The 61,086-nt window shown below is 46.5% G+C and overlaps 1 long non-coding RNA gene across 1 annotated transcript; it reads right to left on the bottom strand.

The window, feature by feature from the left end:
* Nucleotides 1-7,930: 7,930 nt before the first annotated feature.
* LOC117724907 (uncharacterized) lies at nucleotides 7,931-32,595 on the bottom strand. Its single transcript, XR_004608845.2, has 4 exons — nucleotides 32,444-32,595; nucleotides 32,102-32,135; nucleotides 12,122-12,223; nucleotides 7,931-8,567 (listed from the first exon to the last, which is right to left on the bottom strand). It is a non-coding gene; the product is annotated as an uncharacterized LOC117724907 (long non-coding RNA).
* Between the last annotated feature and the right edge of the window lie 28,491 nt (nucleotides 32,596-61,086).

Here is a 61,086-nt window from a genome sequence, read left to right as displayed (position 1 = left end):
GATTATGGAAAACATGTTTGGGTCGTGTATAAATGACATCACCTGCATGGGAGCACCTGACCCCGTGTGTTGCTGTCATACCGAGTGCAAGCCACAAAGCCAGTACTAACATTTCTTGGCAATTTGGATAGACCTGAGCCAGGGAAGAACTGAGTCATCGCTGGGCACACCAAGCAACATCGTGCTTTGTTCAAAAGAACCTAGCATTGGGCGGAGTGTGGAGAGCTTTGGGGCCACTTGGCAGGAATCTGACATTGGCCAAGGGCAAGGAAATGGGCTTTAGGCAGGAATCTGACATTGGGCTATGACAGGGAAGTAAGTTCAGGCAGGAATCTAATTTTAGGCTAAAACAGAGAATTTCAGTCAGAAATCCAAGTCTTAGCTAGAACAAAGAAGTAGGCCTCAGGCATGAATATGACTGTGGACTAGGACAGGGAAATATTTTTGTCATCCCTTTGAGCCCTTAGAAACAGCTATCACGGGACTTTGTATATTGCCTTGTTTGTTCCTTGACTGTTTGTATCTATTGTATTGTTGGTTCCTCAACCTAGAACTGACCTAAATACTTGCATGTAATTAAAAGGGTTTAAAAGAAAAGTGGGAATAAACAAGCCTGCCTTCAGCCTCAGGACTGGCTGGGGTCGTGCTGCAATATTGTCTAATCTTTTCTTTTAATCCTCACTCCTGTGCTGGAAAACCTGTTGTCTGACTGAGCTGGCTTGGTCAGCAGAGTTCATGTTGCAGCTGCAACTCTGGTTCAGAAAAACAGCAGCTATCCAAGTTGCCTTTGGCTTGTGTTAATTGCTGCTCTGTTTGGGGGCTTTGTCACATCTTAATTGCTTAAGGTATTCAGAATTCATAGCTTGCTGATTGTGCTCTCATGATAAGAATGGTTTCCGGTCAGGTTCCTGAAAATGACTCTTCTTCCAAAAGTGTCTGTTTACACACCAGTGCTTTCCTAGAGTCTCCTTCCTGCAGGACTAACATAAACCTGGGCCCTAGGTGACTCTGGGGCAAAACTGCCGGAATCCATGGTGAAGGTCAGACCTGGTAGCAGCATGTCCTCCCGTAACCCCCTCACGTACCCCCACACCACAGACCCGTAAACCCCCTCACGTACCCCCACACCACAGAACTCAAGACCAAGCTCAAGAAAGTTGGACCCTGGGGCAGAGTGGAGAAGGGGGGAATGCCAAGGCAAATTAAAGGATAGACTCAAGAATTAAAATGAGGGCTGGGGACGTATCTCACTTGGTAGAGAGAGGACTTGGCTGGCCTGAAGCCCTGGGTCCGTAGTCCAGGCCTGTCTAGGCCAAGCAGAGCAGTGCTTTTGTGTATGCTAAGCAAGCACACTACCAGCCAGCAATATGTACACACTTTGAAGGACATGACTTTTAAATAGAAGGAAAGGAACAAGATAAGGAGCTCTTTTTAAAGAATGTCATGATTGGTTGGGGGGTGGGAGGGGTGCATAATGGTGAATGCTTTTAATCCCAGCACTTGGGAGGCAGAGCTAGGCAGATCTCTTGAGTTCCAGGCTAGCTTGGTCTACAGTTCTAGTCTTTCCAAAACAGGTAGGGCAGAGTTTGAGGGATAGACCAGCAGTTAAGCACTAGCTGTCCTTCAGAGGTCCTGAGCTCAATTCCCAGCAACCACATGGTGGCTCACAACCATCTGTAGTGGAATCCGATGCCCTCTTCTGGTGTGTCTGAAGTCAAAACAGCCAGGGCTACACCGAGAAGCCTTGTCTGGAAAAACAACAAAAAACACGTGGCTGTAAATGTGAAAGGACACGTATCCCAAAAGGGCTGGAAGGTTCTGACTTTGATGATGTCATTGGGTCACAGTGGATTTGCAGTGGATTTTTCTCCCTGCTTTACATGTGGAAGCTCACTCTCAGACACTAACCAGATACTTAGCTGCAAATATCACATCCCCACAGCTATGTCTGGAAGTACAAGACTTCTCAGAAGTGTTCTGCAATGATGGCCAAGGGCAGCTGGCATGTTTCTTCAGTGAGGACCAGGGGCAGTTGGCATGTCTCTGCAGTGAGGACCAGGAGCAGTCAACATGTCTCTGCAGTGAGGACCAGGGCAGCTGGCATGTCTCTGCAGTGAGGACCAGGGACAGTTGACATGTTCCTGCAGAGAGGACCAGGGGCAGCTGGCATGTCTCTGCAGTGAGGACAGGGGCAGCTGGCATGTCTCTGCAGTGAGGACAGGGGCAGCTGGCATGTCTCTGCAGTGAGGACCAGGGACAGTTGACATGTTCCTGCAGAGAGGACCAGGGGCAGCTGGCATGTCTCTGCAGTGAGGACCAGGGCAGCCAGCATGTCTCTGCAGTGAGGACAGGGGCAGCTGGCATGTCTCTGCAGTGAGGACCAGGGGAGGCTTACTTGTCTTAAAGAACATATTCCTGAAAAGCTTCCTAAGGTTGAAGCAGCTCTCCTCAGAGCACTTGTCTGCCTGGATGTGCCAAGGAGGTCAGATATTATACAGTGGGCTCAGGAACCCATAAAATAACAGATCTTAGACTGTGCGTGGTCAGATAACTATGTGGATAGAAAGAGAGTTAAAAGCAAGGGTGCCCAGAATCCCATATATATTTTTGTTTTGAGCATACATTTTTTCCCCCCTTTGACTTTGGTTTTTCAAGACATAGGGGCTTACTCTGTGTCTCAGGCTGGCCTGGAACTTAAAACAATCCTCTCACCTCAGCCTCCTGGATGCTGGAATTACAGTGATGAGCCACTAGCTACTTAGCTTTTTCATAAGTCTTATGTGGCTGGGTTTGGCTTGAACTTATTATGAATTCAAAAATGTCTGCAACTCTGGGTTTTTTCAGTTTCCTCCTCTTCAAGGGTAGGGAAGGAGCCACCCTACACATAAAGTCAGTATCTCTGGAGGTCATTGTCACTTTCTGTACACCAAGAGTTAATCCCCTGAGGGAAGAGAGGAGCCCTGGCAGCCTAGCAGGAGGGGGCTGGGAAGCTTCTGTAGAGAGGCAGGCTGTCAGGACCAATCTGCTTGAGAGTTACCAGGCTTTGCAGAAACTCACCCAAGCAGAAACAGTATCCAAGCGCAATGAACTTGATCTGCTGCCAAAGTCTTTGACCTTAAAGCTTAAGTGTTTTTTTGTTGTTGCTTTGGCATGTGTGTTGTTTGAGCCCCAAACTGCACGTATGCACAGACTGTGTTTACCTTGTATACCATGTGGCTATCCTGAAGAGGACCCCAGAAAACCTTGGACAGTTGCTTGTTACCATATCTGACACAGCCCCACCTCCATCCTAAGCAGAGAAGTGTGGAAGCCTTAAGGTCCTTTGATGGACAACACAGAGACATTGAGCAAACTTACTGCCCGCCTAGTACAGATTTGGGGGATTTAAGGGCTCAGATGCCTCAGGGTGAATGTCCCTGGAGGCAGAGCTGTATCATGCCCATGCCTGGGCTCCCAAGCACACACGAATTGAAGCAGGTATAATCAAGTGTCTCTGAAGTCCTACCACTTGGGAGGTAGAGGCAGATGAATTAAGAGTTTAAGGGCAGCCTTGGCTACATAGTGAGTGTAAAGCCAGCTCAGGCTACTTTAAAAAAAGAAGGAAGAGGAGAAGAAAAAGGAGGAGAAGAGTTCCCAGGGACAATGGTAGATTCTGTCACAAATCTCAAAGTGGGAAGTCACCACCCTCTCTGGACCCACTAGGGGAAGCTGTTCTGTAAATGATGCAAAGAACAGGAAAAGGCCTTAAATCCAAATACAGCAAGAGCCAAGAGGGCCCATTCGAGCTTGAGGATAGCCTGGTCTCCATAGTGAGCTTCAGGACAGCCAGGGCTACACAGTGAGACCATGCATCAAAGAAATAAAAGCTTTAGTCGACAGCAGGCCTGGACAGTTTGCTAGAGCTACCTTAACCTCTGAGCTGTGGTTGTCAGCTTGCAGATCTGTTGCTACCAGCTGAAAATACTTCATTCTTATGAGCTGGGTTTAGAGCCGCAGGGCCACACCACTGTGGACCAACAGCTGTCTTTTAGCAGGTGTGGTGGTGCATGCCTACAACCAAGATCATCCTGAGCTGCGTGGCAAGTTCAAGTCCAAGCCAGACTACTTGAAGCCCACCTCAAAGCAAAAAGAAAGACAGTGAAGAGCCTGAGGCCTTTGACTCAGGGTGTCCTATGTGGAGCCACAAAGCCTCACCCCGACAGTGTGCAGTGTGTGACAGTGTGCAGTGTGCGTGTCTACCCCTCTCCTCCCCTCCATTCCCATGTAACCGATGACCTGCTTCCTGTCCCCAGACACTAGTTTGCGTTTTCTACAGTTCCCTGTGGATGAACTTAGACAGTAGGTCATCTTTCTGGCTTTGCTCACTTTGGCTGACAACTCTGAGGAAACACCGTTCTAACCAAACATTATTCAGCTCAGGAACCAGGCTGGGGAATGCCCATCTCTTGGTGTACAAGGACTTTGTTAGGTTTTTGTTTTTCTTTTTGTTTTCTACAAGAAGCCTATAGTACTTTGTGGTTACCGGATCTTTCCTAATGAGTAACAGGAATAAGTTATACTCTTATTTTTGCCAAAATCTATAACCTTAAATACTCTTAGTTGGGGTTTTACTGCTGTGAGCAGGCACCATGACCAAGGTAACTCTTATAAAGGACAACATTTAATTAGGGCTGGCTTACAGGCTCAGAGGTTCAGTCCATTATCATCAAGGCAGGAGCATGGCAGCATCCAGGCAGGCATGGTGCAGGAGGAACTGAGAGTTCTACATCTTCATCTGAAGGATGCTAGCAGAAGACTGACTTCCAGGCAGCCAGAAGGAGGGTCTAGAAGCCCACACCCACAGTGACACACCTGCTCCAGCATAAGCCACACTTTCTAATAGTGCCACTCCCTGAGCCAAGCATATACAAACCATCACAAATACCAACCCTCCTACTTTTCCACACTAATTTTTGCAACAAAAAAAAAAAAAAAAAAAAAAAACCAACTCAGCTGTGGGGCTAGAGAAATGGCTCAGTGGTTAAGAGCACTGACTGCTCTTCCAGAGGTCTTGAGTTCAATTCCCAGCAACCACATGGTGGCTCACAACCATCTGTAATGGAATCTGATGCCCTCTTCTGGTGTGTCTGAAGACAGATACAGTGAACTCACATAAATAAATCTTTAAAGAAGAAAAAAAACCTCAGCTGGGGCAAGAACAGGGTGTGGAAGGATCATTAGAGACTAAGTAGTCCCTTCAGCACTGTGGAGTGTGTATAGCAGACACTGGCAGCAGCGGCTATTTGACTGCCTTACTGTGATATCACTATATATTGATTAGTGTTTAGTGATTGACTAAATGATTAATTGACAGGCTCTTACCCTTTAGCCCAAACCTACCTGGAATTTGCTACATAGCCTAGATTGACCTCTAACATGTGGTAATCCTCCTGCCTCAGCTTCTCAAGTACTGAGAATTACAAGTATGAATTATCAACCCTAGTTAGAATCTATCAGTTGGTTTTTATTTATAATATTTTGATTTATTTTTAAAGTTATACTTATTTATTTGTGTGGGGGTGCACCTGTATGCATAGCTTACTTGTGGAGGTCAAGGGGCAAGTTTCTGGAGTCTGGTCTCTCCTGGTGTTGGGTCCCATGGATTGATTCCAGGTTGCCAGACTTGGCAACAAGCACTTTTACCCACTGGGCCATCTCATCAGCTTGTCTGTATTGTTTTAAACCTTTAACAAATGTCTTACAGCGAACTGTGCTCCATGCTTTCAGCCTTCAAGGACTCAGTAAGGACCAAAGGTTATGCCAAAGACCACAGGGATGACATTCTATGGTGTCTAGAATTTGTCTGAAAAGACCTAACAAGCCAAGTGGAGAGACTAACGCCTGTAGTCTCAGGACTTGGGAAGGTGAAGCAGGAGGATTTCTGTTAGAGACTAGCTGATCTCAAAACAAAACGAAAACTTCAGCAGGAAAAAGAAGTAGGGGCAGATAGAGAGAATCTGACCAAGTTCAGGCAGTGATCAAAGTCTTGGGGTGGCGACAGAGAGGCTCATTTGGCATTCCCCAGGGCTTTGTATGTTTGAAAATTACCACCATCGGTTTTCTAATCAGACTAGTAAGCTCCCTGTCTTCTTTTGTGTGGGATCTTGTGTTAAATGTTGCTAATGCATCCTTTCCAAACCACTGTGCTTCAGACCATAAACTCAGGGTAATTTAAGACTTGAAGAAAATACTTATCTTAGCTATCCTCAGTACAGAGCAAGCTCTGAAAAAGCAACAGAAATTGACTTAATCAGAATGATTCATAGGTCTCAGTAGCCACACCATACGGAGGTCTCCTTTGATAATGTACAAAGAGCAGAGAAAAAAAAAAGTCTTTTTCCTACAAGGTTGTTTTTAGGAAGTTGGTGGGAACATAGCAGACTTAAGAAATTTTCTTCTTATGTTGTTTATGCAGTGCTAGAGATGAAATCCAGCACCCCAGCCACTAAGCAACCATCTACTAACAGGGCCTCTGCCTTTCAGGGTATCTAGAGCTTCCCTGGTTGGGGTGACACACCCCTGTAATCCCAGCACGCAGGAGGCATGGCAGAAGCTCACCAGCCTGTTGTTCTACACAGAAATTTAAGACCAGGAAGGACTACATAGTGGGACCCCTGTCTCAAAGGATCCAATACAAACAGTAAGACAAAAATATTTCTTGAGTCTCTATCCAGGAGGGAGAAAAAAAAAAAAAAAAACCCACATAAAGGGCTGGAGTGATGGCTCAGTGGTTAAGAGTGCTTGCTGCTCTTACAGAGAACCGGGAACTTGATTCCCAGCGCCTACATAGGGCAGCTCACAATTGCCTGTATCTCCAGTTCCAGGGGATCAAACACCCTCACCTGGCCTCCCCAGACACTGTTCACACAACACATGGTGCTCTCTGTAAAGCAGAAAGTGCTCTTACCTGCTGAGCCATCTCTGCAATCCCTGCGATGTAGTTAACTACCTTCGTCCTCCAAATTGCTACATAAGTGAGAATGACCTTGACCACCTAGTCCTCAAGTCTCTACCTTCTGAGTGCTGGCATTGCCAATGTGCACCACCATGCCTGGCTAAGTGCCCATCATTGTAAGTGAACAGCATCCCATGGTATTCAAACACTACAGTTTACAGTGAGCTAAGATCAGCAAAGTCATAGACAGGTGGTTAATATTTACCAGTTTCCTGGGTAAAAACCTTCATCTGTCTGCTGTGAAGTCATTGTAAGGCTCTCTGTAGCACTGTACAAGTATCAAGCACCTGTATCCAGCACGCCAGAAGAGGAGGCAGGAAGATGTGGCTTTGGAGGCCAATCTGGGCCACGTAAAGATACTGTATCTTTAACAACAAACTTTACTTGCAATGTTGTCTTATTCTGCAGCCTGGGATGGCCTGGAATTCATGATTCTCCACCTGCCTCAGCTTCCCTAGTTCGGGGAATACAGGCACATGACAACAGAATCTTTAAGGGTTTTAGTCAACTTTGTGTTGCTATGATAAAACAATGGGGAAGCAAAGAAGTAGGTCGTTTTTTCTGACTATTGTTTTTTGTTTGTTTTTAGGTTTTTTTGTTGTTGTTTTGTTTTGTTTTTCAAGACAGGGTTTCTCTATAGCCCAGGCTGTCCTGGAACTCACTCTGTAGACCAGGCTGGCCTCGAACTCAGAAATCCGCCTGCCTCTGCCTCCCGAGTGCTGGGATTAACAGTGTGCGCCACCACTGCCCAACCTGACTATTAAGTTATGAGTTCATAAATGGGTTAGTCCGGCTGGGCATGGTAGTACTAGATCAATATCCGAGCCACTGGAGAGGACAGGATGGCAAGGTCAAGATAGGGCAACTGGCCACACTCCAACACCCAGAAAGCTGAACTCAGAGATCTACCACACAGAAAACAAAACTATGTCAGAGTTGAAACTAGGAAAAAATAACTGTATATTCTCTTTATGACCTATTGCCCTTTTGCTACATTTTGTCCCTTCTGTTGCTGAATTCTTACTAATTATCACCATTTTCAGAGTAAGACAATAGCCCACTTCTAAATTTTAGACTATACTCATTTTCAAGGAGAAAAGAGACTCTGTAAACTGAAAACACTGCCTTTTTTCCCCTCCATTTCAAACTACATCAAGTCATCCTTTCATCGGGCTATATAATATGTAAGCTGCAAAATCTAATAATTCTCTTGGGGGAGGAGACAGGAAAGAGCAGTCAGGGAGACACTGGGTCTGATGGTCCCGTGCTGTCTGAATCAACAGTAGCTCTCGTAGCACAGTGTGAATAAATTTTAGTATCCTCTAGAAATGTGGTCACATAATGGGAAGGAAACTTCAACATGTGATTACAGCTCTGGGCTCATGTTCTGTATCTCCTTTAGGATCTGTGCTGTCATCTGAGCTCATCACATCTTTGGTGTACTCTTGGGAGAAGCCATCTTGCCAGACTCTGTGATCCTGGTGACCAGGTTTCTCGATCTGTCAGTCACATTAAAATGTACTTCAGTCCCGATCTTCATGCACGGTCTTTGTCTGGCATGATTTTTCCACCCCTGGTCATATCAATTAAAGAAAGAAATGACTATGTTAGTTAATGCTGCGGGCTGAAGTGTTACAGGATATTTGATCACACTGTGAACCCTGAAGTTGTGTTAGTTGCTGAAAAAAAAAAAAAAAGTCCATTTCTAGTTGTAGTGTGGCTCAACCTTAGCACACCCTTTAATCTTGGCTGGAATACAGACATACCCTTAGTACGCACCTTCAATCCCCCCAAAATCAAGGTAATGTAGGGATGTGGTTCTGATGCTTTGATGGAGGATGCTGAAAGCCCTTGCCCCCAACTGGCTTTTGATCTATCAATAAAGATGCCAGTGGCCAATGGCTGGGCAGAAAGACAGAGGCAGGACTTCCAGGTTCCTGCAGGCTGGAGAAAGGAGAATCCAGATACTTGCAGGAGAGACAGAACAGACTCAGAACCATAGGGAAAATCTTCCAAAATGTAGGTGGAAAGGAAAGTAGCCTGAAAGCTTTTTTTTGCTATCTTTGGAAGCAAGACCAGTGGACTTCATAGAAGGTAACTGAGCAACTACGCTGAGGGCAGATTTAGAGGTGATGAGCTAGGAGGGAAGGTAAGCGCTCGCTAGCCGTGGGAGGCTTACAAGAGCCCAGCCACAGAGCCAATAATCAAGTGTTAAAATGAGTGTGTGTGTGTGTGTGTGTGTGTGTGATCTGCAGATATGAGATAGCTCCTGGGCATTTGCAGTTGTGTGTATGTGACCAGCTGGGAACACAAAGCAGTGTAGACAAAACTCCTGCTACAAGGTAAAACTAGTGTGCACCATGTTTAAAAGTAATGTCTAATTGAGTGGCACACAAAGTGATGAATCTGAGAAAGAGTTGACAGAGTGAATCAGAGATAGGGTATGCCCAACCCTCACAAGAATACCACAGGAGCCGGGCAGTGTTGGCACATGCCTTTAATCCCAGCACTTGGGAGGCAGAGGCGGGCAGATTTCTGAGTTCGAGGCCAGCCTGGTCTACAGAGTGAGTTCCAGGACAGCCAGGGCTACACAGAAAAACCCTGTCTCAAAAAAACAAAAAAAACAAAACAAAAAAGAAGAAGAAGAAGAAGAAGAAGAAGGAAGAAAGAAAGAAAGAAAGAAAGAAAGAAAGAAAGAAAGAAAGAAAGAAAGAATACCACAGGAAAGGAAAGGAAAAGCACAGAAAAGAAGGAGGCAGTTTTACTAGAAGGGTTTTACAGAGACAGATTTCAAAGAGAACAAGATAGATACACATAAAAGTAGAACGAGCCAGAGAATAAGGATCCAGAATATTAGAACCTATTACCAATGTCAGTATGGGGCCAGGCAGAACAGTTCAGGAAAGGCTGAGAGAGAAAAGCCAGGTTGAACCAGTCAGCTTGGAGAGGAATTTGAGCCAGAACAGCTGAGTTGATCCAGCCAGCTAGAGTTCAGAAAGAACAAGAAAAGGTGAGCTTAGTCTCAGAGGCTGAAAACATTCTAGGCCTAGATAAAATTGTATGGAGGCTAGAAGCTTCCAGGACAAAGCCTAGGTTAGCAGGTGAAGGCAGTAAGCCTCTGACAATACACAAGGAGAATACAATGCTTTTACAGTAAAGATTAACCTAATACAGGTGACAGAAAGATCTGAGGCATGACCCACATGAGCTGGAGATTGTTAACCCTTTGGGGGTTACATAAAGAGCCACCTTTTCACAGCCGTCATAGTTACATATCGGGCTTCAGCAATTTCCCCCTTGAATTTAATACCATCGGCAGGAGCAGGACTGTTTTGAACTGATCAGTAGAACATCTAGCTATGAACATGATAGCAGCCGCCTGCCAGCTTTCAGTTGAGTTTATCCAGTGCACCTTGAAGATCAGCTGGGACTCTTGCTCAGCTCTGTAATGGCACTCACCAACTCATGAAAAGCCCTGTGGTTCCCCGTCAAGTGAGTCAAAAAGAGTCATTGAAACAACCTTGGATTGCCAGGAGTGGTGGTGCACGCCTTGAATCCCACCACTCAGGAAGCAGAGGCAGGTGAAAGCCAGCCTGGTCTATGGAGCAAGTGCCAGGGCTACTGGGAGAAACTCTGTCTCAAAAAACAAACAAACAAAATAAAAAGCCTTGGATGTAATCCCAGCACTTGGGAGGCAGAGGCAGGCGGATTTCTGAGTTCAAGGTTAGCCTGGTCTACAGAGTGAGTTCCAGGACAGCCAGAGCTACACAGAGAAACCCTGTCTTGAAAAACCAAAAAAAAAAAAAAAAAAGCCTTGGATGGGGCTGGAGAGGTGGCTCAGCTGTTAAGAGCACCGACTGCTCTTCCAGAGGTCCTGAGTTCAATTCCCAGCAACCATATGGTGGCTCACAACCATCTGTAATGAGATCCGATGCCCTCTCCTGGTGTGTCTGAAGACAGCTACCATGTACTCACATACATAAAATAAGTCTCAAAAAAAAAAAAAAAAAAATCTTGCATTAAGATCACATTGGGAAAATTGACTCCTTTACCTGATTGGCACATGGAACTTTCTGGTCAGCCACTCTGGCCTCTTCATAGCTGGGAATAGAACCAACAGGACCTCTGTCATCCATGAACCTACCCTGTTCTAATGTACTCAAAATAGATCTTGGAAAATGCCTCGCAGCAGCTAGTGTTCATGTTGTAGGTCCTGTCATGACCTTATATGCTCAGATTTGGTGAGCGATTGGCCATCGTCAGAGACAAGGTGACCAACGCTTCCTGTTAGAGATCTGATACGTTAGATGAGGAACCCTTGTCTGGAGGTTAGCTCCTAGGTTTGGCTGACCCAGTGGCTAACGTATCAAGGCAGTGGTTCTTCTTGCTCATGTCTTTCTGCCAGGATTGCACACTGCTTCGTGAGTCGAGCCTGTGGGAAATGAGGAGACGGCGGTCAACTACTCAAACTGGGTGACCAAGTCTGTGTCGTGAGACTGAACTCTGTGATCATGAGACACTCCTCTGAGGTGTGTGCTCTGAGGAGCATTTTCTCAGGTTTGCCTGACTGCAGTTTGGTCTCCAAGGGCATCAAGCATGAGGTTAACATGGGAATTCATGTTGCCATGAGGGTGTCCTCAGCCTTGTGCGCCTTGGTGACTTTGATCCCTGGGAGGCGGGATTCTTCACGTCCTGCGTGTGAAGGACAAACTTCGTTTAGAGACTGAACTCAGTACTGGGAACTTCTCAACCCTCTTCCTAAAGTACAGTTTTGTTTTGTTTGTTTGTTTTTTTAAAAAGGAAAAGCATGAGCCAGAGAGATGGCTCAGGGGGTGAAGGGGCTTGCCACCAAGCCGTATGGCCTGAGTTCAAATCCCTGGGAACTACACGGTGAAAAGAGATTGCTGACTCCAAAAAGTTGTCTTCTGACCTTCACCACACACTGTGGAATGTGTGCAAAAGCAAGTATAAATAAAAGTTAGTTGTGTGTAACATAAATAAAACAGAAAAGGCAAAGAGAGATCTGGGAAATAAATAATGCCGGGTATCGGCTTCATTGGCAGACAGCCTTCCAAACACGTGTGAGGTCCTAGTACAGAGAAAAAGTAAGTCAATAGTAGAGCATACCTGTGATCCCACCACTGAGGTGGCTGACGCAGGAAAGCTTCCTGAGTTGAAGGTCATCCTGGTTTGTGTGGTGAGTTCCAGACCAGCATGGGTCACATCAAGCTGCCATTTAAAAACAACATCAAAAACCAAACCACAGTCAGACAAGATGGCAGACACCTTATTCTCTATCCCTTGGGAGCTAAAGGCAAGAGGATTGGAAATTCAGAGTCATCCTCAGCTATGGTACATCATTCTGTATATAGCCTTATTATGTATATATTCTGTGTATGTCTTAAAACAAAAATCATAACAGCAAGCCGGGCGGTGGTGGCGCACACCTTTAATCCCAGCACTTGGGAGGCAGAGGCAGGTGGATTTCTGAGTCCGAGGCCAGCCTGGTCTACAGAGTGAGTTCCAGGACAGCCAGGGCTACACAGAGAAACCCTGTCTCGAAAAAAAAACAAAACAAAACAAAACAAAAAAAAATCATAACACCAATCATGGCACACGGCTATAATCCCAGCACTTGGAAGGCAGAGGGAAGTAGATCTCTAAGTTCGAGGCCAGCCTGGTCTACAGGGCGAGCTCCAGGACAGCCAGGGCTTCACAGAGAAACCTTGACTCAGGAAGCAAAAACAAACAAAAATAAGCAAATAAATGGATCAATCCTAGTTATGAGGTCAGAACCGGAATGATATAGTCACCCCCACCCCACACCCCAAAGGCTCTACTCCCGGTATCCCATTTCCCGTTCTACTGGGGACCAAACCCATGAGCTCATTAGAACATGCCTGATTCAGACCACAACAGTGGACAAACATCTTTTTCCCCCCCTCGATTGGCAAATGTTTCCTATGACCAGCATTCATAGTTTCAAGTTACAAGGCGACAGTCTGAGCAACAGCTGTAGATCACAGACCCGAGGTGTCTATGAGAAGCCCTTGCCAAAAGGAGTTGACAGGCTGAATAGAGAGGCTGGGCCAGGTGGGCTTCCGGCCATCAGACACCCCAGATAGGGCTGCCCGGGGGACAGAGAAGGGTCCTTGGCCTGGGTGCTGCTGTCCTTGAATCTTAACCTTGAAGTATAAGGAGGACATTAGAATCCCTGCTTAGCTTTAAAAAGCTTTTTTTTTAAAAAAATTATTTACTTTGTATTTATATGAGTACTCTGCAGCTGTCTTCAAACACACCAGAAGAGGGCGTCGGATCTCATTACAGATGGTTGTGAGCCACCATGTGGTTGCTGGGATTGAACTCAGGACCTCTGGCAGAGCAGTCAGTGCTCTTAAATGCTGGTCATCTCTCCAGCCGCCTCTTCCCATCTCTTTGAGGCATGGTCCCTGCAGACACGCGCACATCCCAGTATCCCAGGGACCCTTCTCTAAGAAGGTCCATCCCTCCCCCAGCCCTCCGGCCCAGCTCCTTCAGAGATGGATCCTGTCCAGGTCCTGCTGACAGCTCTGAGAGGCCCTCTCGCTAGCTCTCTCTCCCTCTCCGAAGCACCCCCAAATTCTCTACATTCCAGGAAGGGAGTTATCTCAGTCTCCAGCTGCTTGTGAGGAATGAGCAACACACATAACCACACTCTGCATGTCAGAGATGGGGAAGGCGCCAGAGACCGATGTCAGCATCTCGCTGGGAGAAGGAGGTGAGATGGAAGACCACTGCCAGCCTCTGCCTGTCCCCAGGGACTGGGAACACCAGCCTTCTCCAGGTAGAGCTCAGCTGCAGCCGCCTTCACCTCTGCCACTCACACCTTTCTTCTCTTTTTCCTCACTGCGTTGTCCCCCCCACCCCCAGCCTGTGTCCCCCCCCCCCCCCGCCCTCGGCGCCCCCGCGCCACTAGTTTTTCTCTCTCTCTCCTGCTCTGTTTCACCTTTACATTCCTTCTTATCTCTTCTTTTTTTTTTTTCTTCCCTCATGAGTCCACATCGGCTGTACTTGGCGTCAAAAAAAAAAAAAAAAAAAAAAAAAAAAAAAAAAAGTGCGTTGTGGGGCTGGAGACACGCCTGCACTGCTCTAGCAGAGGACCTGAGTGCAGTTTCCAGGACCCTCCCCTCCCCCACACCCCTCTGAGCCGCTCACAGTGTGTTCGCTCCAGATTTCAGGGGTCTGAGGCTCTCTTCTGGACCCCGAGAGCACAAACGTACACTCAGTCAGCCATGATATACTTGACTAAACATAAAATATTTTCTAAAGCTGCCCATAGATCAAGTGCTATGGTGTATGATTGTATTCACAGCCTCTTGGGAAACTGAGGCAGGAGGATTATTTGAGACCAGGAGTTCAAAATCAGCCTGAAGAACCTACTGAGACTCTGTATCAAATCAAAGGAGAAAGAAAAAGAAAAAGAAAAAAAAAGAAAAAAATTACAACAGCTCAGAGCCCGGAGCAGAACTGTAGAATTCTTACTTTGCATGAGTTCCAGAGTTTGGTCCCCTGGCACCGAAAAACCATTTTTTATGTTCTAATCAAGCATGGTGGCCCATACCCATAATCATAGCACTTGAGGAGTATAATCAAGAGAATTAACAGTTCAGGGTCATCCTGAGCTACATAACTAGCCTGTGCTACCTACATGAGCTTTTGTTCAGACAAAAAACAACGAAAGAAAGAAAATTTCCTCAAGACCTTCCACAGTGCACCTTTGGTTCAGAGCTGAGGTCAACCCCAATAGGGCCACCTCCACAGGCACCACCAGTGGTGGCAGCAGCAGCTGACATCAGTTTTCTGACCATAGAATAGAAACTTGTGGGAGGCCGAGTGAGTGAAGCTAATTTATGCTTTTCTTTTCTTTACCCAACCTCACTTCCAAGCTAAGAGGAAGGACTTTGGACTCCCTTGATATAGGAGGCCAGAGTTCAGAAGTCCCACACAGGCTTCTGTCTGATAAGACCTGGAATGTCTTGTGAGGACCATGTGATGCAAGGTATGCAGAGGGCCCAGTGCCTTTGAGGGAAGACAGAGAGGAAGAGTCTTTGGTCTGGGAAGCCAAGAGGTTATGGAACTGTCTCTAGTTCCTCAGCCCAGGCCAGCTCATGACCCAGCTAGACCTACGGCTAGCTACGGAGCAGGGTAGGAGGTAGGGAGTCCCTGGAGGAGCTGGGCCCAGGCATGAACTCCTGAGTCCACAAATAACTCCATGTAGACAAGCAAAGGAGTCTAGCCACCAGGAGACCTCAGGATTTTGGCAGTAAGAACATATGAGCTCTGAATTGATTGGCATGGGGCAGAAGTCCTGAGGGCAATGTGGACCACACACAGGCTGAGGATGGATGGAGAAAAAAAAAATGGTGGCCTGGCTCAGTGGAACTCGGAGAGCCTGGAGGTCTTCCCTGAACCCTCCTCAGATATGTGGACAAAGCCAGGAACTAAAGCCTGCTTCATGCAAACTTGGTTTTCTTTCATTCTTTCATTTTGGGACTGTGCCTCACTATGTAATCCATGGGGGTTAGGGGAGGCTGGAGCTCACACAGCAATCCTCCTGCCTCAGCTCCTGAGTTCTGGGATTTCAGGCAGGAGACACACTTTCTGGCTTCATGCAACCCTTTTGTGAAGGTACCAGTTTGACAGAATGATTGACCCCTAAGTGTCTGTAAACAGTTTCTCCTACATGTTATTCTATGTCCTGTGTTTTTTTGTTTTTTTTCTTACCAGCCAGCACTCAGGAGGCAGAGCCAGAAGGATCACCGTGAGGTCAAGGCCTGCCTGGACTAGATAGCAAGACTGTATCAAAAAAATAAAACAGAAAACAATACCAAGAGAGATGTCAGGCACAAAGGAGCACTGCTCCGAGTCCCTTCGCTTCCCAGAAGGCCTGTCTGAGACAGGAAACCAAACATGCTGCTGTGATCAGCTCTCTGCGGAATGTGCTGGGGTTGGAGAGGAATAGGGAGAAGATGGTGGTGGTGGTGAGGGGGGGCGTGACTTTAAATATTTCTCACCAGCTACAACCGAAAGGATTTGGAGCTAGGTGCCCCTGCCATCTCCCTTGGGCCCTCGACACTGACAGCTCTTGGCCACTTACTCTTGAAAACAGAGGGATTGGAGAAGTGACCCAGCAGCAATGAGCACACAGGCTGCTTATCCAGAGGACCTGAGTTCAGTTCCCAACACCCACGAGACATCTCACAACTATCCATGGCTCCAGTTCCAGGAGATCTGATGCCCTTTTCTGGCATTAAAATAAAACACAAACACAGAGCCTAAGTATACACATGGTAGAACACCGCCGTGGTAGAGGCTATGGCAGGGAAAGATGCAAAATTCAAAGCCTTCCTAAACCGTATGAGACTAACCCTTAAATAAGACAAAACTAGGCACCTGGGAGACAGCTCAGCAGCTAAAGCACGTTCAGGGCCAGGTGTGACCACTGGCGTGGAACTCACAGAGATCCACCTGCCTCTACCCACTGAGTCCTGGGATTGAAGGCTTGAGCCAACCCCACCCCACCCCACCCAAGCTGGTTTAATAAATGTTCTCATTCCTACTGGGGCTGCTGCAGAGTTAGCCAGATATGTAATCCCAGCACTGAGAACTCAACACCAGCCTGGGATTCTAAATCAGTTTAGACCCTACAGTGAGTCCGGGACCTTGTCAAGCAATAACAAAACTAATTAAAGGATTCTCTATCTGTAATAATTTCCCTTTTGATGATGTAATAATTTCCCACAATGACACACGTCCTCCAACAAGGCCACGCCCACTCCCACAAGGCCACACCTCCTAACAGTGCCACTCCCTCTGAGGCCAAGCTTATTCAAACCACCACAGCAGGTGTCCATGGAATCCAGAAAAGGGCGGTAGATACCCTGGAGCTGGAGTTACAAGTAATTATGAGCCCCTGATATGGGTTCTAGAAACCAAGGTTTTCCAGAGTGGACTAATTAGGTGCTCTTAATCACAGAGCCATCTTTCCATCTCTCTCAGGAGACTATCCAGGCTGGACGGGTTTGTTCACTAGCTGCTCTTGCAGAAGACCTGGGTTCAGTTCTCAGTACCCACGTGTGGTTCACAACCATCAATAACTCCTGGTCCAGAGTATCTAACACCCTCTTCTGACTTCCCTGGGTACCAGGCACATATGTGGTGCACATATGCATTCAAGAAAAACACTCCTATACATACAATAAAATTTAAAAATCTTTACAAAGGGAATAGAGAGTCTCTGGGTGAGCTATCCGCTTCACACAGGGATCCTGGGTGTCCTTGATCCTCGGGTCTCCAGGTCGCAGCCAAGCGACTGCACTACTGTGAATGCCTGGAAGCTGTACCTCCTGGTTCTGGCTTGCTGAGGAGATCCATACCTTCAGTGTCCACCATCCGGCCCCTGGCTCAGCTGTCTCCCTTTTGCAAAAGACTCAGATAAGCATTCACCTGTCATCCAGGCTCTTGGTCCCCCTCACAGACACCACAGAGAGTCATTCTGCACCTCATCTCCTGTATTCTCTCCCAACTTAGACCCCATCGCTACACCACTGACAATCTGGTAACACTGGCATTGAATATGGTACTTTTCTAGAAAAACAAACCATCCTTTAAGCCTTATCCAGTGCATTTCTCAGCCCCATAATCCTGAATGCCTCCAGACTTACTGGATGGCTTTCCAGCACCTTCTTTGCCTACGTTTTGACTCAAGCTCCGGTGAGCAGTGCTTTGTATAAAGGCACAGTGAGTATGGTATTACATGATGCTCTTTATGCCATTCAAACAAAACCTGGGCTGGGCCCTTGGGTGTTGGTCACCTTAGGCTGCCTCCTCAGCCCTCACGTCACTGTCTGTCGCTTGTGTCCTCTGTTTGCCTGTGCTGGGTGGGCAGGTCAGCCTGACAGGTCCTGAGCCACACTGCCGCAACTCCCCCATGTTCTCTATGACACCTGGCAAAAGTAAGGAGAATTTGCCAGTGGCCCTGTTTTTTTGTTGTTGTTTTGTTTTGTTTTGTTTTGTTTTGGCGGGGAGGGGGAGGGGAGATTGGAGAGTTAGAGACAGAGTTTCTCTGTGTAACCCTGGCTGTCCTGGATCTTGCTCTGTAGATCAGGCTGTCCTCAGAGATCACCTGCTTCTGCCTCCCAAGTGCTGGGATTAAAGGCTTGCGCCATCACAGCCCGGCCAGCCTTGGACCTCTTAATGCTACTGATGGTAGAGTGGTGGAATTCATCTAGAAGCTGAGACTCAAGAGTCAGCACCCGCACCCTTCTCGTCCCTCTGCTGGGTCTCCAACCTTTATACTGTGACCCCGACAGCAAAAGAGAAGTCCCGATGGCATTCGAAAAGTGAGAGCGGTTAGCGCTCTTCTCCAGAACATTGTCAAGGGTCGTTGTTACATAAATACAGGCACGTGTAACTCAGAAGTGCGACAGACCCAAGCTGCTGCAGAAGACTGAGTTGAATAGGTCAGTTAGGAAAGCTGAATCATGACTTTGTAATCACTGAAAAGCTATTTGCACTGCACACATACGCGCACGCCCTCTGGGTGTGAGGTGTGGAAAGGGCGCCCTCTGGCGGCATCCTTTTGAACTGCAAGCCCCGCCCAGCACCGCCATGCAATCTGAGATCTCCTGCAGGACTGGAAAGCTTTTCTTCCCTTCAGCGCCAAGTTTCACTCCTGGCATTCTCTGTCCTGAGCTGACATCCAGTTCCAGGAAGAACTGGCCTCTGGAACAAACTTGCACAGGCAGCCCAGGAGACAGTCTGGCTATGCGGCTTGTCTAAAGTAACTTTGAGAAGACTGTCACAGGGCTTCACCCCAGCTGCATGACCAAAGGCCCCGCCCTGCAAAGGGAGCCAGGACCACAGGGCTACTGTTCCTGTCCCTGACTCGGCCAGGCACGGGGCCTCATTCTCTGAACAGTAGCTGCCCTTTATTTAAAGCTTTAGTCTCCACATTTTTCAAATGCTCTGCCTCAGCCACGACACAAAATACTGAGTGGAGAATTCAGAAACCAACAGTCATAGTTCTAAATGCCTCCTATACTGGATACCATTATAATTGTCCTGTCGTTAGCTGTTGTTAATTTCTTATTGTACCTAGTTAATCAATTAAGCAAGAGATGATGACATGTGCACAAAATCCTAAAACTTGAGAGATATAGGCAGAAGGAGTTCAAGGCCAGCCTGGGTAACGTGAAGCCCTTTCTTGTTGTTGTTTTTTGTTTTTTGTTTTTTTCAAGACAGGGTTTCTCTGTATAGCCTTGGCTGTCCTGGAACTCACTCGGTAGACCAGGCTGGCCTCAAACTCAGAAATCTGCCTGCCTCTGCCTCCCAAGTGCTGGGATTAAAGGCGTGCGCCACCACCGCCCGGCTTGAAGCCCTTTCTTTAAAAAATAAATAAAAATAAAAATTTAAAGGTTGTAGAAATGGTTCGGCAGCTAAAGTACATACTGCTTTTGCAGAGGACCCGATTTGGGGTCAGAATCCACTGAACAGCCCATAAGCTTTAAGTGATCTGACACTTCTGCCCTCCTCAAGCACCTATACTCAATACCCACACACATAATTAAAAATTAGTTACCAAAGGGGTGTATATGTGTGTGTATACATATATATATATATATATATATATATATATATATATATATGTATACACACACACACACATATGTGTTTGTGTATATATATGTGTATATATATATATACACACACACACATATATATATGGAAGGGATCTATCTATACATATATATGTGTATATATACATATATATATTTATTTATCTATATATAAATACGGCAGGCAAACATGTAGCATCCACACAGGCTGTTTGTTACTGTCTGGCTTTAGACATCACTTGTGTCAAAATAAAGACTACAGTTTTCATCTGAAAGACAATAAGAGAGAGCTTATTCTAGAGACTATGGCTGACCGTGGCCCAGGAACACAAATTTATGTTACACCCAAATTCCATGTTCCAACATTTTTATAATTTTACAGAACAGAGCACTACGTCTCAAACCCAGGACAAATGGCTGAGGTGCCTACTTAGCATATCAAAGCAGACCTGGCTGGCAGGTTCTCCCAGCACCCTCAGTCCCTACCTGTTACAGGGTATGGCTGGCATATCCTGCCCCCTGCCCTAAATTTCTCCAACCCAGAGACTGGGCTGCCCTTCCTCCTGCTTCCCTTTCCTATATAATCTAGCCATTTTGGTTACCTGGCCTATCTCCTGGCTCTCCCTTCTCCTCCCATGGCCTGGCTCAGGGTGCCATGCTCACTCTGGCTCTCCCGGATGTCCCTGTCTCTGGCTATGTGGCCCCTTTTATCTCTAATAAACTCTCTTTTCTACCATACACAGGAGCATTCGTGTCCTTCCTTTTCTTCTTTTCATTCACAAAGTCATAAGTCAAGGCTTAAAACACATTGATGAGCTCACCAGAGAGGCAGATACATGGAGACTTTATAGGCCAAGATGGTATCTCATGACATTCTCAGCTCTGGGATTGGCCGAAGCTAGTGTTCTGCTGAACTAGTAGCTTCCAAGACCTCTGTATTTATTATCTTGGGGAGTTAGTTCAGATACAGAGCGGGCCAAGCAATGGTTGTTCTAGAAGCTAAAACTAGCCCAAATAATTAGCCTCTTAACCTACAAAATTTCAATCTCTCCAGCACTTGTTTTAGTCAGGGTTTCTATTCCTGCACAAACATCATGACCAAGAAGCAAGTTGGGGAGGAAACGGTTCATTCAGCTTACACTTCCACATTGCTGTTCATCACCAAAGGAAGTCAGGACTGGAACTCAAGCAGGTCAGGAAGCAGGAGCTGATGCAGAGGCCATGGAGGGATGTTACTGGCTTGCTTCCGCTGGCTTGCTCAACTTGCTTTCTTATAGAACCCAAGACTGCCAGCCCAGGGTTGGCACCACCCACAATGGGCCCTCCCCTCTTAATCACTAATTGAGAAAATGTCTTACAGCTGGATCTCATGGAGGTATTTCCTCAAGGGAGGCTCCTTTCTCTGCGATAACACCAGCTTGTGTCAAGTTGACACAAAACCAGCCAGTACAGCACTGAAACCCCAACCTGTCCTTCAGTCTCTGGAGACACAGAAACTGCTTCCAGGAGCCCTTTTGTCCACAGCCAGACACAGCTTCTTTTCAGGATTTTTCGTTTACACTTGGGGATCTTAGAACGTGTTTCCCATGGCCGAGACAAACCTGCTGCACATTGCACAGGAGGGCCCATTGCCGATGTGGGGTCCTGTTCAGAGCACTTTACCTGTGCCACCGAGAAATACTCGCATGCCAGAAGAGGCATCCAGCAGGGGTGGCTCTGGGCTCGACCTCTGCTGGAAGCAATCATTGAGTAAGTCAAGGAGGATTTGTGACACTGGACAAGGTAGTCACTGGGCTTTTAGAACTCAGCTACACAGTGACCAGGGGGCACCCTGGTTTTGAAGGAGGAAAGGTTCCCACCACACATGAGATCCAGGGGTTCTCAGAAACTAAATGTTGGCACAACCCTCGGGCTCACAGCTCCTCAGATGCATTCTCCACGTTGGAAGGAGGGTGGCATATCTTTCTTGGTTCTCAGTTTCAGTCACCACTACTAGGCCTTCCACTTGAGCCTGGAGAGATTTGAATGTGATTGGAGGCTGTTAAATTGCTTAAAGCTACAGTAATTAACACACATGCAGAGATAGATGCTGTTCTACGGAGGCAGAGAAGTTAGTCCAGCAGCTTCCGAGACGTGGCAGTGAAAGACACAGTATTAAAGAAAAACACAGCCGGGCAGTAGCGGCACACACCTTTAACCCCAGCTCGGGAGGCAGAGGCAGGTATATGTCTGAGTTCTAGGCCAGACTGACCTACAGAGATAGCCACGGCTACACAGAGAAACTATGTCTTGTAAACATAAAAAAAGGAAGAAGAAAGAGAGAGAGAGAGAGAGAGAGAACACTTTAAAACCCTATGCTGGGGCCAGGTTCATCCCTTTAATATCCATCCTCAGGGGACAGAGGTAGGCATATCTTTGTGAGTCTGAAGCCAGCTGGGTTACAAGGAATTCCAGGATAGCCCGAGATACATAGTAAGACCCTGTCTCAAGAAAAAAAAAAAAAAAAAAAACAGGGGCGGGGGTTGCTATAGAGATGAGCCAGTAGCTAAAGCATTGCCTGCTCTTCCAAAGAACCTGGGTTCCATTCCTAGCACCCGCACAGCGGCTGATAGCTGTCCAAAACTCTAGTTCTAGGGGACTCTGGCTTCCTCCCAAAGGCAATGAATACATACAATGCATAGGCATAAGTGCAAGCAAAAACACTCATACATATAAAATAAAAATAAACAAATCTTTTTAAAAAAAAGTAAACAAAAGAAAGCTAAGCTGGGGCTGGTAAACGGGCTCAACAAGTAAAGGTGCTTGCAGTAAAAGCCTAGCAACCTGAGTTCAAGTCCCAGCAACATACAAACTAAGCATAGTGATAAACTCCTGTCATCTCAGCATCAGGAAAGTGGAAACAGGAGGATCAGAAGATCAAAGTCATCTTAGGCTACAGAGTGAGTTGAAGGCCAGCCTAGGCAGGGTATGTGAGACCTTATCTCAAAATAAATAAGTAAATAATACACCAGGAGCTAGGATTTGCCTCTCCCTATTTCTCTTTCACTATCTTCAGAAAAGAAAATTACAAATAATTCCCTGCCTGGGACAGGCCTGGGGGAAGCCCGTGATTTCCCATGGGGAATTTAGCTGCATCTGGGCTTTACTTCCCTTGGCCTTTAGTGCTCTGGATTATTCCCAAGGGTCATCCCAGGCCAGGAGTCCCAGATGCCATACAAAACTTCCTGGACACCTACCCCTGGGGCCAGCAACTGCACAGTCAGGAGACAGGAAAGAGAGGAGGAGCAGGAGAGCAGAGATGGAAAGAGCACCTGGAAACTGGTATTACAATGTAGGCAGAAAGTATCAGCTAAGAAACCCGCCAGCAGAATGTGAAGGCCGAGGCAGATGCAGCCTGGGAGACAAAAGAAAGAAACCATCAATCGATCTGAAAAGCTGCTGTAGTCACCTGGAAAAGATAACTACGATACTATGTTCATTTCAAAGCAAGTGACTCTGGAATAAGATAAATAAATAAAAGAAAGCAAAAACAGGCAGAAATGTGTCATAGGAAAACACTGGTACAGCCGGACACGGTGATACACACCCTTAAATTCAAAGACAACCAAACATCAAAACAACAAAACCTGAAACCACAGCGGGACAGAAAGAAAAACGTTCAGTAAACAGCTCAGGCGGAATGGTTACCTGTGGGACTGAGCAGAGTTAGCAGTGCTAAGGCACTAGTAAGTGTAGTCAGGATTCTTAGCTCTGGGCTGCCAGCTCATAAAGGCATTTACTGTCAAGACAGATGAGCCCCCGCCCACGGTCCACGTGGAGGGAATCAAGAACCAACTCCCGAAAGTTGTCCTCTGATCTCCCAGACACAGTGATGCTCCCGAAAGTTGTCCTCTGACCTCCAAGACACAATGGCAACCTGGCCACTTTTCCAATGAATGAATGAATGAATGAATGAATGAAAAAATTACTAATTCTATTTTGAGTGATGTGGATTTTTGTTTTGAAACAGTATCTCATGAAGTGCAGGTGGGCCTCAGACTCACTAAGGTCATTATGGGTCTCTGCTTTCCAAGGGCTGAGATCTCAGGCACAAACCTTCACAGTCAACACTGGGATTGGTGAATCTTGTATAGAATTTGGGGCAAGTCTTGATGAGAAACGCCCTGCAAGTGCTTACTATGAATGGCTGGATGGGCCCCTCTGCATGCCTAGCTGCCTCTCACTGTCAGCCAATCCATCACTCCCTTGGCGGCAGCAGCGCAGCTGCTTAAATACTCCACAGATACCTTGAGGAAACGTAACTGCAGCTATGCCTAGAGTTTCCACGGCTCACTGAAATGAAGCTCAGAGCCAGGGAGCAGCACTACTGAGTGATGTCTGCTTATTAACCCTCGTGTTGCAGGATATTTGATCACACTGTGAACCCGAGACTGTGGACTGGAAAAAACTATTTGTCGTGATGTGGCTCAGTCCCACCACCTTTACCACAGAGCTTTCTGTAAACAAGAGCTAAACAAAGTCAAAGGTGGGTCAAGAGGCGGAGCAAGCAACCAGCTGACAGAGAGTGAACATAAGGAGACCCAGGAAAAAGGAATGTTGGTCTTTGAGTTGAAGGGTAATTAAGACAGCATGGAGAAAAGGGGGCTTTTCCTTCTGGGACATCGGTGGAGTAGGAAGGTCAGCTGGGTGCTTTTTCTGCCTCTCTGAGCCAGCAGGCTTTTCCCAGAGCATCTGGCTCCTGAGTCTCCTGTGTACTCTCCTGAGTACACACACACACACACACACACACACACACACACACACACACGGGGCGGGCAGAGACAGAGACAAAGAGAGACAGACAGAGAGACACAACACAGAAAAAGAGAGATAGAGACAACGAGAGACAGAGAGACAGAGAGAGACAGAGACAAAGAGAGACATAGAGCCACATACAGAACGAGACAGAGACACAGAGAGAGAAGATACAGGTCTCATCACCAGAGGCCAATATGAGGCAATCATAAGAAAATACGAAAATCATGAAGAAAATACGATCCAGACATAGAGCACCACTGAACAGTTGCCCCAGAGAGATTCCTCAGACTGCCTGAATGAGCCAGTGGTCTCAGCCAGGTGGCTTCACCTGTGATGGGAGGGGCGGGCACAGGGGAGGCAGCAACCCTTCGGCAGGCTCCCAGGTGAATGTGAAACACGCTCCCTACTGTGGATGTGCCAAAGTGATCAGAGGGGAAGAGAGGCTTAACTTTTTACTCCATAAATTATTCTAGGTTTTTATGTGCACGAGAGTTTGCCTGCACAGACCTGTGTGCACCATGTGCGTGCCTGGTGTGTGAGCCGCTGGAAATGGATTATGAGTGGTTATGAACCACCACATGGATTCTAGAAACTGAACCTGGGTCCTCTACAGAAGCAAGGAGCGCTCTTAACTGCTGGACCACCCATCTCTCTAGCCCTTCTTTTTGAGTCCTTCTGTAGGCAGAGCTTCTTTGATCTCATGGTACTCGTGGTCTTCCTCCACCTTGGATCTCAAGTGCAAGAGCCACACCATTCCTGGCTTTTCATTTTCTATCACTTTGCAGTTTGATCTTAGAGAAGACGTTCCTTTCCCAGGGTCGGGTCTCTTTTATGGAAGACTGAGGTAACGGTAGGAGCCAGGATATATGAGAGAAAACAAAGGCCTCTTCCAGCCTCTGGGGCCACTGCATGAGAGTACTGTACAGACATGCCACAGAACACACACACATATGACTTAAAAAAAATAAAGACTGGGGCTAGAGAGATGGCTCTGCCAGAGGTCCTGAGTTCAATTCCCAGCAACCATGTGGTGGCTCACAACCATCTGTAATGGGATCCAATGCCCTGAGGACTGTGGTGGTATACTGATGTACATAAGAAATAGACAAAAATAAATAAAATAAAGACAGGGAAAATTAAGGGCCATGGGGAAAGATTGAAGCCCCTCGCACCAGGACCTAGCTTGCTCCTTCCTGCCAAGAGTCAAGGTAAAGGCAAAATGCCTGAGAGATAATGTGTGTTGTTCTAAAGACAACTTAGGATGGCAGAGCCAACAAAGGAGGAACTGGACAGATGGCTCAGTGGTTAAGAGAACTGGCTGCTATTCAGAGGACCCTGGTTACAACCACAGCACCCACATGGTGGCTCAGAACTGCCTGTAACTCCAGTTCCAGGGGTCCAACACCCTCTTCTGGCCTCCATGGACATCAGGTATACAGGTAATATACATACATGCAGACAAAACACTCATAAAAATATTTTTGTTTTTGTTGGTTTTTTTTTTTTTTTTTTTTTTTTTGAGATAGGGTTTCTCTATGTAGCCCTGGCTGTCCTGGAACTTACTTTGTAGACCAGGCTGGCCTCGAACTCAGAAATCCGCCTGCCTCTGCCTCCCAAGTGCTGGGATTAAAGGCGTGCACCACCACTGCCTGGCCATACACATATTAAAAAAAAAAAAGATTTATTATTTATTTATATGAGTACACCATTGCTGTCTTCAGACACACCAGAAGAGGGCATCAGATCCCATTACAGATGGTTGTGAGCCACCATGTGGTTGCTGGGAATTGAACTCAGGACCTCTGGAAGAGCAGTTAGTGCTCTTAACAACTGAGCCATCTCTCCAGGCCCCATATTCAAGTTTTTATTGTGGGTTTTGGGGATCTGAACTGGGGTCTTGATCAGACTATTCATCTTGCTTTCCAGCCAGCCTCAATGTCCTCTTTCACATGGGCATGAACTGAGATGTCATCCATGGCTATTCTGACTGGTCCATCATAATTAACAATTGTAATCAAATTCTGTCCTCAAGAGCTGCGTCTCCATCCATGCCTGTGCACAACAGATGTTTCCCCTCTAAGCTCCAAAGAGACCCTGTTGATTTCCAACTTGTCTTTGTGGGGCTAAAAACCAAAATCAGATAGTTTGATTCTGGGGAACACAGTTCAGTGGTAGAGCACGGGCTTCAGTTGTGTGAGGCAGAGGGTTCAGTGCTTGCACAAGAACAAAGAAGGAAGGAGGAAGGGAGCAAAGGAGGAGGAGGAGGATGGATGAAGAAGATGATGATGAGGAAGAGGAAGAGAAAAAGGAAGAAAGTGTGTGAGGGCAGAGGTTCCTCCATCTTGTATTCTTACTGAGACCACTTCAGATTTAGCTAGAATCTGATTGCCTTGATGGAGAAACCCATGGAAAATTCCCAAACTCTATTCCCAGAACCCAAGGTCAGGATGTTCTGGCTAATTTATTGTAGCTTCTGTTAAATTGTCTGCTTGTGCAAACCTCCCCCTCCGGCTAACTACTTTGTCTTAGATTCTGTCAAATAGCTTACTCAAAGCTGCTGTGCAGGCAGTGGTGGCGCAAGCCTTTAATCCCAGCACTTGGGAGGCAGAGGCAGGCAGATTTCTGAGTTCGAGGCCAGCCTGGTCTACAGAGTGAGTTCCAGGACAGCCAGAGCTACACAGAGAAACCCTGTCTCGGAAAACCAAAAAAAAAAAAAAAAAAAAAAAAAAAAAAGCTGCTGTGTGCCTCCCACCAGGATGTGGTTCCTGCCTTCAAAATCCTTGTGTTGTGAACATTTAGGGCCACACCTAAGTCCCTGAATACCAAAGAGTGGTCCCAGCTGGCTGGAATAAAGACCTTCATTTGGCTATAAACAGTGTCTGAGAGGCCATCTCCCCATAACCGGAAGGAAGATCTGAGAACGGCAAGAAATCTTTTATTTAATATTTGTTTAGACAGGGTCTTCTGTACATCAGGTTGGCCTCAGACTTGCCATGAAGCCAAGGATGGACTTGAACTTCTGTTCTTCCTGCCTCTATGTCTGAGAGCTGAGGTTAAAGACACATGTTACCATACCCTGCTTATGTGGTGTGAGGGTGGGAAGAAAACCAAACAGGGACCCTGCCAGCGGAGGTACATCCTCAGCCACATAGAAGCACAAAACAAAGCTGGATGTCTTTTTTTCCTCAGTCCTCTTCTTGACATAACCCACACCTGACAGATGCCATATTTGTCCACGTATGACCAGAAGGGGCATGGCTGATATTCGGGAGTCAACTCCACCCCTTCTTAGATTCCCATCAGATAGCCAGCAGTTTCCCCAGGATATGACGTGCTGCCCTTTTCACTTAACTCAAGCTTTAGTAGAGGGAAGTTCACAGCAATGAAAGGTACTACTCAGGACAGACTGGAGACCTACTTATGCTTGGGCACTAGAGTAGAAGGTAATCATTCCTTTTTTTTTTTTTTTTTTTTTTTTTTTTTTTGGTTTTTCGAGACAGGGTTTCTCTGTGTAGCCCTGGCTGTCCTGGAACTAACTCTGTAGACCAGGCTGGCCTCGAACTCAGAAATCCGCCTGCCTCTGCCTCCCAAGTGCTGGGATTAAAGGCCTGCACCACCACCGCCCGGCGAAGGTAATCATTCTTAAGGCAGTTTAAGCACGATTTAAATGGCTCTTGAGGGTCATCCAGATGTCTTGGGTAAAGGCACTTGCCATCATGCCTGATAATCTGAATTCAGTCCCCAGGAGCCACATGGTGAAAGGTGAGAGTTCCCTGGTCAGTTCACCTACACACACACACACACACACACACACACACACACACACACACACACTGAAATAGAATAGAATGGGGGTGGGGGAAAATGTGATTTTTTTTACAGGACTGTTGGTATTAGTGATAGACCCTCTTCCCTTTACATAAGATGTTAGGGTGGGATGATTTGACTCCCTGCATGACAGCTGCTGGATCCTTCCCAGGTGTCTCCCTACCTTAACTGATGGACTGTCAACAGGCAGCCAGCCAAGCTGCCTATGGTTAACCATACCCAACTTTAAACTCAATTCTTGGGTCAGTGAGGAGATGCTCTCCTGGTGGTAGCAACAACATAGGAGTAGGGGAGGCAGTGGCCACTGCTCCAGCAGCTAGGGATGAGCTGCATAATGAGGGGCTGAGAGGCCATGGAAGGAAAGAGGAAGTGAGAGAGAGGAGGGAGCCAAGGCTGAAGACAGACAGACTGAAGAACCAGAGAACCTGTGTGCCTCTGTCACTGGAAGAGTTCCAGGAGCTGACAAGTTTAAAGGATGGAGGATCCCAGCACCAAGGCTCACCGATTATAAATACTAGCTGCTGTTCAGGTCTGAGTCCCAATACTCAGCCCAGCCACCAGAGCTACAACTCCCGCTCCTGTCCAGCTGAGGTCCCGGCATCTAAGTCTGCTTCAAGAGTTGCAGCACCAAGCTGGGCAGTAGTGGAGCACACTTTTAATCCCAGCACTCTGGCGGCAGAGGCAGAAGCAGGAGGATCTCTGAGTTTGAGGCCAGCTTGGTCTACAGAGTGTGTCCCAAGACAGCCAGGGCTACACGGAGAAACTCTGTCGCTGGAAACAGCAACAATGTTGCAGCACCTGCAGCTGCAGCTGGAAGCAGAGGATTGTGAAAGCTGCCAGGCATCAGGGGTTACAGCACAGAGCTGCAAGCCTCTGGCCCAATGCTTTGCAGCCACAAGTTCTGGCTTCTAAAGCCTGGAGCAATAGGCCCTAAGCCTTAGGCACCCAACAGCTGGGATTGTCAGTTCTGGAAGAGCTTCCTCCTGCCTACCCATAATTCCTAGCCAAGTAGAGCCAAAGGGCCCCAGTCAGCTCACTGAAAATGAGTCAAAGATAGCTTGTCTTTCGTCTTCCTCCTGGGGGCTTTTATACTTGAACAGTGAGGGTCAGTCTTCAAAATGATGATCCTCACAGAAGGCTTGTTATTTAATTTTAAAAGCTCTAGGTGTTGGAGAGATGGCTCAGAGGTTAAGAGCATATACTGTTCTTCCAGAGGACACAAGGTCAGTCCCCAGCACCCATGTCTGATGGCTCACAACCACCTGCAACTCTAACTTTAGGGGAGCTGATACCTTCTTTAGGGCACAGGCCACAGCTCAAGCATGGAGATCAGAGGACAATGTTCAGGAGTCAAGTCTCTCATTCCACCCTGTGGTTTCTGGGGACTGAACTCAGATCACCAGGTTTGGCAGCAAATGCCTTTACTTGCCGTGTCCTCTAGTCGGCCCCTAACAACACCTAATTCATGCTAAACAAAGGTTTTATCACTGAGTTTTATCTCTAGTCCAGTACACCAGCCACCATCCCACTCACCCAGCTTTTGTTTGGAGACAGTTTCACTATGGATCCAGATTTGGTTGGCCAGGAACTTGCTATATAACAGACCAGACTGCCCTTCCACAAAGAGGCCCACCTGCCTCTTCCTCCCATGTGCTGGGGTTAAGGACCTACGCCACCACCCCAGGCTCTCAAGCCCCTTTCATTTTCCTTTTAAACTATTTCTATTATTTTTAATTGTGTGTGTGTGTGTGTGTCACACAGAGAGAGAGAGAGAGATATGGATGGATGCCTATGGAGCCAGAGGCATCAAAGGCCCCTAGAGCTGGAGTCATGGGCCATTGTGAGGTGCTGGATATGAGCATTTTGTTGGGAAACAAAGCCGGGTCCTCTGAAGGAGCAGTACATGCTCTTAACCACCGAGTCAGCTCTCCAACCCCTTTTCACTTTTTATTTTGAAACAGGGTCTGCTGGACACAAATTAGCTCGAACTCACTGTGGCAATCCTTAGCACAGACATGCACCATAACACCCACCAAGGAAAGGGTTGCGAACGCTCACCACTGCACTAGAATGGACAGAAAACCACACTGAAATGCCAAGGCACTGAGCACAGGCGCTGGAATGTGCTTCTCTGGCGACCATCAGCGATCTCTGGTCAGTTTCTTTAGCCTTTTGTTTCTGAGCAGCCATCTCCTGCTCTTCTCTTTCTTGACTCAGTTCTGCCCCCTGGCGGCCACAATACATTAGGACCGCAGGTTCGCTTTGCACTGGGCCTTTGCTACAGCGGGAGGTCCTAAAGTATTGTTTTAGAATCACTTCCAATCAATCAATCAATCAATCAATCAATCAATAAATAAATAAATAAATAAGAATCACTTCCTTTCATCGTCAGTATCGAGCACTCCCTACATCAGGAAGCGTTCAAGGCTGTTCGAGGCCTTAGCCATGTTCTTGTCTGGATCCCAGTGTGGAAGTTTGGTCTATGGCATGAACGAAATTGATTATGACAAAATTAAAGAAGGGGCAGGGGCGGCGGTGGTGAACCACGCCTTGGATCCCAGAGCTCCGGAGGCAGAGGCAGGTGGTTCTTTGAGTTTGAGGACAGCCTGGTCTACACAGAGAAACCCTGTCCCTAAAAATAAAAATAAAAATAAAAATAAAAATAAAAATAAAAATAAAAGAAAGGTGCTGGAGCTGTAGTATAGCGGGTACCTACCAGGTGTGGAGCCCCGGGTTCTATACCCTAGCACTTTGTAAACACAGCGGCCACACCTGCAATCCCAGTACATGGAGGCAGCAGGATCAAGTTTAAGATCATCTACTCCAGTGGTTCTCAATCTGTGGGTCATGACCCCTTACACAGGGGTCGCCTAAGATGATCAAAACCCCCAGATATTTACATTAAAATTCTTTTCTTTCTTTTTTTTCCTTTCTTTCTTTCTTTCTTTTTTTTTTTTTTTTTTTTGTTTGTTTGTTTGTTTTGTTTTTTCGAGACAGGGTTTCTCTATGTAGCCCTGGCTGTCCTGGAACTCACTCTGTAGACCAGGCTGGCCTCGAACTCAGAAATCCGCCTGCCTCTGCCTCCCAAGTGCTGGGATTAAAGGCGTGCACCACCATCGCCCGGCTTTACATTAAAATTCTTAACAGTAGCAGAATTACAGATGTGAAGTAGCAATGAAAATAATTTTATGGTTGGGGGGTCACTATAACATGAGGATCTGTATCAAAGAGTCCCAGCATTAGGAAGATTTGACAACCACTGATCTAAACTGGATCCTGAACTACATGAGACTCTGATTTTCAAAAGAAAGGGGCACAAGGATGGCTTAGCCTTTCAGAGCTCGTGTTGCCCTTTGAGGGAATCAGATTGGTTGCTAGCACTCACTGAGGCTGCTCCCCACAGCCTATATAACTCCAGCCCCAGGGGTTCCCTGGCCTCTTATGGATACTTCTAGCACAGCAGGCACTAACATGTGTGTTCCACACAGAGACAAGCAGACACATCGTTAAAACAGATGAGAGAATGAGCCCCACCCCACCCTCAACTTAGAAAAGGGTGACCCAACATTGATTGCAGGACAACCCCAGGAAAAAATGTCCACGGTTGCTCTAAACGAGTACCCACACCAGAATTAACTAAGTGTCACCAGTCACCACCAGCAATCACTAACAAATTGTGGAGAAGCAGGAGGCAACCAACCGGAGCAGAGCTCTGACTTCCCAAGGTCCATCCCTCCTCCAAGGTCTGAAAGACAAACACAATTCCACCAAGGTTCACTATGGGGAACCAGTGTTCTTTACAGAGCACTGGTGAGGGCTTACTTACAGGGGTGTGGGTGCTCCTTCCCAACAAGCCGCACCTGGAAAACATTTACCTCATCAAGGATGAAGGCTTTTCCACAACCAGCCCCAAAATGGATCCCTGCCCCCTCCCCCCCCCCCCCCCCCGTTTTTCCGGGCATATAGACTGTAGTCCCTCCCCCAGGCCATGAGCAATTAAGGCAGCTGGATACTCAGGTGAGGGTCTCCTGACCCCACCCCTCTATAGCAAGTTCAGCGGGATGCTCCTTCTGTAAGAGACAACAGCTGAGCTCCCTAAGACGGCAGACGCTTGGCTTGGAGGATGGTCCTATACAACTGACAGAAGATAGATGACTGTGACAAATACCGGTCCGCAGCCTCAGCATGACTGTGGCAAAACCTTCAGAAGAGATCCAAAATGGAATTCTGTATATCCTGAAACCAAAATATGGAAGCATGAACCTGTCCCAGCGCTTGGGAAACTCCGGAGCTCGAGAAACAAACACAGGGCTCAAACTTGGGCTGCATAGTATCAAAACAAAACAAAATATGTGGCCACCAGGGGGCGCTAGGAGCCCATCAAGGACAAGTCACACCCTGTGATACTTCACGCCCTTTCCTCGAGGCCTCTACATGAATAGGATGAGATCAAAGGTTCTACCTGTCTCTACTGGTCTGCTATCTTAGTTTAGATTTTTATTTCTGTAACAAACACCATGACCGAAAGCAACTTGAGGAGGAAAGGGTTTATTTTATCTAACAGTTGAAGTCCTTCACGGAGGGAGTCAGAGCCGGAACCCGGAGGCAGAAACTGAAGCTGAGGCCGGGGAGGAGCACTGTTTACGGACTTGCTCCCTTGCTCACAGTGGCTTGCTTAGCCTGATTTCTTACACAACTAAAGATCACCTGATGGGGGGGGTGGGGAGGGACGGGACACCACCCACTACGGGCTGAAAACTGCAATGTGGTTTTGCCCACAGGCCAATCTGGTGGGATCATTTTTCAGTTGAGGTTCCCCTTCCAAGATGACCCCTGTTTGTGTCAAGTTGAATTAAAAAAAAAAAAAAAAAAAAAACCACTAACGAGCACACTTTCCGTGACACCCCAATTCCACCTCTATGAAGCAAAAGGAGAAATGGGTAAGAAAGAAACCCACCACAACCAGGAGGAACTGGAGATGAATTCAGATTAATTCGGCATTTCTGAGAAGCCGGTTCCCACCACGGTCTTCTTCCTTTTTTTTTTTTAAAACTAACAACGAGGGTCTTGTGTAGCCCAGGCTAGCTTCAAACTCATCATGTAACCAGTCTGCCTCTATTTCCCAAGTGCTGGGATTATAGGTAAAGGCCACCAAGTCCATGTACATCCTGTAGACACATTCTGCGTGTGTGGATGGTAGTGTGGAAAAATATTAAGCTGGTTGGATTCTCAAATCCCAACGGGAGGGAGGCGAGTCTTCCCTATCCCCAAGACCTCATGTGCTGGATTTACAGGTTTCTCTCCTGTTGATACCTGTGCTAAAGCTTCACCCAAAATGGGGCAGAGAGCACCCTTCCCACCTTAACCTCAAAGATGCTTAACCTTCCCAAGGGTGGTGGACCATCCTGAGGTGGTTAGCATTAACTGACAACTGGGTACAATTGGTAGAGTCACCTGGAGGAGAGCTTAAGTGAGGGACTGTTTAGGTCAGGCTGCCTGGTAGGCATGTTTGTGGGAGATTATAAGGAGAGAAGACCTGCCCAATATGGGCCACATCCTTCCCTAGTGAGGGGATGCTGGGCTGCCTCTGCTCAATATGGGCCACACCATTCCCTAGTCAGGGCATCCTGGGCTTTCTCTGCCCACTATGGTCTACATCATTCCCTAGGCTGAGATCCTGGTCTATCTCTACTCACTATGGGCTATACCATTTCCTAGTCAGGGGATCCTGGGCTGTCTCTGCTCAATATGGGCCACACCATTCCCTAGTCAGAGCATCCTGGGCTCTCTCTGCCCACTATGGTCTACATCATTCCCTAGGCTGAGATCCTGGTCTATCTCTGCCCACTATGGGCACACCATTCCCTAGTCAGAGAATCCTGAGTGTCTCTGCCCAGTATAGGCACACCATTCATTAGGCAGGAGATCCTGGGTGTCTCTACTCACTATAGCCACACCATTCTCTAGGCATGAAATCCTGGGTGTTTCTGCTCACTATGGGCAAACCATTCCCTAGACAGGAGATCCTGCTTATCGGTGTGATGTGACCACTTCTCTCCAGCTCCTGCCTCTGTAACTTCCCTGCTGTGATGGACTGCAGCCTAGAACTGTGGATTAAAATACCCTTTTCTCCAAGTTGCTTGTGGTAGTGTATTTTATCACAGCCACAAAAATGAAACCCAGGGGTCACTGGCTGTGCAACCAAAGACATCAGGCCTCTTTGATGCCTCCCAAACCACCTAGACTCATCATAATCTTCAACCTAAACCTCAGAGAGTTTCTCTTGTTCCAGGCTAATTACTTTTCCCAGCCCTTGTGTAACTGTGTGTGTGTGTATGTTCAAACAAGCCCATGCATGCACATGTGGACCCCGGAGGCTGAGGTTCAGTCTCTCCCTCCTTCATTTTCCAACTTGGGGTGTGTGTGTGTGTGCACGTGTGTGCATGCACACGTGTGTATGTGTGTTTAATTTTTATTGATTTTTAAGTGTGAGCATGCATGTGTGTAGAGGTCAGAGGACAAGTCACAGGGATGGATTCTCTGCTTCAGACATGGAGGTCCTAGGGAAGTCGGGCCCTCAGGTTTGGCAGCACATGCCATTACCTAATGAGCCACTTTATCAACCCTTCATCTTGTTTTTTGGGACAGAGCCTCTGGGTGTACATAGAGCTTACTGTTGTCGATAGATCGCCAGCCCAGCAAGCGCTCAAGATCTGCCCATCTCCAGTCAACACCCAACATGCTGAAGTTGTAGGTACAGCTTTCACTCAGATGCTGTGAGTCTGAATTCATGATTCATGCCCTCGAGATTGCATGGCAAACCCATCACCCACAGAGTCTTCACTCGTTTCCCCAGCCCTTTCCTGGGTCTTACGATCCACCCATTTCCTCCTCCCCGGATTCTAAGCACTCTTCTGCTTGGCTGCTTCTTCTTCCTACTCTTAAATAAAAAGTAAAACAGGTTTGTTTTTGTTTTGTTTTGTTTTGTTTGTTTGTTTGTTTTTTTGGGTTTTTTGTTGTTGTTTTTCTTTTACACCCTTTAACCTGTATCTCACCCATCTCACCCAGAGTGCTGCAGGCTGCAGAGAACTTGGAGCAGTGCTACCCTACAGACCTACAGAACTGGGCACTTCCTTCCTGGCCCTGCAAAGAAGGAATGGTCCAGGAATCTGCCGCCTGGTGGATTCCACCTGAAAAAGCTCATATTGGAGAGCTGTCCACAGACTGCTCTTGGTCCTCCATGAGATTCGGTGGCACATGGTGTCTGCCTTACTTGGGTACTTTTCTCTCTGGCATGCCTGAGTCCACTTTCAACCCCACTAAATTACATCACCTCATCCCCTTTCCCCTATTGCAAAAACAACAGTCCTTTTGGAAGCTTATTGCATATCACAAACTACTGAAGTTCGTTGGGGCTCACAGTCTGTTTGTGTGTCTGTGTGTGTGTGTGTGTGTGTGTGTGTGTGTGTGTGTGTGTCTGTGTCTCTGTTTACATCTCTCTCTGCTCTCTTCATTTCTATAATTGCTTCCTCTCCAACCTCTTAACCTTCCCAGCGGTGCCTCCCTGGGTTCCACAAGCATCTTGTTTTCCACACACCCCTAAGTGCTGGGCTTCATCCCCAGTCCATCATCTGCCTGCCCACCTGGCATCTCCTATGTCACAGTGCATTCCCGTTGACACAATCACTTTCTAATCTGTTCAGCAGTCTTCCCAAGGTACTCATCCCCACCCCGTTCTCTCTCCTTTGCCCTTTCCCTCTTTCCTTCTCTGTCTCAAAACACCTCTTGGAGCAGGAGAGAGAAAGGCCAATGGTTCAGTGATGAAGAGAATACATTGTTTTGTTTTGTTTGGTTTGGTTTGGTTTTAATTCTAAAGGTTTGGTTCCCAGAATCCATGTCCGGCAGCTGACAAGCATCTGTAACTTCAACTTCAGGGGTATCTGATGCCTTTGGCCTCCATGAGCAACATGTGTATACACACACACACACACATACACACACACACACACACACACAAAACTTAAAAAAGAAATTAAAACTTTTTTTTTTTTTTTGGTTTTTCAAGACAGGGTTTCTCTGGAAACTTCCTCTTAAGTGTTGAGACTAAACTTTTACTATTGATTGATTGATTGATTGATTGATTGATTGATTGATTGATTTTCGAGACAGGGTTTCTCTGTGTAGCCCTGGCTGTCCTGGAACTCACTCTGTAGACCAGGCTGGCCTCAAACTTAGAAATCCGCTTGCCTCTGCCTCCCAAGTGCTGGGATTAAAGGCGTGGGCCACCACCAGGGTTAAGCCCGGCAACTTTTACTTTTTAAAGGCTATGTGTTTACACATGAGTTTATGCAAAGCTGTCAGATGCTGGAAAAGACTGTCAGAAACCAACTCTGGTCTTCTACAAGAGCAGAAAGCACCATTAAACACCTAGCCATCTCTGCAGCCTACCTCTGTTCAAGCTTCCTCTGGACTCTCCAGGCCTGGGCCCACAGGACCCTGAGTTCAGTATTTCCCTGAGAGAGGCCAGCTAATTCCTTTCCTGTGTGGGGACTGAGAGTATCCTTGGAGTTTGCTCCATCTGGCTCAGGTTCAGGGAGCTAACCTGCCTGTCCCTGCTTGTGTAAGAGAGAACCTAGAGTGTTAGCAGGACTCTGAATATGGGGGATTTACCCTACGGGCACAAAAATAGCTGAGGATTGGCTGCTAAGGCCAAGAAAAGTCACTTGGCCATACCCACTTCTTGACTAATTAGGTGAGCCTCTGACTCAGTGGGTCCCTAGGGAAGTTATTCAGAGTTTCCCCATTACATGTGATGAAAGGCAGCAAGATTTATTTTATAGCTCTTCTAAAAGAGAATCCCTTGAACAGGTGGGTCTTAGCCAAACCTTTCATCCCCAGGCCTAGACCTGCATGATGGGGGAGGTGTGTCTCAAGGGATATTATCTCTATGTTATTTAATTAATCGCACTGGTACATATTTGTCACCTCTCCTCAAATTAAATATTTCAGTTGGATTTTAATGAGTAGTCATGGGCAAGGCCAAACTCTGTTCCCAGTGGGGGTGCAAGATCCCTGCCCCAGGGCCAGTGTGGGGGTGCATGGTCCCCGCCTAAGGTCTGGGGTAGGGGCTAAGGCTATACCACAAGCTCAGATCAGCAGCTAGAGCTGCAGAAAGCCATTGCCTCTGAATGACATGGGTTTCCAGGGAACGGAAGGGCTCCTGAGGTGATCTAAGGACAAATGTCAGGAAGAAATAGAAGTAAGAAGAATATAATGATGATACACTGTGAGAGAGGGAAGAATGGCCATTTGCAAAAAGCTGCTGGAAGAATCTCATCAGAACATTAGAAAGATAAACAAAAAATAATAGAAAGGAACTTTCCTTAGAGCCAAGGCCAAATTCAGAACCTGTGGGAATACTCTGGGAAGTTAAGGAGGGAAGAAGTCAGGGATTGGGGGCAGGGGAATATTATTAACATGATATTTGGTTTGTTTGCTTCAAAATGTAATAGGACATCTCATTTATTGCCTCAAGGTTCTGAGGATGAGGCATCTGTGCACTGCATGACAAGGTCTTGGGTATCACAGGTTGAAGTCAATGAGGTAGAATTTTGGTTTTGGTTTGTTTGAGATAAGGTCCTATGTAGCCCAGGCTGGCTTCACACTTACTGCATAGCTATGGCTGGTCTTGAACTCTTAATCCTACTGCCCCCATCTCCCAACTCCTGAGATTACTCTTGTGAGCCACCGAATTCATCTGGAGCATGGGTTCCCAAACCCTATTCCCTCACTGGCTGCTTCGAGGCTCCACAGGGCTTCTCACAGATCAGCGTTTACTTCTTCAAAGCGGAATATTACTCATTACAAGGCAGCATCAAGAAAGGCTAAATCACGGCTCCCTGATCCTCCACAGGCCTCAGATCAGATTCAGTCTCTTATTCTTTGTTCCACCGTCATCGTGGGCTCATGTATCACGGGTGTTGGTGGCCCCAAGAACCCATCTCTACCAGCTTCCTAGGAAGGACAACACCCACCCAAAAGAAGACTGTTAGAGAGGCATGGGGATATGTACTTTTAAAAAAAATGTACAAGCCAGGCGGTGGTGGCACATGCCTTTAATCCCAGTACTTGGGAGGCAGAGGCAGGCAGATTTCTGAGTTCGAGGCCAGCCTGGTCTACAGAGTGAGTTCCAGGACAGCCAGGGCTATACAGAGAAACCCTGTCTTGAAAAACCAAAAAAAAAAAAAAAAAAAAAAAAGTGCAACCAGCCTCTATGTCTCAGTGAGCTTCTCATCATGTTTCAAAGTATCCTTCACAAGTTGCAATTACAAACCAAAGAGGGCAAAATATGATTTTTTTCAATACAAGACTTTTGGTATGTTGTAATAACTGAGATTAGAGGAAAAATGTTTTACATTGGTTTCTGATTACCAGGAGCTGAGAAAAGGTGTCGGGCACCCTGAATCTATTTCGTTGGCATTATATATGAGCCTTTCATTTTTTTTTTTTTTAATTTTGAAGTCAGGAAGGTGGTGGCACACACCTTTAATGCCAGCACTTGAGACGCAGAGGCAGGCTTTCTATGAGTTTGAAGCTAGCCTGGTCTATATATCAAGTTCCAGGACATCCAGGGCTGTAAAGAGAGACTCTGTCAGAAGAAGAAGAAGAGGGAGAGGGAGAGGGAGAGGGAGAGGGAGAGGGAGAGGGAGAGGGAGAGGGAGAGGGAGAGGGAGAGGGAGAGGGAGAGGGAGAGGGAGAGGGAGAGGGAGAGGGAGAGGGAGAGGGAGAGGGAGAGGGAGAGGGAGAGGGAGAGGGAGAGGGAGAGGGAGGAGAAGGAGAAGAAGAAGAAGAAAGAGGAGGAGGAGGAGAAAGGGAAAAAGAAAAAAGAAAGAAAGAGAAAAAAGAACAAGAAAGAAAAAGGAAAAAGAGCCGGGTGGCGGTGCCGCACGCCTTTAATCCCAGTACTTGGGAGGCAGAGGCAGGCGGATTTCTGAGTTCGAGGCCAGCCTGGTCTACAGAGTGAGTTCCAGGACAGCCAGAGCTACACAGAGAAACCCTGTCTCGAAAAGAAAAAAGAAAAAAGAAAGAAAAAGGAAAAAGAGTTTTTGATGCAAGGTCTTTTGTAGCCCAGGGTAGTCTTGAACTTGTTAACACCACTGCTGGTGAGCCACCATCCCTAGCCTTGGTGTTGGCTTTTTCCCACCTACGCAGGCACTGCCACCTAGTGGCGGATGCTCAGTGGGACCGGAACAAGCTCTGTGATGGATTATGGGGCAGGGATAGGACTTTGATACCTGTGTGTCACACACCACTGGGGTGACAGTGCACATTTGTAATCAGGAAGAAGGTCAATTAAAAGTTCAAGGTCATCCTTAGCAGGACACCCTGTCTTTTCAAAAAGAAAGAAAATTAGGAATGATTTATCAAATGATTGTTTCATCAAAGCAGCAGGCATGCTGATACTCAGACTCCACGGCAAACTACTGGCTGATTTTTATTTTTAAGACAGTCTCCTATAGTCCAGCCTGACCTAGGACCTGCTATGCAGGTAAGGCTAGTAGCCCCGAGGCCCTGATATTCCTGTCTCTATGTACCATACCTGATTCTGATTTTTTTAATCAATAGAAAAGACATTTATGAGTTCCCTAAATGTACTGTACAATGGATGTCTTCTTTCTCCCCACCCCTTTGTTCCACAGTATCTGATATGGCTCTCATAATGACTCATTGAAGAAAGATAAGAACTTCGAACTAGCATCGATGATGAACGGATGAACCGTGATTCTTGATTGTGCACGTAATGGCACACGTAATGGCCCAGGGTCATGATGCGGACGTCCTCCTGTTTTTCCTGAGTTCATAAATGCAAACCGTCACCACATCAAATAGCAGAGAAGCCCAAATCCCTGATGAAACTCATCAAGACCTAAAATATCAACCACAGCAAAAATGCCACGTATAACCATTCGTCTTGGAATTCGGAAGGGCAAGGTCATGATTAAGAGCGTATTCCCTGAGGTACTGTTTATCAGAAATCACTGGATGGAGTTAAAGGCTTTTGTTTATAAACCAGCATGCTGGAGGTAGAGGCAGGGGGATCAGAAATCCAACCCAGTCTCAGCTATAGTGTGTGTAAGGCCAGCTTGCATTTCATTAGACTTAGACTCTGTCAAAAAAAAAAAAAAAAAAAAAAAAAAAAAAAAAAAAAAAGCCCCAAATCAGGGGGCTGGAGAGATGGCTCAGTTATCAAGAGCACTGGCTGCTCTTCCAGAGGACCTGGGTACAATTCTCAGCTTAAACAAATCAGCTCACAACCATTTGTAATTTCAGCCCCAGGGGATTTGATGCCAACTTCTGTCCTCCGTGCATGTGATACACAGACATGCTTGCAGGTAAAATACCTGTACGTGGGGCTGGAGAGATGCCTCAGTGGTTAAGAGAAACTGGCTGTTCTTCCAGAGGTCCTGAGTTCAATTCCCAGCAACCACATGGTGGCTCACAACCATCTGTAATGGGATCCAATGCCCTCTTCTGGTGGGTCTGAAAACAGTGACAGTGTACTAACAAAATAAATAAACAAATCTTTAAAAAGAAAGGAAGGAAGGAAGAAGGAAAGAAAGGAAGGAAGGAAGAACAAAAGAAATGGAGAAAGAAAGAAAGAAAGAAAGAAAGTAAGTAAGTCTGTCCTCAGCTAGACCTCCAAAGGCTGATGGGAGCAACATCCTATTCACACTCAACCCAAGTCTACAGGTAGAGAACCTATAAAGTCACAGGAAAATGTTGACACACAGTTAACCATTGTAAACGTCTGATGATCTAGAATCCCAGAACTAAGCTCACAAAAGCAATTTCTCTCTCTTACTTATTGATACACAAGAAAGAGGAGCTAGGGTATGGCCGGGTTGGTAGTGTGCTTGCCTAGGATGAGGTTCATCCTTAGGCATTGTATAAAACAGCATAGTGGTGAACACCTGCAACATTGTATAAAACAGCATGGTAGTGAACACCTGCAACATTGTATAAAACTGCATGGTGGTGAACACCTGCAACATTGTATAAAACAGCATGGTGGTGAACACCTGCAATCCCAACACTTAAGAGGTCTGAGCAAGAAGTTATGTTCAAGGTCGTCCTGGGCTACATACTGATTTTGAGGCAAGGCAGGGCTACATGAGACCCCATTTCAAAAAAATAAAAAATTCAGGAAAGAAAATTGGGTGTGGTGACCCACGCCTTTAATCCCAGCACTCAGGAGGCAGAGGCAGGAGTTTGAGGCCATCCTGGTCCATAGAGTGATTTCTAGGACAGCCTGGGCTACACAGAAAAACTCTGCCCGAAGAAACCAAAACAAAACAAAAAATTCAGAAGTTTCTCCCTGTTTGACGTTCTTCCAGTGGGTGTGGAGACCCTGGGCAAAAACAATGGCACAAGGGACTTCACAATTAAACTAACAATGGCCAGGTCAGGCTGACCACCTGTGACACCCAGGGAAAAACCTGCTCTACTGGGTACAGTGTATGCTTCACTCCTCTGAAGGCCACTGCATCATAGGCCTTTGTTAAAAAAAAAAAAAAAAAAAAAACGGGAGGGGAGATTGAGGAGAGGAATTTGACTGATGGTGTCCTGATGTGAAGTTGGCAGCAAAGATTCTTCTTCCATTGTGAAGAGTCCCTGTCTTAGTTTGCTTTCCATTGCTGTGATAGAAGCAACTTGGGAAGGAAAGGGTTTTATTTGGCTTATATATCCTGAGTCACAGCCCTTTGAGGGAAGCCAAGGCAGAAACCTGGAGGTGGGAACTGGAGCAGATACCTCGGAGGGACACTGCTTGCTGGCTTGCTGCTCTCTTCCACCAGCCTGTTTCCTTACAGAGCTCAGGACCACCTTCCCAAAGGCCCAAAGGTTGGGCCTTTCTACACCAATCATTAATCAATACGATGCCCTGTAGACTTGCCTACAGGTCAACTGATTGAGGTTCTCTTCTCAGATGATTCTAGCTGTGTTGAGTTGACAGAACAGACCCTAAAATATGCAAACCACACCTGAGAAGGCCAGAGCAGATACCTAGTTACAGGTTCAGAACTACAATATGGGCATTGGGAACAGAGCCTGGTCCTCTTCAAGAGCAACAAGTGTTCTTAACTGCTGTGCCATCTCTCCAGCTCCTCCTACTTGACTTCTTTTGAGAAACAAAAATTCAAGGCAAAGCCAGAAGAAGTGAGAGCATAGTTGTAATCCCAACATTTGGATCAGGAAGTAGGAGGATCAGGAGTTCAAGGCCAACTTCAGGTACATAGTTCAAGAACAGTTTGGGTCATGGAAGGCAAATGGAATAGTTCATAGGCTGGTAAAGCTCCTGGAAAGAGTCAGCAAGGGTCCAGCCCTCTGCTTGACGTCTTCACACTACTTTGTATACCATGGGTACAAGATGGCCAGTCTCAGGAGTCACCCTCCATGATAACCTCCACTTCTGGACTAGTTCAGATACAAGAGGCCCGAGGAAGTAGCATTTCCAGGAGAGAGGGTGACGGCATGTCATGAGAGGTAGAGTCGACCACTCTGCTAGAGTGCATCAAGATGAGTTGCCAAACAGGATGGAGGAAGTTGCTGAGAACCACCACTGCAAGCTGAGGAGGCAGAAAAACCACAAACCTCCCTTGGAAGAGCAGCCACAGGCACTGGCTTGCTCTGTTCCCGTGGGTGTCAGCAGATGAATGATAGGGAAAAGAGTGGGTTGTTTCACCGCCTCAGGTGATGAGACAACACAGCAGGGATTCAACCCATTCCTTCCATAACGCCAGCCTGAGTTCCTTCTATGGTCCACACATTGGGGAAACACATTCAATATGATGACTGTCCCTGAGGGGACACAGTGACTGGGGCGAGTTAGATGTGTTATACCGTCTGTGAGACAAGTTAGGTAACATGGGTGACGTGTAGACGGGGCTACAGTGTGGACAGCTTTACCTGGAATAGGATGAGGGTGTAGGCGGTTAAGGGGAAAGTGTATGAAGCAGCAGCATAGAAACCTACTATTTTATAAGCTCACTAAAAAGTATAGACAAATAAAGAGGTCTGACAGAGCATAGGTGCCCGATGATCTCATGGCTACATGTTCTTAAGTCAAAAAACCCGCTTCCGGGTGTGGAATACTTCTCTGTGAATTGTTGATCAGGGAGCTCTCAGAGGCTCCCATTGCGCCTTAAGCTACTGTCATGGCTCTTCGTTGCCCATCAGAACTAGAAAGTAAGACTCTTCTGCTGAAGACACCTCACACTCTGAATATCAGGTAGACAGACAGACAGACAGACAGACAGACACACACACACACACACACACACACACACACACACATACACACACTCAAGCTGAAGCTTCCTCCTGCTGGCTAGCGTTCACAGCACCAGAAGGTGCTATGAGTGCTTTTGGGAAGAAAAATCAATACACTTACCCATCTGTGGACTCTACATGCCATAGTACAGACCTACTGGGTTAGATGTTACTAAGGCAATAGTGGTGAGAGTGTTCTGGGAATAACCAACCACTCTCTGCTTGGATTCCACAACAAGAAATAAACACCTAGTATTGTAAATCAGGTTAAAACCCTTTGTTTGGGGGAGGTTGCAGGGTCCAGGAGAGACTCTACTACAGATGTTTTGCTAACTTACCATGTAGTAAAACTGCCTTCTAAATATCTGTGCTTATTCTAGATAGGCAAGTTGAACGCTCAGCCTTAATCAGAGAAGTCTTTTTCATCAGTGGGCCACAGTTAAAGTGGAGACCCGTTACTAGGCCAACTAAGCCGAGTGCTGAGAATAACGGATAGTTGGACAATTTGCCCCAAACGTAGTGAAATAGGAGATGCAAAGACTGTAAAAACTGGAGGACCAGAAAGGATGCTGTGAGCCTTGGTATTCTGGATATGCCATGGCCATTGTAACCATGAGCACACAGCAGCTATGACTGCCTTATTACATGTGTAGGCACAGAAAACACAAAGGGAAGAGGAAGACAAGGAAGAAGGAAGGGGTCAGAGGAGGAGGGAGGAAATGAGAGGTTACTCAGTTGAATATGATCCCACTCTAGTCACAATACACAATATTCACCTATAAAGCTGTTAATTAAAAATCAATACTTTCCTCTTTATTTTGCCCCGACGCTATCTATCATGTACTTCCTTTATACAGTTTTATTTTATAGTTTTTATTTTCATAACTTTTGATGAGGCATGTATTTATGATGAGGGTGGACAGAGGTGCTGTGGTGCTTGTGCAGAGAGCAGAAGACAACTAGAGTCAGTTCTTCCTCTTCCTCCTCCTCCCCTCCCCCTCCTTCTCCTTCTATGTGGTGTCACCGGTTGAACAAAGATGCTCACATAGGGTCACAGGGAGTGGCATTATTTGAAAGGATTAAGACATGTGGCCTTATTGGAGGAAGTGTATCGTTAAGGGTGGGCTTTGAAGCTTCAGAAGCCCCAATCAGCTCTGGTGGCTCTCTCCCCCTTCCTGCTGCTTGCTGATCCAGATATATGACTCTCAGCTCCTCTCCAGTGCCTTGTCGGCCTGTGGAGGATCAGCCATTCAAGGTCAGTCCTAGCTATATAGTAGTTTGGAGTCAGCCTGAGCTACAAGAGACTTTATCTCAAAAACACCACAATCAAACCCAATAGATAATAATAATAAAAAAAAATTAGGCAATGACTTGTCTCTACTTTCCAGATTATGAGGATTACAGGAAGGACCATCACTCTCTACTGGGCTACAGGGTGTACTTGCCTATTATGTGTGAGGCTCTAGAGAGACAGACAGCAACACACAGAGAATATTCCTGCTGGTGCAGGCAGCTGGCACACACACACAAGCTTGGCAACAAGGAGCCCCTCTCATGCTTTTATGTGAGTTAGAAAGAGGGGCTTCTTCCTTCCTCTGGGCAGGCAGCCAATGACCTAACCATATTGGTTAGCATTCAGCCCTGTTTACAAGACTTTGTTGGAGTTGGTGGGCAGGGTGGTATTGATCCAACCCTTCTGCTGGCCGGGGTTATCTGTTGGGACACATTTGAAACATGAAAGCATTTTCAATTAGGGACATGGGCTTTGGAGAAGAGGAGGAAGGGGTGTGGAGAGTCTTCCCCTCTGTGGCCTTCCTGTGATGTGCTGGCCCAGGACCACATGCAGGCTCACACACAGCAGGGAGCCTGTCCATCTGAAGCCTCCCCATGTTTCAGTAACAATTGTGTTTCCTAAAAATAGGCCAGTTGACAAGTGCAGGGGACTCTCACTACCCACAGTTCCTGAATTATATGCAAATTACACCTTGGAAACCCAACAAATAAACAGGAAAGTTGAAGTTAAGTAACCCGAGGTTGATGGAGTTCAAGGAAGTTTATGTGACACCCCTCTGCGCCCCCCCCCCAAAAAAAAAACGATGAATAGGCACAAAGCCTAGGTTCTGTGAGGGTAGTTCCCTGTGTGATCCCGAGCAGGGAGGGAGCCTTCAGGAAGGTCAAGGGATGGGAAGAAGGATGGGACTGGAGAGGACGGCAGATCTTGCATCCTTTCCAGCTTCCTCTGTGTGTGTATATGTGTGTGGTGTGTGTGGGCATGTGGATGTGTTCCTGATTGTGGGCACACGTGTGTATGGAGGCCAGAGGTCACTGTCAGCTTCCAGGCATCCATGGCTACACCTTTGGATAAAGAGATGGGAGATGGGTTTTGTCTTCTAGAGGAATAAAAAGAAAGAAAAAAAAAACACTGATCAAGTTAAGAGATAATTCAGATTTTCCTTATATAGTAGAGAGATATAGATGGACCCTTATCTGAGGGACCACCAGCTCAACTTCTCTCATTACCAGCAGTGAATACTGGGCTCCCTGAGGACAACCAATCAGAATTCTGTATTACTATTTAATTTACAAAAATTATATGTACGGGTGTTTCCTCTCTGTGCGTGGCTCTGCATCTCTTGCTTACAGTATCTGTGGAGACCAGGAGGAGGCGGTGTTAGATCCCCTGGAACTGGAGCTAAGGACAGCTGGGAGACACCATATGTGTACTGGGAATTGAACCTGGGTCACTCTGGAGGAATGGCCAATGAGTGTGTGTCACCTCTGAGCCATCTCTCCGGCTCTGCTGTTGAAAGGATTGAAGAGATGGTTCAGGGGTGTGGTGTTTGAATATGCTTGGCCCAGGGAGTGGCACTATTCGGAGGTGTGGCCTTGTTGGAGTGGGTGTGGCTTTGTTAGAGGAAGTGTGTCAGTTTGGGAGACTCTCCTCCCAGCAGCCTGAAGACAGTCTTCTAGCTGCCTTTGGACCAGCATATAGAACGTTCAATTTCTCAGCTTCTCCAGCACCATGTCTGTCTGTCTGTGCACGGCCATGCTTCCTGCCATGATGATAATGGACTGAACCTCTGTTATAAGCCAGCTCCAGTTAAATGTTATCATTTAGAAAGTTGTCTTGGCCATGGTGTCTCTCATGGTTGAATGTGTCTGTCTGTGATCTCAACACTCAGGAGGCTCATAGGACTGGAGGATTGCTTCTCAGTTTAAGGCCAGCCTTAACTGCATAGTGGAATCCTGGAAAGAGGCGGGGGAGGGGAGGGACAGAGATGTTAGTATGAAAAAAGAAAAATACGAATAGGAAAATGTTGATGTCTGTGACTGGAAATATTTGAAGGGAGTGAGGAGAAGTGGGGGTTGGGGGGAATGAGGTGAAAAAGGAAGATTTCTGACAGGGTGGGAGAGATGGAGTTGCTACAGGTGAACAGTGGGTGGAGGTTTAGTCATTCACCAAAAAGTGGGGCTGCAGATACCTGGAGGGAGGGACATGGGGTCCTCAGGCTCTGAATGTCACATTGCCTTGCAGGAAGTCTGGGACCCTGACCCAGGAAGTACTTCCATTTACCTCTTCCTTTTCCCCTCTCATTTCCCATTGTTGTACATGTTGACTCTGGACTAGGGATCAACTCTGCTTCAGTGAAAGCTTAAACCATTATAGTCCAATCAAGAAATGCAGCTGTGCCAGGAAGGGAACACATACTTTGTTACCAAGAGTTGGTCCAAACCCCTCTTTTGGGAAGAAAAAGCTCGTGTATCCTATTGATGTGTGCTTTGGGGAAGATACAAGTTTGGTGAGCTTACCTCAGGAATTATCAATGGTCACCAAAGACACAGAAGCCAATGGCTTCCAAATTTGTTGTCCTGTTCCCAAGAATAAAGAAACAGCACTTGGGAGGCAGAGGCAGGCAGATTTCTGAGTTCGAGGCCAGCCTGGTCTACAGAGTGAGTTCCACGACAGCCAGGACTACACAGAGAAACCCTGTCTCGAAAAACCAAAAAAAAAAAAAAAAAAAAAAAAAAAAGAATAAAGAAACAAAGAGGGTAAGCAGAGAGGTGTAGCATTATCAAGAAACATGAAGAAGACTCTTAAGAGTGGGAGGGCCTCTACGGGAAGAATATTGATTTGCTGTTTGCCTGATGCCTTTTAGGGGTCTTACATCAGGACCTGGATGAAGTAATTTTTATTGAGCTATATCACTTGGTTGAGCACATCACAGGCTAAGCCAGAATGTGGTCCATACACCTTACATATGCTTCCTGGTCCCAACCAGAAAAGTGATCCTGTCATTATTCTGGTCAGAGAAGGGTTCATAGGTGCTATTGAAATATAAGCAGTCATTATCCACCAGGGTCCTCATTGCATACGGAAAGCTGGTATCTCACAATGATTGTACAATGACCACAGAGCAGGTCTGAGAGGCATCCCCTGCTGAGCACAATAAAGAGAAATTGTGTCTTTCTCAAAGATGGTTAAGAACTATTTAGAGAGGTGAATGTAGCTTTAGGCTCCTGTGGAGTGCTCAAGTTCTCTCAGGAGTAAGCACCTTCTGTTTCCTTTCTCCCTGAGGATGCTGGTAAAAGCTCTTCTAGCACACCGTACTCCCCAAGTGGGAGCCTGTTTGAACACTTGTTGTACACATTTCCTCTGAAATTGAAACATTCTATCCTTTAGGAAAGCTCTTTAAACAGGAAGGTAAATCATTCAAAATGGCTTCAGGAAGTCCCTGAAACTGACCAGACTCACTAGGCCCCCACCCTGCCAAAGTAATTAAAGCCGAGTTTCCCCTCAGAAAAGCCAAGCTATGAAGATGAATCCAGACCTGACCAGCTGCCTGGAAGAAACAGAAACCTAAAAGCTAAACCAAGGGCATCAGTTAGAAAGAATCCTCTCCAACCCGTTAAGCTGGCTGTGAACTCTAGGTTCCCAGCTTTTTTGAGTTGTCACTTAAAAGGACTGGTGTTTGGGATAAGACACCCCAAGATCAAGTTCTCAAGACAAAGGAGACTTGCCCCAGAAGGACAAAGGGCAGGGAATAAGAGACAAAGAGCAGAGAGGACAAAGACAGGAAAGGGACAAGTGAGAGGAGGCAGGGGTATTTGTCCTGGAGGGACAAAGGACTGACTCTGGATGGAGAGGAGCCGGGCATGACCCTTAGGCAAATGGCAATTTATAAAGCTAAAAGGAGAAACCCCATGTTAGAATGAGGTGTTTAATTTTAATTGGGCATGTTAATTAGGTGAGCCAAAGGGGGTTTTTGAATGCAGGACTTCAATACTTTGATAGACCTTGCTACTCAGGCTCAGGAGGAGAAAGTGGCCAAATAAGGGAATGGACCTCAGTGACCAGCTTTAGGAATGTAGTCTAACAGGGAATGGGGAAGAAGGGCAAACCTGCCAGAGCCACGTTTGCCACTCTCAGGCTGGCTAGAGTCCCTGCATCACCCATCCTGGGGTGGGCTTTGGTGATACAGATGTCTTTGAGTCATCTCTGCTCCTGTAAGTAACACCTCTACCCTAAACAACCTGAATAAAACCCATTGTTCCCCTACTTTGGACTTTGGGATCTGGGGTGAGTAGATGTGTGTTTTGAATCCTCCCCAGGAAAAGCTTTGTCACCCAACAATGTCTCCTTCACAACTAGCTTGTTTGTTGAAGTCAGACAACATTGAAAGAACTTTCCAGAACAGAGTGGGTAGGTTCTAGGGAGGACTTACATGGGATTCCAGCTGCCTAGAAATGTGAGCACAGGTGACCTTCTTACTGAGGGAGTCTAGAACAAGAATCACATGTTGCTGAGAGGCTAGGATGGTTCTAGAGGATTCTAGGGTTTTGTGGAGATTTTACTCTCACAGTCTTTATCTCCTAATAGTCCCACACAGCACCTGTTCTCAACTCCAATGAAAGTTTACCTACATGGGAATTTTTACTGCCTCATAATAAGCCAACAATGTTCATTCATTGTTACTTCTTGCCTTGCCTGCTTCTTTTGGCATCATTCAGGTACTGTCTGCATCTATATTTCCTGACCTACACCTTATAAATACCCCAAATAAGGGCTGGAGAGAGAGCTCGGCACACGCTGCTCTTCTAAAGGATATACATTAGGTCCCCAAGCACCCACATCAGATGGTTCACATCATTGTAACTCATTTCCAGAGCATTTGATGCCTTTTCTGGGCACACGTGCACACACTATAATGAGGAGCTGGAGAGGTAGCTCAGTAGTTAGAAGCACTGGCTGCTCTTCTAGAGGTCCTGAGTTCAATTTCCAGCATGGTGGCTCACATCCATCTTTAGCCCCAATTTCAGGGGATCTGATGCAGTCTTCTGGCTTCTGAGGGCACTGTATGAATGTGGTGCATAGACATACATGCAGACAAAACACCCATGCACATTGAATAAAAGTAAATCTTGTTGTTTTGGTTTTTTTTTGAGACATGGGTTCTCTGTGTCGCCCTGGCTGTCCTGAAACTCAACCTGAAGACCAGGCTGGCCTTGATCTCCGAGGCCTTCTACCTCTGTTTCCCAAGGATTAAAGGCATCACCGCCACCTGGCAAAAATGACTTTTAAAAGACACACAAAGCAAATATTTTTTAAAAGAAACCTAATAAAGTCTTTTACATGTCTACAGTTTCTAGTTTGGAATGATGGACAGAGGTTTGACTATGGGATGGAAACATTCAGATATACAGGATGGAAGAAAACTCACACATATAGCTGCTGAGCTCGACCTAGGCTAGTGAGACCAAGTGTTCAGAAATCTATCTGGCACTTGGGAGGTAGAGGCAGGTGGATTTCTGAGTTCGAGGCCAGCCTGGTCTACAGAGTGAGTTCCAGGATAGCCAGGACTACACAGAGAAACCCTGTCTCGAAAAACAAAAAAACAAAACAAAAACAAAACAAAAAACAAACAAACAAACAAACAAAAAAATCTATCTGGTAAGAGATAAAAGCAGAAGTGAATCTACGGTACTCTACCCTGAATACAAACCTGTGATGGTTAGCTGTAATTGTCAACCAGACATGACCTAGAATCACCTGGGGAAAGAGTCTCAGTGAGGGAGTGCCTACTGGGGGACTTAAGTGATGTGGGAAGAACCAGCCTACTGAGGGTGACACCATTCCCTAGGCAGAGATTTCTGCATTACGCAGGAGTGAAGGGAAAGAGTTGAGCACAAGCATGCAACTATGTTGGCATGGACGCATTTGTGTTTCTCTACTGTTTACTGTAGATACAATGTGACTACACATTAGCACACATGCATTTGTGTGTCTCTACTATTGACTGTAGATGTGATGTGTTTGAAGTCCCTGTTTTGACTTCCCCACAATGATGGGCAGTAACCTAAAATGGTTAGCTAAAAAAAACCCTTTCTCCCCTAAGTTTTTGTTGTTGTTGTAAGTATAGGTGTTTTACTACAGCAACAATATTAAGAGTATCCAGTGTCTTGAGCAGCTTAAAGTAAATACAGTCTGGGTACTTTACCAAGGCTGAGGTGCTAAATCGCTGAACTGTTTCTTCAGATGTCTCCCCATTTCTGTACAATCAGCAGCCAAGGAGCCTCCCAGCCACCTGCCCAGCATCTTCAGGGCTCCTTGTTTAACTACACACCACAGCCTTCACTCAACCTCTGTTCTACAGCCTTTATCTCTAACCCACAATCCTCCCCCACTCTTCTGTTTATCACCCAACAGATATGTGCAGAATGCCACTGTGTTCCAGGCACTGTGCTGTTGACAGAATAAAGATATCTAAGTAACAGCCTTTCCCTGGCTGTGGGTTTCTCCAGGGTGGTCACTGATGAGTCACAACCAACCTTAGTGCCCACGTCTGAGCTGAGCCCATCGACAGACATCAGAGTGAGATCAGAGGTCAAAGGATTGGGCCGCTGTAGGAGTTCCAACGTGGCCTGGAATTTCATGTCCTACAGACCCCAATACTACTTACCAGTTGTGGGGCTTTATCTCTGCATGACTGTTCCTTTCTGGAAATAACCCTAGCCAGCCAACAGACAAGAATAGATGATTTACTATTTGGTGGTTGGTTGTGGGGTTTTTTTGTTTTGTTTTTTGTTTTTTTTTGAGATGAGCTCTCATATTGCAGTCCAGGAAGGGAGGAAGAGAGAGAGAGAAAGAGAGAGAGAGGGAGAGAGAGAGAGAGAGAGAGAGAGAGAGAGAGAGAGAGAGAGAGAGAGACTTTAAGCCTTCTTCTCCTAAAAATCCCATCTACAGAGGAGAGACTCCTGGGCTTCAAGGTCTGCCCCAGCTTGAGTCACTCCCTGCATGGATCTTCAGTGTGTTCCTCACATCCAGAAGGTGGGAACGCCTTTGAACTGCTGGGGAAACACTAAGCAGAAAACACAAAGAGTCCAGGAAAGAAAAACAAACAGCAGCATGGAACCAAGTACAGAGAATCAGACTCCTGTTGCTTTTGACCCATGTCCAGTTTCAGCCCAGCCAGGACAAGAAGATCTTGTCTAGGAAAACTGAAGCTGGGAGGAGGGAATGAGCCACAGATCAAATTTGTTGGGACTCTGATGGAAAAAGATAAAGTTTAATTAGCTTATTGTAGTATACAAAGGGGTTGTTTCTTGGTAAGAAGTGGATTTCCACACAACCTATAGAGATTTTCACAGCCATAGAAACACTGAGACACTGGTTTTATTTGCTGGCTTTTTTGCTGTACTGGGGATTGAACCAAGGGCCTTACATGCGGTAGGCAAGCGATCTGCCACTAAGCTATAGCTGTGGCCCTGATAATTTTGACTGCATAAAAATTTTTTATTTATTTATTGGGGGAGGGGAACAGTTTCCAAAGGAAAAGGATCAGTTAAACCAATCAGTTCTCTCCTTCCTATGTGAGAGACAGGACACTCAGGATTTCATGTCTGGGGGTAGATGCCGTTACCTGACAAAGCCAAGCCATCTCACCATCCTGTACATAGAAAATTTTTTGCTGGGCAGTGGTGGTGCCTGCCTTTAATCCCATTGTTCAGGAGGCAGAGGCAGGCAGATCTCTGTGAGTTCGAGGCTAGCCTGGTCTAGAGAGTAAGTTCCTGGACAGCCAGGGCTACACAGAGAGGCCCTCAAAAACATCATTAAGGTTTTTTTTTTTATTGTGTAAGTGTGTATACATATGTATGTGGAGGTGCCTGAAGAGGCTAGGGGTATAGATTCCCTTGAGTTGGGGGTACAGGAAGCTATGAGCCACTTGGCATAGAAAGGAAACAAACATGGATCCCCTGCAAGAACAACACGTGTTCTTAGCCCCTGAACTGTCTTTCTAGCCTCCTTACACATAACATTTTAGAAACAAAATCAGGTAACATCCAAGGGGTATAGTTCAGGGTAAAGCTGTTGCCCCACATATACAAGCTGAAATAAGTTCCAGTTGCATCACCATATCAATCCCAGGATCCCCCCACCACACACACACACACACACACACACACACACACATAGAAACCTAGAAGCTTTCCACAATCACATCGAGATGAATATAGCAGACATCACAGACAAACGGCTAATGTCCCTGACATCCGTACAGCTTTGAAGAGTAAAGACACAAACAAATGTTCTCATAAAGAGAAATGCAAACCAAAAAAAAGGAAAAAAGAAAAATGATGTTAAATTTTGTCTCTGATAAGAAACACAAATGCTATGGTATGTGCTTCTGTCTATCAGACTGGGAAGAAGCCAAAGCCCATCAGCATGAGGGCCTGACAAAGCTGTGGGGATCAGGCCTCTAGGACATCATCGGTGGGGATGCAAAAGAGGTAGGCCACTGGAGGAATGGCAGTAATTAACACAGCTAAGACACAAGTCCCTTCAAAGCCACACTACTTCTATTTAAAAAAAAACCTCTGGCAAAGGCTAGATGTGGTGGTCTTTGATCCTAGCACTCTGAATTAGAGGCAGGTGGATCTCTTCAAGTTCAAAGCCAGCCTCATCTGCATAGTGAGTCCCAGGCCATTCACAGCTACACAATGGGACCCTGTCTTCAAAGGAAAATAAGAACTTGTAAGGATCCATATCTGTGGGTGTTAACACTCTTTCTAAGTGTCACCCCCAACAGCCAGGTATGCCTGAAACACTATAAAGGGACTGCTTAGCCCCTTCTTCTCCCTCTCACTCCCTCCCTCTCTCTCTCTCTCTCTCTCTCTCTCTCTCTCTCTCTCTCTCCCTCCCTCCCTCCCTCTCTCTCTCCCCCTCTCTCTCTCCTACTCTCTTACTTTCTTACCTCCTCTGTCCCTTCTCTCCCTATTCCCCTCCCCCCTCTCTCCGTGTGTTCCTTCTCACCTCTGTGTGTGTGTGTGTGTGTGTCTGTCTGTCTGTCTTTCTCTGTCTCTACTACCTCCTAATTCCCTTCCCTATGCCCTACATAAACTCTATTCTTTACTATATTCATCATATGGCTGGAACCACAGGAAAGGGATACCTCAGGATGGGCCTGCAGAAGCACCCCTTCCACTTCACCATACCGCACCTTTACCAAACATATCCGGGCTCTTTCTTTTTCATCAAACACAACAGTGGGGTCTGCCTATACTCCCAGTTACTGAGGACGCTGATCCCATGAGTTTCAGAGTTCAAGGGCAACGTGATAATGGGATCAAATTATGTGTAATTATTGAAGATACCAAATATGCTGCTGTGTCTGGGAGCTGGGATGTTCCTTAGGTTCAAGGTGAATCCTGCCGGGTCTGGAGGAAGGGACCTCTTCGGAGATAAAGTGATTTCATGTACAGAACGGGCACACCGTGCAAGCAAAAAGAGAAGTTACAGAATGTCTATGTCACCGTCTTACAAGCCCTAGAGACATGACAGCTCAGCTGGTGATTGTACAGCAGCACACACGGGGCACCTCTGAGATGGCTCTGGAAGGTAAGCACCAGGCCTCTAACTTCTCCTGCCTCTGGATAGAGTCTGCAATTGACCATGAGATTTGTGGGCTGGGGACTATGCTACAAGGTACCTTAGAGACAGAGTTGGCAGAATTCAGACTAGGAAGCTGCAAGAGACAAAAGAGAGGTGGAGCTGACAGGGTAGCCTATATCTATCATCCCTGCATTACAGGAGGCTGAGGCAGGAGAATCACCAAGAGTTCAAGGCCAGCATGGATGACAAGGGAAGGCCCTGTCTCCAAAAACCAAGCTGGGAGTCTTGCTCAGTTGGTAGAGTATTTCTTTAGCTTGCCCAAAAACCTAGGTTTGCTTTTCTCTAACCCCCATGCACAGAATAAACTGGGCCTGGTGCCAAACGTTACTAACCTCAGCACTCAGGAAATACAAGCAAGAGAATCAGGGGTTCGAGGTCATCCTTAGCTGCAGAGTGAGCTTGAGACCAGCCTGTGTTGCATGAGATTATCTGAAAAACCAAGCAACCAACCGAACAAACAAAAAAACCTACTCCAAACCAAACAAAGGTGCTAAATGCTATATTAACCAGTTCTGTCCCCTCTGGAGTAACTGTAAACTGTGGTGTACTTGCCCCCCACCCCCCTTCTTACCTTTCTCTCTTTTGTAGGAGTGGGAAAGGGGTCAGGGTCTCACCATGTGGTCTAGGCTAGCCTGGAGCTAACAGCCATCTGCCTGTTGGGATTAAGGATATACAGTAACACTGGCAATTCTGTCTTGTTTCCCAGGCTAGCCTCAACTAATCCTCTCGAGTTAGCCTCCTGGGTAGCCAGAACTGTAGCCTTACCTGGCCAGGGACTCCATTTTAAACCAATAAACCTTGTCCAGGACACAACAATCCTGTCAGAAAGCCTAGAGATGAGGCCTTACCTCCACCTGTACTACAGCCCATGTGGTTCAGAAGATAAATGCTTCTAAGACCAAAACCCTGGGTTTGATTTGAGGGACCCACAGAGTGGGAGCCACAGGAGAGAACTGACTCTTGCAAGTTGTCCTCTGACTTTCACACACACACACACACACACACACACACACACGACCTGCTTCTGTAGTTAGCAACAGTTCTTACCTCAGTAGCCATAAGCAATCACATCTAGAATTATTTCCGGGGGTCAGTGAAGCGATTCTGAAGCACAAGGCCACCTAAGTTCAGAGCTCTGTGATCCCAGCATCGAGGTCAGAACACCTGCTCTGAGGAACTGAATGGTCAAATCTCTCAAGCATGCCCAGCCAGGAAGCTCTGTTCCTACCTGAACTCTAATGGCTCCACTGAGGTCTTCAGAGACACTGAAGCAAACAGAAATGTCAAATTTCCAAAGTCACATACTTCCTGAGCCAGCTACCCGTAGCAAAGAGACACACCCAAGTAAGAATTCATATTCCTTTTTGTTTTTTTTTGTTTTGTTTTTCCTTTTGAGACAGAGTCTCACTGGGTAGTCTTGGTTGCCCTTGAAGTCAGTCACAGAGACCTACCTGCCTTTGCCTCTCAAGTGCAGGGACTAAATTCATGTGAAACCACACTCTTTTTTTTTTTTTTTTTTTAAATTTTTGATAGTGTCTCACTGTGTACCCCAGACTGAACTTCAACTCAGTCTTCCTACCTCAGCTTCTCCCGTGCTGGTATATACAGGCCTGTAACACCTCACCCAGCTGAGAAACAACTTTTTAAAAATCTTGGCTTCAATGGCTAGAGAGATAGCTCCATTGTTAAGAGCACTGGCTGCTTCTGCAGAGGATTCGAGTTCAGTTCCCAGCACCCATATAGTGGCTCACAACCACCTGGAACTCCATCCTAGGGGATCTGAAGCCCTCTTTTAGCTTCTGTACATAGTGCACAGGCATACATGCAGGCCAAGCATTCATAGACATAAAGTAAAAAAACAAAATAAATAAACTTTAAAAAAAATATTTTGCTTCTTTGTGGAACCTACACCTCCAAAATGCTGTGACCTACAGTTCTCTGAAGTTGAGCCTGCCTGAAGACAGTGTGGGCCGACCAACTAACCAGAACAGAGACTCTCCAGTTACCTGGATTACTGCAAACCCACAGCCGAAATGACCTTTGGTCTGCCTCTAGTGTCCTTAAAAGCCATTAACTACCAGTCCCTATATCTGGCCTAACACCTGGAGGCTTAGCAGGTGAATCCTCCAGAATGTACCATTAAATCTAGCAGACCACTGACCAAGCTAGGCACGCCATTAGATCTCTTCTGGTGTCTGATATCACCCACAGCAGAGACTTCCCAACTTAGCTGTAACTTACCTACCAGGGGTCCCCACCAATGTGACCAAAGTGTTCCCTAAAAGCCTTTTTTTTATTCTGTGACTATTGAAGTTCAAAAATCTGCTCCTCATAGAATACATTGTTTTGTCGTCTGAACCCACGTCCTGGGCAATGGTCGCTTGTATTTGGCCTAGAGTAAACTGTCTTTGAGAACAGGAGCATTGTTTTGAGTTAACACAGCCGTTGCTAAAACTGTAACTAGAGCACAGGGAGACCAGAGAAGACAGTGGTCCTTAGGGATCCTGAATTAATGTAAACTAAAGAACATTTTGATCTTGATTGATGCCCAAACTCCATCATCCCGTGATAAATATGGACATTTGTAAAGAGACTTGAAAAACTGCTTCAGGAACTGTTTCTACTGAGCTCAAACATTCCTCAGAGTAAGATGCAGAACTCGAGTGAAAGGGGGGGACCATGGTTTAACAGTGTGGTCAGGAAACACAAACAGGAAACAGCATAAACACAGGCAGAAAAAACCCAGAAAACTCGGAGAGTTAAGTGCTCTCCCAGGCTCTTATGAAGGTTGAACTGAAGTCAGCTTTTCTTCCTGGAGCATGGCCTATGAATCTGTAGGCATCAATCTCCTTTGCATTTCAGGACCTAGCATCCGAAACAGTAGACATGGGCTTCAGGGCTGGAGGAGTCTGAACTCTCTGGACAAAGGCATCTTGTTGTTTGGTATGAAGTAGGCATGACGGAACACGCCTGTCATCCCAGCACTTAGGAGGTGCAGGCTTCAGGACCAGGAGACCATGACCAGCCTTGCCTATATAGTGGTTTCAAGGCCATATTGTATCTTATCAAACACACACACATGCACACAGATGAATACACACACATGTACATACATACACATGCATACACACACACACACATATATACATACATATGTTGAGAACCGAACTAGCCCCACGTTGGGGCAGCCAAAATAATGTTGGGGTCCACACTAGCCCCATGTTGGGCGCCAAAATAATGTTGCAGCCCAGGCAAAATGTTGAGGCCTGGGCCGACCCACATTTGGGCGGCCACTGTATCCCGGCCCAAGCTGCTGCTCCGGTCTGCAGGTCGGGGTTCAGCAAGAGCGAGGGTGAGGGCAGACTCTACCTAATGTCTGATGTGTATGAAATCTCTCTCTGGTCTGATGTCTGGTTCTGTCTTCTATAGTCTGATTCTAAGCCAGCCTCTAAGTTACACCTTTAATCATGTCCTTAGGTCTTGTCTCTAACTCTGATCTCTACACTTCTAAGTCACACCTTTAATCTCACACACCTTTAATCTCACGAACCTTTAATCTCAAGGTATCTAAACCAAGATTATCAGAGTGTGCTCAGCTGTTGTAGGCTATTGTAATCCAAGTCTCATGTCAGGGTATATGGCTCAAGATGGCTGCAAAGCTGATAGCCGCTTTCTGCTAAAAGTCGGCCCCCAACATACATACACATGCATATACACATATACACATGTGCATATACACACATACATGCACACACACATATATATACACCTACACATGCATGCACACACACATGTATATACACAGGCATATACTTACATGTATATACACACACATATATACACCTACATATGCATGCACACACACATGTATACACACAGGCATATACTCACATGTGCATGCACATACACATATACATACACACACACATCCATACACACACACACAAAGTTGAAGGAAGTTAAACCACCAAGCATAGAGCCCATCTCAGTAGCAGCCTCCAGATTCATTTGACGCTCACAGCCTCAATTCCCTTCTTCCCCGATTTACCAGTGTCCTCTGTTTAATGGCATTCAGACTTAACCATACTTATGTCTTCCCTTGTACCTACCAAAGTCATTTGGGATACAGATTTGATAAAGACAAGTAACGGTGGCTATAGTTACTGGCTCTAACATTCTGAACACTGGCATGCACCTTGCTCTTTCTTTTTCTTGTTTCCAAGGGCTGGGCATCATTCCCCGAGCCTTGCTCACAGGAGGTAGCACTCAGCTGCTGGCCCCATGCTCAGTTCTGTATGTTGCCTCTTCTTCCCACTGTAACAGGAAACAGCATTCAGCATTCAGAGAGAGCAGAGGCTTGCAGAAGGGAGGGAGTACACAGGAAGTGGCGACTCCTAGTCAAATCCTGTGAGGAGACTGTGTGAAGCTGGTTGCTTACTCTAATGAAGCCTGTCTCCTTAATCACCCTCATTATACACGGCCCACAAAGGGCTCAAAGGGTTTGTGAAGCTCCACTTGAGCAGGGAGGGGACACTCGTCCACAGCACACCTGGGGCCCACAGAGATGGTATTTGTTGCACTGGGCGTGGTGGTTCACGTCTTTAAGCCCAGCACTTGGGAGCCAGAAGCAAGTGGGTCCCTCTGAGTTTTGAGGTCAGCCTGATCTATATAGTGAATTCTAGGACAATCAGGACTACATAGAGACCCTGTCTCAAACAAACAAATAAACAAACAAACAAAATACTTGCACAGGACCTGGGTTCAACTTCCAGCACCTACAAGGTAACTCACAAATGTCTATAACTCCTGTTCCAGGGATCCAGCGCCCTCTTCTGGTCTCCTCTGGCACTGCATGAATATGGCACACATATACCTTTAGGCAAACCACTCCTACACATACATTAAATAAAACTAAAATAAATTTAACTACAACACATTATACACTTTTTAAAAAAGTATTTATTTTATGTACATGAGTACACTCACTATCACTGTCTTCAGACACACCAGAAGAGGGCATCAGATCCCATTACAGATGGTTGTGAGCCACCATGAGGTTGCTGGGAATTGAACTCAGAACCTCTGGAAGTACAGTCAGTGTTTTTAACCACTGAGCCATCTCTCCAGCCCACATTATACACGTATACACACACTTATATACAACATTCATCTGAAGATTCACAGTCACATCCACTCATACACAAACAGACCCATACAAATACGGTTACCCCACACACACTCTCTCTCACACACACCCTTTCACACACATACACACACTCACACATAAAACTCTCATATGCACACACAAACACACATATACACACAGTCATCCCACACACACTCTCTCACATACACCCCCACATACTCTCTCACACACGCAATGCACATACACGCACACACTCACACACACTCTTTTGAACATATGTGCATACGTACACACACTTAACTTCTTATATTCCTTCATCCCTTCAGCTGAACATAGCAGGGCTTGCCCCATGCCAGTTACTGGCACGGCTAAAACACCCATGTGCTGGGCCCTTGTTCCTCTAGTGACCTTTGACCTCCAACAACAGGCTGTATTCATGAACTGTTTATTGCTGTTTTTAGTGTCTCATTGTAGCACCTGGCAATACCCTAGAAAAAGTTAGTCAGCCTTGGTTGGGTAACAGATAGGACTTGGCGGGTGGTACAGGGGTGGAGTGTAGACACCAGGTTCCTTATCTGCTTCTGCCCAACAGAGTGGATGAACACTGAGAGGCACAGTGCACTTTTCTCCCACAGAGAGGTCTGTCCCTGCCCACGGCCATACCATGGAAAATGCAGTACTACCCAGCAGACAGGACCAATTAATTCTAAATGTCACATCAGCCTTATAGCACTGGAACCTTCATCCAATCTGGAGGCCACTTGAAGACCATCTCGAGAGTCAGCAACCCTGCAGTGACTGCACTCCACTCTACCTCCCATTGTGTGAGGGTGACCTGGAGGCTCTTTTGCATACACTGCATATACCGAGGTCACACATCTAGAAATAAGATCGGAAGGATCTGGGAAGGAGGGCACTGAGGCCGCAGGCTGGGAGCTCCTCACGTGTCATGTCTACTCTAGTCCGTGGGTAGGGGAGGAAGCTGGGAGCTGTCTGCCAGGAGCAAGGAACAGCAGTCCCTGCCATGCTTGGGGGGTGACCTTAATTCTTTACTTTAGCTTTCCTTCTCTGGAGCCTCGAAGAACAGACTACTTAGGTGTTCCGGGTACCTGCAGAGTCACTGTGCATAGACAGCCAGGGAGAGCCAGGTAGGCATGGTGACATGCACTTGTGATCTCAGCATTCAGAAGGCAGAGGCCAGAGAATCACCCAAAAGTTCTAGGCCAGTCTGGGCTATATAGTGAGACCCTTTCTCAGAACAAAAGCCAGGACCACTCATTAGGTAGAATTGCCTGCTGTCAAGTCAGACAGCTGAGTTCAAACCTTGTACCCCACATGGTGAAGGGGGAGAACCAAGTCCCAGAAGTTGTCTTCTGACCCTCTAGTGACA

The sequence above is a fragment of the Arvicanthis niloticus genome, chromosome 20 (assembly GCF_011762505.2).
Source record: "Arvicanthis niloticus isolate mArvNil1 chromosome 20, mArvNil1.pat.X, whole genome shotgun sequence".
In the NCBI taxonomy this organism is placed as follows: domain Eukaryota; kingdom Metazoa; phylum Chordata; class Mammalia; order Rodentia; family Muridae; genus Arvicanthis; species Arvicanthis niloticus.
The sequence above is the reverse complement of the archived record's forward strand: the minus strand, read 5'-3'. Positions and strand labels throughout refer to the sequence as shown.